This window comes from Pinus tabuliformis, chromosome 7 (genome assembly GCF_031772625.1).
Source record: "Pinus tabuliformis cultivar Carrire ecotype Pingquan chromosome 7, CPIR1, whole genome shotgun sequence".
NCBI lineage: Eukaryota > Viridiplantae > Streptophyta > Pinopsida > Pinales > Pinaceae > Pinus > Pinus tabuliformis.
In genome coordinates this window covers 161,332,705-161,404,793 of record NC_142293.1, presented here as the reverse complement: position 1 = coordinate 161,404,793, position 72,089 = coordinate 161,332,705, and positions in this window count along the sequence as shown.

Genomic DNA, 72,089 nt, shown 5'->3' with positions numbered 1-72,089 from the left:
TTTTTCATGCTTCGGGTAACATCATGAAGTAATGAATTCAAAAATGCAGGTGAGTTCACAGAGCATTTCTGTTTTATTATGGCTAAGAGTTTAAGGTGTCGTGGTCTTACCACGTCTTTCCTGCCTTCACAGGTGATGTAGCTTTGGATGACTTTTGCCAATTCTACCCACGGCTCTCCTAATGTTGCTGGTATAATTCCCTTTCCTTTGACTGTCAAGTTCTGGCCTTCATCTCAGAAGATTTTTATAATCTTTCACAGTCTCTCCTTCTTTAGAGTCCACACAGGTCCAGTGGCTGGCAGTCCCGAGACTTCTGCAATTATTTCATCGGTGATTGCCATGTGTCTTGCCCTTACTGTGGAGTGATATTCTTGCAAGTTCTGCAAGAATTCTATTGCTACCGTCTCGTTGGATTCCTGTAAACGATTAAGATAAACTAGCCATCCTACCCTTACCAGGATTTCCCATGCAGCATCAGAAACTGTCAATACCTATGGTTCTCTCTGAATTTATCTTCCTCCCATGCTTTAGCTCACTATAAAAATGTAGAGATGGTAATGGAATAGCATGTTGTTCAAACTGTTGGAAATATAGAGAAAATAACAAAACAACAGGGCTCGTTCAAATCCTGGGTTACTTACTAATTGCTACAGAGCATAATACGGAAATGGCTTAGGAATAGCAAGCCATGTAGATTGAAAAACAATATACCATTGAGCCTTGCTATTCCCAAGTAAAAGTTTGTTGAATAATGGTCTGACACATATGCCAGCAAATTATGAGGTATGCCTCCCCCCTGCAATGTGATAAGCCGTCCTCGACCGTCAAATGAGGGAGCGGCGTGCCGATCTGCAATGGTACAGAGTCATAAAGGAATAGTGTATGCGAACATGCCATGTTTACAAAAGGAGTAGGTTGCCGAAATCAAGGCGTATAATAGGATTTCTTAACAAATAAGAGAATGTTGTGATATGATGTGAGGCTGGGAGGATAGGACAGTTGACGTGCACAACTAGTCTAATGTGGTCACTATAGACGTTTTCATCACGATTGGTTATGATAGATTTTTCATGTGTTTAATGGTTCGGGGAAGTGATATACATAATCTTATTCGACGGATTACAAAGGTATAAGACACAGAAGGGTGTTAATGATTTCTATTGGTGTATAAAGAATGTGACTTCAATACCATTAACAGAGCTCTGTTACCGACAGGTGCCATAAAATTGACAGGGTTGTTTGTTTCACCCATGGAACCATGATCCTTTGTGTATGCTTAGGAAGTGTTGTGCCATGTCAAAATGGAGGTCATTATGCTAGCTTGGTAACCAATTAAACCATAATGCCATTCACCAGGAAGGAGTGAAAGGTGGGCAGGCTGGCTCGTAATGAGACCTCATGTTCCAAGGGCTCTTTGTTTTTCTGATGTGCCTCTTGGATCATATCCCTGGTGTGGTGGCCATAGTGGGAATGCCACTTCACTTCTTCCTTATGATCATGGTAGGCTGGCTCTTGATGAGACCCCCTATCCTGCATTTGACAACTCATATAAACAAGTCATATAAACATTTTTTCTCCTTTTTTTTTCTAAAGTACTTTTCTATTTATACACAAAAGGTGGTTCAACACTCCTTAAGAGTGGGAATGGTGGAAGAATCCTTAACATCCCAATAGAAAAATATAGACCCTTTGTTCTTATTCCTTAATAATGATCAAAGAAGATTATGAGAATTTAAAAAGAACCAGCATGATAAAGATAACCAATCATATCAGTATTAGTAGGATAATGACAGCAAAAGTGATGGATAATTGTGTCCTTTCCTCTTTCCTCCCATCAATTCATAGAAATTTCTTGTAAAAATAGTGATTTTATATAATTTGCTGATTTCAATATGCTCTAGCTTTTTATCCATTTCATAAGCGTATAGTTGTGCTCCAAAAGACTTGAAACAGGAGGAACAGTAGGTATCTTTAAATTGGAACAGCAAGGAGAACAAGCATAAGTAACAGGAATACGAGAATGTTGTCGTTTGAAAAAGGAAGAGAAAAAAAAATACAAGTGTTGTTCCTTTGAAAAAGGAATAGCAGAAAATGCAAATGTCGTTCCTTTGGAAAAGGAACAGCAAAAACCAAAAGTGTTGTTCCTTTGGAAAAGGAACAGCAAAAACACAAATGCTAAAAGTGTCGTTCCTTTGGAAAAGGAACAACAAAAACACAAATGTTGTTCCTTTGGAAAAGGAACAGAAAAAATGAAAAGTGTTGTTCCTTTGGAAAAGGAACAGCAGAAAACTCAAATGTCGTTCCTTTGGAAAAGGAACAACAAAAATCAAAAGTGTCGTTCCTTTGGAAAAGGAACAGCAAAATGAAAGTGAAAAAGGAACGGCTGAAACAGAAGGTGTTGTTCCTTTGAAAAAGGAAAAGAAAAACAAAAATGATATTCCTTTGGAAAAGGAATATTAGAAACAACAAAAGTGCACACAAATGTTGTCCCTTCTGTTAGTTCCAGTCTTCGCAGCCTGTCACCAGGGATCAACTTGAGCTCTTACTATGTCTGGTTTTGTTAGATGTTTTACACATGATGTTCAGCACAAAACATGTCACAAGTGTGTCCATCAGAAGAAGCTCGAAAAAATATTTCCAACAGTATATCACACTCCCATAACCGGTTCCTGGATTAGAAGAAATGAATGAGTGATTCTTGGTTATGCATGTTTTGAGGTCAGTTGTTGCACACAATGACAAGTTTAGTACAAAATCAGTTTATGAAATAATGGTAAGGAATTTTTCAAAATTAAAAGAGGTTTTTGTTCATAACATATTAAATAACAAAAACATCCTTCATTTTATGCACAGGTGCTGCTATGTGGGAGGTATACAATGATATTTGGAGCCTACAGTAAAACAAAGTAAAATTTTCATATTTTTTACTGTTTTAGTCATTTTAGTGCAGGGCCATTTTACAACAGATGGAAAGTAATTTTGCAAAACCCAAGGAGGTTTTTGTTAAGAATGAGCCATATAACAAAAATCTCTTTCAGTTTATTCACAGGTGTCATGGATTGGGATATGTGACTAGATCTTTACAGCTCATTTTCACAGATTTAAATTTTTAATGATTTCTGTTTTAGAGATGATTTTGTGGAACAGATTTCGAGCTACTGGAAATGAATTTCCAAAATTTGAGAGGTATTTTTCTCCATCATGACCTTATCTACAAAAACCTCTTTCATTTTTGTAACAGGTGCTATGGTTTGGGAGATACGAGGTCATATTCAACACCTATTTTCATAAATTCGGCCCAAGTTTAATGTAATCAATTCTATTTTGAAGAAAATGGTTGAGCTCAATCCCTTAGTACAAGGATGAGAAAATGTATATATTTTATGAATTTCATAGTGTAGGGGTTGGATTTTGGTAGAAGTTTGGATACTTTGGATTGCTTGGCACTCCATTGTACATTTCATTTCTGCATTTTTGGCTAAGGAAAGACCAGGTTTTGCAGCACTTGTTGGGATCCATGTGGTTCTATATTTTGATGGTGTGTTTCTCTATGTATTTGTAAGTTCACTGATTTTTATTTGTATCATTTTCCCTTCTCTTTTCTTCTGCAATTAAACAAATGAGTGATTAAGGTAGAATTCATTGGACTGTTATGCTCTGCCTTGAAATTTTGTTTAATTCCATATGTTTTCATCTGTTTGAGGAGGACTCTTGAGACCCTCTTGCCCTCCTTAGCTCCTCACTAGTCTGATCCATCCATTCATTCAATCCAAAGATCAAAACGACTGCCTTCCTTTCCCTAATCAGAACTCTGCAAAAACTAGGCCTCATACCTGGACCCAAATTTCCCTGTCCATTTTTCCAACAAAAACCCTTAAAAACTCAAAACAAATCCCTGCACTTCATATCTAGCCTAAGATCAGTTGTTAAATCAGTCATCTCAAGCCCCATCGATTATCTTTCACTGAGATTGACCCAGAGAGAGCCCTCTCCTATCCTCGTAGGGCTATCTACGAGGCTGAGCGTGGTTTGATGTGGACCTGGAACCTTGCCTTTTCAACCTGAGGCAAATCTAGGCTCTAACACCTTCAGAAAAGGAACAGCAAAAAACAACAATGTTGTTTCCTCTGAAAAACGAACAGCAGAAAAAATGCAAGTGCTATTCTTTTGAAAAAAAAGGAACAACAAAAACGATGGAATTGTTGTTGCTTCGAAAAGGAACAGCAAAGTGAAATACAAAAATATGTACAGAGAATGATTTAACAAAACAAAGAAATTATGTACAAAGTGTAAAAACAGGTGAATAACTTAATGAATCACAGATGAGGAAGATTTCTCTTCCTCCTATAAAATTTGCATATCAGAATCTTCGTGGAGTTGCTGGTAGAAGGATTCCCGAGTAAGTGGTTTGCGGTATAATCGAACTCGGTGTCCATTTACTTTAAAGGTACGTCCAGATCCTTCAATAGTGACTAGAGTAAGGGTGCCATTATCATGTACATTATGGATTTCATATGGCCCCAGCCAGCGAGTCTAAAGCTTCCCGGGAAAATCTTGAAACCTGGAATCGTATAAGAGCGCCCAATCTCCCTCACGGAAGACTTTATTTTTAATGAGAGCATCATGCCATTTAGCTCGTTGCTGTTGGATGAATGCAGTGTGTTGGAGGGTAGAGAGCCTGATTTCATCCAGCTCATTGATCTGCTGTAATATATTAATCTGTGGCTTGTCTAGATCTAAGCTGACTTCTTGTGTTGTTCGCAGTGTTTGGATTTCGAATTCTATGGGAAAGATGGGTTGCTTTCCAAACACAAATTGGTAAGGTGAATAGCTGGTAGTGCTTCTCCATGTTGTTCTATAAGCCCACAAGGCTTCTGGTAGTCTTGCAGCCCAATCGCGTATATGTGATGCAATGGTTTTTGTTAAGATTACTTCTATTATTTTATTGCTGCTTTCTACTTGACCATTTGCCTGTGGGTGGTATGGAGTGGTGATTTTATGCTGGATATGATATTTTTTTAGTGTTGTGGCAATCTTGTTACCAGCAAACTGTGGTCCACCATCTGTAATTATGTCTCTTGGAAGCCCATATCGCACAAATATATGGAACAATAACTATATGAAAAAATCCTATGTAGCTCTCGGCAATGCCTCTGCTTCAACCCATTTGGTGACATATTCTGTTGCCACGAGAATATATGTTTTCTAGTTCAAGGATGGGTTAATTAGACCAACAAAATCGAGTGCCCATCGCTCGAATGGTTCAATAACCAGATACGAATTCAGGGGCATTTCATCAGACTGACTAGGGCGTCCTGTTCTTTGGCAACTGTCACAAGCTTGAACGAACTTCTTTGCATCTTTGAAGATTGTAGGCCAATAATACCCTATTTGTAGCACCTTATGTCCAGTTCTCCAATTAGCAAAGTGTTCGCCACATGGTCCGTCGTGACAAGCTTTCAAAATGTCAAAAATTTCATCCTCCCGGACACATCTCCTGATGTGCATATCTGCTCCTGTATGGAACAAGTAGCCCCCAATCTAGGAAAATCGAGCACTTCACTGGACAATCTGTTTTCGTTCATTAGGGGTCAGATGTTTCGGTAATTTTCCTACTGTTGAGTAATTCGCAACATCAGCATATCAGGGTGTTTTAACAGTGACAGCGAACAGATGCTCATCTAGAAATTGATCTTCAACTGCTGCTGCATCCACCAGTTTGGGCATCTGTGAGAGAAAGTCAGCTACAGGATTTTCTTTTACAGGGTAGTCCTTGATTGTGATATGAAATTCCTGCAATAAAATTATCCATCTAGTTATTCTACCATTTGTGATTGGTTTATTTTCTAAATACTTTATGGCAGAGTGATCTGTATACAAGATAACAGGATATCCAATAATGTAATGCCTAAACTTATTGACAGCATGTATTACAGCTAGAAATTCCTTTTCAGTAACAGTATAATTCAATTCAGCAGGGGATAAATTCTTGCTAATATAATAAATTGCATATGGTTTTTTATCTTCTTCCTGCCCAAGGACTGCTCCAATAGCTGTATCTGAGGCATCTGATGAAATTTGGAATGGCAGGTCCCAATTTGGTCCTCGAAGGACTGGGGTTGTGGACACAAGCTTCTTCAGATCCTGAAAAGCACAGTCACATTTTTCTGTCCAAAGAAAGTCAACATTACTTGTCAATGCATATAGAGGTGCAGCAATATGCGAAAAACGTTATATAAACCTTCTATAATAACCAAAAAAATCCAATAAAATTGCGTACCTCTGTTTGAGTGGTAGGTGTGGGAATTAGCAAAATTATTTGAATTTTGGTTGGGTCTACCTGTATGCTAGCTGCTTAGATATAATGGCCTAGAATAAGTCCTTCATGATCATCATATAGCATTTTTCATGGCTCAAACAAAGCCTCGTGGCAATGCAGCGCTGCAGGACTTTTTCTAGTGTGTCCAATGCTGGGTCAAAATCATCTCCATATGGTGTAAAGTCATCCATGTATACTTCGAGCCCTTCATTTATTAAGTCTGAAAAGATGTTGAGGATAGCCCTTTGAAATGTGGCAAGAGCATTGCATAAGCCAAAAGGTAGAACTCTATAGGCAAATGTTCCCTAAGGACAAGTAAAAGTGGTTTTGTCTTGGTATTCAGGGGCAATCTGAATCTGATTGTACCCACTGAAGCCGTCTAAGAAATAAAATAATTTCTTCCCTGCCAAAGTGTCTAATACTTGGTCAATGGATGGAAGGGGAAAGTGGTCTTTTTGTGTTGCTTTATTTAGCTCTCTATAATCTACACAAATCCTCCACTTTCCATTCTTCTTTGGTACCACAACAAGTGGAAAGACCCATTTACTATCGCAGATAGGGTAGATGAAGTTGGCATCTAAAAGTTTTTGAAGTTCAGCTTTTACAACATCTTTTAGATGAGGATTAAGTCTCCTTTGTGGTTGGCGAACAGGTCTCGCATCCCTTTCTATGTAAATGTGGTGTGTACATAACTGGGAATCAATTCCTTTCATATCAGGGTAGTCCCATGCAAATGCTCCTTTATATTTCCTCAATAGTTGTGTTATCACTAAACAAATTTCAAAGGAAAAGGGTAAGGTAAGAAAGATTTGGTCTTGGTTATTGTCATGCTCCTTTCATGCATAAGAAGCACTTGGCAAACTCAGGGTCAGCATACATAAAAGTTCTTTGAAGGCTCAAGCAAGGCAAGCAAGTTTCAAGGCAGATGAGAAGGACATTTCAAGATAAAGAAGCTCAAGACAGTCAAATTTGGCATGTAAGCTGTGTTTTTGAAATTACACAGCAGTTTCGTAGCACGCTACGAAACTGCTGTAAGTGATGCCTAATGCACAACAGTTTCGTAGTGCGCTACGAAACTGCTGTAGCTACATATTGTGATTTGATGGACCATTTTTGTAAGAAAAAGGGAAATATTATTTGAAGAGGAGGGTCTGAAAGGGAGCATTCACGAAGTATAAGTGTCTAGCAAAGGCAAAACAAGGAAAGGAAAGACTTTTATGAACTCCAAAGTTTTATGTTATGAAAAAAGCAGTCGACTTCCAAGGGGATTAACAAGCAGTTAAAAACTCATCTCTGAAAAGTGAAAGAGGTTTTCATTCCTAAGATTCTGAAGTACAAAAACCTCTTCCACTTTCTTCAAATCCATTATTATTTGAGAGAAATTAATGATCAAACTTGTGCTATGAAACTGCTGTAGGTGCAGTTTTTCACAAGCATATTTTTACACCTGTTTTTCAAAGACTCATTCTGGGAGGTAGGAAAGATGTTTCAAAAAACCAAGAGAGGTTTTTGTTCAGTGTGGATTGGTTCAAAACAGCCTCCTTCATTTTTTCGAAATACATTTTTTATGAGAAGTTATGAGCTCTGTCCCAAGACCTATTTTTCAGCCAGAACAGAGCAAGGGACAGTCTCCTACTTTCTAGGAACAGCAAAAGGATGAGTCATAAAGGGCCAGCTGGAAGGTTATGAGCACCATCAAATTCGAATTCATGGAGTTTTAGGTGTCAAATAATGTTTTAAATGTTTAGATAAGGTTGTTGTAATCATAATAAGGAGTTACACTCCTAGTTGTATCAGGTCTCTAGGACTCCTAGTTAGCTGTCCTTTGTATTAAATAGTTAGTTTTAAGTGTCAATAGGTGTCAAATTAGGAGGAATTCGAATTCCCCTCATGCTGGAGGAAGGAATCTACATGAAATCTATATATGGGAGAAGAAATAATGTATTAGGGGTTGGAAAATTTTATGGAAAAGGTTGTATTTGGCCTATGTAAGACTCATTTTTAGTAATACATGCTTGACTTTACTTCTCAGGATTCATGAAGGATTTTTTATGTTCAGAATATGTGATGTTGTCCTTTCCTTAATTCTTACAGTGGTATGGATGTATAATCACTCAGAATTCACTGAATGTGCTCTGACTTCCTGTATACATTTACAAACTGTGTGGTCCCATATGAGTTTATGTTCTGAATGTTTAAATGTTGAATGCCCTGACTTCCATGTAGGGTTGAGTTCATTGTTATATTGAGGTGTTGTTGACTCCATAAGCCCAATGGATAGTTTTGTTTAATGTGTTTCCACCATTCATATTTTTCACAGTTGTTCTATAAGAGTTAGACATCTTATCTTTAATCAAAATCATTAATCCATCAAGAGAGAGCCCTCTCAGGTTGAGGAGGCTAAGCCTCAGCCTAAAGTAGGTTGAAATAGTTACTTAGAGTCAACCTGACCAGAATCCTATCAGGATCTGATTTTGAGATAACAAGTTGGATGAGCTTCTTTTCTTGCTCAGAAGTCAGGTTGGCATTAATGTTTAAAGTCTTTCCTGGCTTAATTTCTACAATTTTACTATTTGAAACAGAGGTAGTAGGTATTTTTTGATCGTCTGTATTTTTAAGAGGATCTTCTTCTAATTCATTATCAAATGCTGCTTCTATCATGTGACATTGTATGTGGGATCTGGGTTCAGCTTGGCTAATAAAATTATTAATGGCATCATCTTTTGTTTGGTCTTTGAAATCAAGGGCCTCTTCTATGGTTAATGGAGATCTAATATTTTCGGTGAGGTATGATACAGGATGCTTGTTAGTTTTTATTATTGTGACACTTGGCTGCACTGGTGGATATAAATCTAGGTTCTTGATATCTGCCCCTCTAGTTATGGTCATATTGCCTTGTCGGCAGCCAATATAAGCATCGACAGTTGCAAGCCAAAGTATGCCTAAAATCAATGGATGTCCATCAAGTCGGTTTTTGGGGTTTATTATCAGAAAATCGGTCGGATACTCCCAAGAGTCAATGGATACCATGAAATCATGTAGTGTGCCTTCTGGCCTAACCACAGATCGGTCAGGCAGTTCTAGTAAAGTAGAGATCAGTTCTACTGATGTAATGCCCAGTTTTTGGCAAGTGGTGGTTGTTAAGATATTAATTGCAGCTCCTAGATCAACCAAGGCATTTGAGAAGGTTTGACCATAGATTTGTACGGTTACTATTTGATTTCCTGGGTCTTCGTATTTAACGGGTGTTTCTTTTCCTGATAATAAGTCAGATAGAGTGCCAACTACTTGGACTTTTGGGTTATTTGTTATTTTCCTCCTTGGTTTCTTTATACATAATTCTTTGATAGTCCTTGCATATGTGGGGATGTCTTGAATGGCTTGGAGGAACGGGATTTTTATGTACAGATTTTTTAGTTCTCCCAGAATATCAAAATTAGGGTGTTGTATAGATTGAGGTATAATTAATCGCTCTGGGAATGGGGGAGGGGATGTGGTTGTTGGGTCATGAATTTGTTGTCTGGTCATGTCCTCTTCTTATAGCGGTTTTTCTGTAGGTAACTGATTTTCAACTTGAGTTGTTTTATCTCCCTCTGTTTCGATGATACGCCCAGATCTTAATTGAAGGTCATTACACTCCCTTAGATCGGTTCCTATTTCTAGTGTTTCCACTATTTGAATAGATTGGACCAGTCTGTTATTCGGATTAGGGTTGGGTTGGGTTGGGAGTTGTGGTCTTAAATTAGACTGGGGGTTTTGTTGTAAGGCTGGCAGTGTAGGTTGAGGGAGCGGGATGGTTCCTACTGGTTGATTCATCGGTCTTTGCCAGTTTGTCTACCAGGCTTGACTCTGTGAGGTAGGAGGGGTCCATTGTGCTGGATATATGTTGTTTTTCCAATATGGTGGGGTATAGGGAAAATTTGGCCAATTGGGTTAGTTTGCTTGATTTGGCCATGGAGATGATGAAGGAAATGATTGTTGTGACCAATTCGGGAAGGGAGGTTGATTTTGCCACATTGTATTATATTTTTGAGCATGATATTGTGGAGGTTGAAAAGAAGAAGTTGGGTCTGAAAACATACCTGATTGTCGTGGCTGCCATTGACGGTGCTGATTGAGTAGATACACTGGTTCTGATTCTTCTTTTGATTCCTTGTATACTGCTTTCAATCCAAGAAGTGAGGGGCAGCTCTCTGTAGAATGGTCTTTTGTACAGATGGCGCAAACTTGGGCTGCATCTAATGGACACTCCTTATGGCTATGTTTCTTTCTGCATCGGGGACAGAAGATTGCCAAATTTTGTTTTTCCTCTGCTTGCTTTTGTTTGGCCTGCATAATATGAAGTTGTGTTTTCAGTGTCCCCAATATGTCAGTTTTAAAATTTTCTAATAAATTTCCAATTTCTGCACGAGTTACTCCTTCTGCTGAAATTCTATTATCTCTTACAAAATGATCATGTTCTGCTGGTTTTAGTCTTGTGCTGCCTCTCGAGCTCCTGATACATAGATTAATAATGTCAGCAAAATTTTCGTGATAAATATCTCCTTTTCCCATAATATTTAGTGTTTCAATCCATTGTTCCTTCATTCCCCTAATTAATGTTGTTTTTAACACATTATCAGGTAAGGGTAATGATGCATAAGGAGATATTTGAAGATTATACTGGAAACGTTTAACACACTCTTCTAATGTTTCATTTGGTCTAGCTACCATCTGAAATATTTCATCTTTTAACTCTCTAGACCTGCAATAGTCCTAATATTTTTTTAGAAAAGATTCTTTCATTTGATGCTAGTTATTTATAACACCACCACCCAATCCCATAAACCATCTTAAAGCAGCCCCTTTTAATGTGGAGGGAAATAATTTCAGTTTCTGGGGGTCAGTGGTATAGTCATATCCTCTACACAGCATGTCAAATTCGAATAAAAATGCATCTGGATCTTCTGATGTAAGGCCATGGAATGTAGGTATATGCTGGAGAGGAATTGCTTTCATAGGTGCATTAGTTGTAGTATCCACAATGGGGTATTGAAGTGTAGAGGTTTGGGTGTTTGGCTGGTTCTGGGCCATTTGGTCAAATATATGCCAATAACCTTCTGGGATGTTTAGGAGGGTATTCCTAGGTTGTCGAGGGGGAATGGCTCTAACAGGAATGGCCTTAACAGCACTTCCTTTGTCTAGGATGATGAGAGTGTCTAACGTCTGGGAGGTTTCAGGTTCTTGAATTTCTTCAACTTCGTTATAAATGATTTTTGCAGCACTTCCCTTATCTAGGCTACTTAATGTCTGTATTACCCCAAGAGGAGATTTTGGTTCTTCAGTTTCTCCTGTTTCTCCTCTTCCTTCACAAAGATTGCTAAGGTTCCCTTCTTGCAATGATTTTTGGCTAGAATTTTCAATTTCTTGAAAATCTTGCTCCTCGATTTGATTGTGCACCTCAGCAAAGGCTACAGATGGTGATCCTGTGGCCTGAAGGGAACTAGTAGGTTGTCTAGAAGCAACTTTTTAGGTCCTACTGAAGGCTGAGATTCTATTTTTTTACGGATTTCGTCTATAAAGGTCGATCGGCCAAGGGTCATCGGCCCCTTAGCTTTATCGGGCTTGGGTAGAGGTTTGGGATTCTTTTCAGGCTTTTTCTGCTTAGTCATGCACTCAAATCAACAGCTAAGTTCTACAAAAACAAAATAGCAACAAATCTGCAGGAAAGCGGGCAGGGGAGCAGGGCTATTACATACTCCACACATAGGTTCTTACCTTTCGGTTTTAAAAACCTAGTTCTTTCCTAACAGGTTCTCACACTACTCTGGAAAAGAAACAAATGGCTACACTCTTCCCCGGCAACGGCGCCAAAATGTCGAGCCATAAAATGGTCTTCTTCACCTCTAATTACTTCACATTAACTTCTCAATCCATGAACAATTTGTTATTTCAAAGAGTGTACTCAGTTTGAGGTGGCATTTGTCAGAGTAATGCTAGTAGTATAGTGCTCAAAATACAATAGCAAATGGATGCTTAAAATAAGATCTACTTACAACAAAACACTTTAAGACTCAAATCATGTATTCAGAAGACTAAGTTAATTATCAGTCAAGGGTACAATAACAATAACTCATCCCTCTGTAAATTGATGTAACTGAAGACAAGCAAGGAACAAATCATCAACCTAGGAACTAGAATGAATGTCAATGCTCACTACAATTTCATATCGTTCTGCACACCAAAGCAATGAGAATGCAAATAACAGGAAATGGAACAGCAACTAGGAAATGGAACAGCAACTAAGAAATGGAACAGCAACTAGAAAATGTAACAGCAACTGATTCTTATAAACAGCAACACTTTAATCTACAGGAATAAGTGCAGCAATCGTATCCTACAAAAATCAGATAGCAATCTTTACTCTAGGAATAAATCGGACAGCACACGGAAATAGAACAGCAACTGATTAGTAATGAAATATAGAATAGCACTTGGAACCAAATGTAAATGCACAATAAACTAAGATAAATAACACACATGGTACACCTTAGTATTGAGAAAAACAATAATCTGATTTCAGTACTACAAATATCAATCTTAGTTATAAAGAATAACTATTGTAATTCCTAATGGAGCAGCAAGATCAGTTGAATCAGCAATCGCAATTAAATGTAATCTATAGATGAATACAGTAATACCAATTTATGACTGTTACAACATGGGTACTCTATAATTGAATAGCAATAGCATTCTGTAAATATCGGCAATGTTATATTAATGATTAAAGGAACAGCAATGCGTTAGAGAGTCAGAATGAACAATCTGACATTCCTATCACAAAGAACGATATTACTTAGTCGAACATGAATCAAATATAACAGAGTCATGATGTAAAATAACAAAACACATCATATTACCGAACAAAGCTGATAATGAAACCACGCACGAACTAAAGATAATGATACGGGAGCAAGTGTTCCACCAGGGTCGGGCCCTTAGCCTCCAGGGACACACCGCTTGAAATTACTCTAGGATCAAAGACGAAACAACAACCAGATTTATATTAAAGCATTAAAACAGAGTTATAGCGAATCACTTCTCAACGAGAGTCGATGATCAAAGTTTCAAATACAAAGAAAAGTTACATAGAAAAAATTACAGCAGATCGTCCCATGGTGTTGTGGGGAAAAATGCCTATTTAGGACGATCCTATCCACCTAAGGTGTGACAGCGCCTTAGCAACAAACGAATACAGCTATCATGATTACTTCCTTTATGAAATATGAAAGAGAGGAGATCGGCAGACTTACCGTTTTCTTCCGGTTGTCCCTCGAACTAGATCCTCTTCTCTTTGTGTGTCCACAGCTACTTGCCTCCTCGCTTGATCAAGAGAACAGCTACTTGAATCCCACAAGATCACAAGAGAATAGCTACCTGTGACAAGAGAACATCTACTTGCAACAAGAGAAGAACACAATACAAAGGCAAATACACATATTCATAAATGATTCAGGATTAGAAGTAAATCAAATATACTAATGCAATCATACAAAATACACCAGCATATAGGAAAGAATCAAGATAGCTTTATTGAAAGTAACAGGGTTCAGGAAGAGATACAACCCATAGGGCTCCAATCCAGCATCTCCTTCCCAGCAGAATGGAATTCCTTCTTCAGCTCCTTTCAAAGCATAACACACCCAATGTTTCTAGCCACAAACCAACAGCAATTCTTTGCAAATACTAAATTCCAGCCTCCCTTGACCTCATGGAGAGAGATCTATATATAGGAGTTTTGGAGAGAGGATGAGTCAGCTTGAGGCTGGTATGAAGCTGACTAGTGTCCTCTCCCACTTCAGTTCTTTGAGTCCACTTGGAGGTTCTTGCTTCCACTTGGAGTTTTGGAACCTCTTACTCATCACTAGTCGAATTCCCTGATCCAAGTGTCATTTTGGAAGCTTCCTGGGCATTGACACCTTGAGGAATGACTCTGCCACTTGTCCAAACCCGCTCAGCGCAGGTAGCCTTCTTTGTAGTTGACATTCAATGCAGGTAGACAGTGGAGCAGTTGACATTCAGCGCAGATGCTCAGTGGAGCAGTTGACATGATCCAGAATTGCCTTGTTTTTGAGTGTTTTCAGGTGGAGAACTTTTGTTAAGTGCTGTGGTTTGCTGGCCTTGTTCCTCTAGGGGTAGGAACAACATGTTTAGGGAATTTGGATCCCTTGATTATTGACATTTCATGCTCAGTGATGCAAGGCACAAAAATGTCTATAACAGTTGCCCCCTAAAGTATGAGGCCGTTTATCGGGTGAAATGCTTTATCCAGGAGGGTCCGAAGTTCATCCATCTGCTGGGAGGAGACCTGTAATAAAATACAATACAATACATTATGATTCATACTGCTTTCATGATCTAGCTGAGGCGGGCATTCCCATGCTCAGCTTTATAAATTCATTTTTGTACATAGAACAGACGATCGTCTGATGGTAGACTGATAATTTTGGTGAAAATTATCATCCTTTGAGTAGGATGATCATCTACTGTAATGATGTACATGTCAAATGTCTTTATTTTTTCCTGAATATATATCGCAGCCTGGATGGATGAAACTAGATCCGGGGTCTTCAAACTCGTTCGATCTTCACTCTAAGTACAAGTCGATCCATGTGAGAAATGCGCTAAAGTCGAACATGGAAGGACATCGCTTGATTACCGGTCAGTGATGTAAACCGTTAACAAGCGCGAGAGGAATCACCGATAATGATAATGACCCTCAAGGTACTGCAGTACAATTCACGTGGTGTGAATAAAGGATTTGGTGTCGAACACCACGCAAAATCTTCTGGTCGAAGGTCATTAATGTATACCTGTCGCCGGAAGTAAGAAACTTGCCATTGAGGCATGCAAGCCTCAAAGTACTGAAGGGGGTGTTCCTAGATCAACTCCTTGGATAATGAGCTGATGTCGACAAGGAGCGATCCGTCAAAGGAGGGCCTTAATGAATCCCACATCAGTGACACGGAACGGAGCTAATGATTTCAATGGAGGTGAAAACAATCTGTGACATATGATTCAGGGTGGCGGTCATGAATGGATGAAGGATAATGTATGGCAGTGGATGGGACCTGGTTGACTCTTTCTGAATGACTTCTCTTGAACATATGGCGACACTGATGCGATGGATTGGTAGCATTACCCCAAATATGGATGGTATGGCAAGACCATGGTGATGTGACCGGTGAATGAAACAACCCAACCCGATTGTGGTACGAAGGAAAAGTGTCATGTTCAAGAGCGACCTGCTATCATCAAAGTTTTCTTGATTTTTCCCCAATTTTTCCCCAGTCATTGCTGACCAGTACCTCTTTATTTTTGTCAAGCTTGAGGAGGATAACATATGCTTGTTCTATAACCTGCCCTTCGGGCAAGCCCATCGCTATGTTTTAACGAGCTTAGCGATAGTGAAACTCGTTCTCGTCTAAAGACAAGTTTGTCGCTATTTAATAATTTTAACGAGTCTAACGACAAGGATAACTCGGTCCTTTTCATTTTTAGAGAGTCTGAAAAGGTACATAAAGTTAACTCCAAAATTCCTTTTTCGTCATCTAATCCCTTAATTCCGAAAAAGTATAAAACAATACAGAAGGGATGAGTTTTCGATAACTTTAACGAGCCGAATAAAACAAGCACTCGACCTTTTTGTGCAATAATCCCTCAGGTCCAAAAAGATTAAAATCTAGAGGAGGGATAGCTCTTCCTGTCCTTTAACGAGCTGGAAGGCCAAAACTCGGCAATCTTTTCATATTTTACGAGTCAGTTGAAAAGAGCTTAAAGAAGACTCGTCTTTTGAGGAACGAGTGATAAACAGGGATAGCAACTGATTCCAAGTACAGGTTGGAATTTTCCAATCACGGCAGTGTCACAAGGATGGCTAGGTGAAATCACTCTTCGCAGCTGTTCCTCAAAATGGGTAAACAATCATATGGAGGTGAACGATCGTCCAAATGAAAGTGGAGGTGGTAGGTGCAAACACGACCAAGGCTTTTATGGCTGATAAATTACATTCACAGCGGTTATTTACCGGGATAGGTTCATTTTTTAGATAAAAATGAGCTTAAACTCTGGAGGAAACATTGCTCACTGCTTATATTTATTTTTTAACGAGCATGAAGACCGCGTTAAAACTGCTCAGATCTTGCATTTATTTTTTAACGAGCATGAACTTTATGCTAAAACTGCTCGATCATATAGTCAAAATTTTGATTTTTATCATAAATAGCTTTTCTCTTTTCAAGGATAGTACTACATTCTCAATTGCTGCAACAAACTTTGTTAGAAATGAATAATATTTGCATGAAAATGAGATCATAACCCTAATATTTCGCTTTGAACTACGTAAAAAGCTATTAAAAGGTGTTTTTACCTCTCATTTTACCATTTCATTTGAATTTGGTTTGTTGGAGCTCTGGAGGTGCCTCTTCCCCCTTGATTTTCACCAGCTGATTCCGGGAGATTCTGCGGACAATTTTCAGCGCCGTCTGGACCAGGTAGGAGCTAAACTCTAGCTCTTTCTTTTCATGGTTTATTTTTCCCATTTTGTGCCTATTTTCCTGCCCCCATGAGCCCCTAGGGTTTCATTAGGGCGCTCTGGCATCAGCGCAGGTAGTCCATTCGAAACCAGCGCTGAATGTCAAGCTGCCTTAAGGCAGTTTGACCTTCAACGCAGGTAGGACACTTGCCAACTGCGCTGATCTCAGAAAAACAGCTCTATGCACATTTTTTGATGAAATTTTGCCAGTTTCTCATCAAACTCAGGAACTTACTCCTTCTCTTGTTTGTTTTGCAGGGATCTTTGAGCAAAATGTCCCTTACATGGCAAGAACGAGAACATGAAGAGGAGGACATGATTGCCCTCCATGACCCTGTCACGGTGAACGCGCTGTGGAACTGTGGCCTGCTGAAGTTTTTCCGTATCTCTAGCATGAGAGCACAGATCTCTCTACTGCAGTATATGCATGATGCTTGGGCTCCCATTAACCAAGTATTCCAGATTAGGGGAAAATCCATCCCCTTGACCATAGAGGACATTTACTTCTTGACTGGATTGTCAAGGCGGGGTGCCCCCATTTCTTTGTCAGGTTCGGCCCGGGGGAATGACTCCGTGAGGGATTATGTCCGCCAGTATTGCAGGGAAGGTTCCCAGCCGAGCAGAGACGGCAAGGTGGTTATCCGTGAGATCACTGACAGGTCTCTTAGGTCCATTCTGTATACCATTGGTAGGATGGCCAGTAGTGCATCTCTACATGTTGCCAACAGATCTTATGTGCAGCACGCCTTGGAGTGTCTCCAACCGAAAGTATTCAACTGGTGTGATGCAGTACTTGCTCAGATGAAAATTAAATTGACCAAGGTAAAGGACGGGAAGCTGAAGAACTTTGGGTATGGTTCTATTCTGACTGCCTTTACCTTGGAGAAAATACCACTGATGCAGCCTCAGTATATCGCACTCGACTTGCCTTCTCCCACCGAGCCACGCATGCAGAGATGGGTCGACCACATGTCTAGACATGCTGGTCAATCTCAGATTACTTTCACTGATACCTTCTTCAGGTGGTTCGAGCGCCAGGAGATGGTTTATTCTGAGTATCCATATGTTGGTATGGATTTCCGAGGTGATCCGGACTTGGTATTGCCGGACGGCGAACAGTGGGGTGCTATTGGTAGAATCTTTGACTATATTACTATTTACTGTTCTTGTTCATAATGTCGCTGTGCTTTATTCTATCAAGACTTATACTCAAACTCATGTGTGCATGCAGATGTTGGTCTTGTTCGCCCAGCAGCTTGCCCGAAAGCGCCAGTTGCTGCCCCAGTAGGGGAGACTGCTGGGAGGGTTATTCTCCACGATCTTGATGTGGCAGAGACTCTTACAGCTGTGCAGGAGCAGGTTGAGAGTCTTACACTCGGCATTCCCGATGTGAGGATTGATGAGCTACCTTTACAGTTGCAGCGCCATACTACTGGTGTGCCTAGACGATGGACTCGTCTCTTGCGCATGATTGCACAGGCCGTGACGTGCTATCATGAGCATCACTAGACTAGGGTGCCCCCTAGCATTTTGAGTTTTTGGGTCATATGACCGATTTTGTCTTGGTTACAGAACATTATGTATGAACGATAAACAGCTTATATATATTTTGATTTTCGAGTTTTATTCTGGTTGAGTTATATGATCCATATGTACAATCATTGATGATGTATCCCTTTTTACAAATGTCGCAAATGTCTATCTAACACATAATTTGCTAATAAGTCGGTTAATGTGTTTAAGTTTCTGGAAATATGCTGGTATTGAATTGAATCAAACTGTCTTTCCAAAATCTTAACCCTTAGGAACATGCGATATATAGCTGGATTGCGAACAGAATATATACCGTTGAGCTGTAGTATTACGAGCTGTGAGTCTAGCCTGACAATTAGTCGGCGTATGCCACATGTGATGGCATCAGAGAGTAGTTCTATCAACGCGCTATACTCAGCGATGTTATTCGTTGATTGCCCAATACATACACCTCTGAAACTTACTAACTCGCCGCTTGGATCAAAAATGGCCCAGGCTGCGGAGGATAGGTTCTGCGAACTACAACTCGCTCTGTCGGCATATCCAACACATGTCTCCAGAAGGTTCGACATCTGTAACAAATGAAAAAGGTGGATCACTCGACCAGAACAAATACTTTAGCGAAAACAAAATACAACAAAAGCATGCAGGTTACTATTTAAGCATAGTAACGCTTGAGGTACAACCCATTGCGGGGTTGCGCCAGTGGAATTCTGTCATAATCCATTAACTCGTAGGCTCCTTTTGCTAACACCCTTTTAACAATATAGGGGCCCATCCATAAGGAATTAAATTTACCTGCTCCCAATTTATCGGATTCTTGGTCATAAAGTAAGACCAAGTCACCTTCTGAGAAGACACGGGGTTTGACATTTTTGTCGAACTGAGCCTTGACTCGTTTCTTATGGGCTTCGTTAGCCAAAGCGGCATCACGACGGGTTTCATCCAATTGGATTAATTCCAAGAAACGAGCCTCTTCTTCTGAAGTTCTGGGGAGGAGATCAATTGCGAGGTTGAGCGACGAAATTTCGCACTGGATTGGCAAGACTGCTTCCAGGCCATACACCAGTTGGAAAGGTGTGAACCCAGTCGCGTTCTTTACCGACGTTCGGTAAGCCCACAAGGCTGAGTACAGGATTAGGTGCCACCTTCTTTTATGAACCTCGATCATCCTTTGCAACATACGCTTCAGGACCTTGTTGATTGCTTCAACTTGTCCATTGGCTTGCGGATAATACGGGGTAGAGCTGTCGTGAGATAGCCCTAGCTTGGCAGCTAATTCGACCATCATGTGATTGCGAAAATGCGATCCATGATCTGTAACTATAGCCTGTGGTATGCCGAACCTGGCGACTACATGATTGAAAAAGAAAAGGGCAGCTGTTTCACCAGTGTTATCCAATGTAGGCATCGCCTCGGCCCATTTGGTAAAATAGTCAACAGCGACTATAATATACCCATGCCCCCTGGTCGAGGTGGGGTTACATTGCATGAAATCGATGCCCCATTTGGTGAAAGGCCCAACAACAACTATCGGCTGTAAAGGTGCGGGCGGTCTTCTGGTTTTGCTATCAAAAATTTGACAAGCATGGCAACTTCTGACTGCGATTATGCAATCTTTGAACATAGTTGGCCAGAAGTAACCTGCTCGTAAGATTTTTTGTGTTGTTGCATATCCAGATTGATGCCCCCCACACGCGCCTGAATGACACTCATTCAGGGCTTTTTCGGCCTCCTCATGGGTAAGGCACCTCCTCAGAACTGTATCGATACCACGACGGTAAAGCGTATCACTGACGATCATGTAGTCTTTAGCTTGGTATCGTATACGTTTTTGTTCTGAGTGAGAGGTGTTAGGCCTGAATTTTTGGGTTTGGAGATAAACTATGATATCTCCATACCACTCATTGCTTGTAGATATCAGAAACAAACTTTCGTCCACGATTGATTCTTCTGATGTTTCATCGTTGGACGACGATGGGAGATCGCACAATAATTCTGTGAAAACTAGAGCTTTCTTTGATTTGGATTTTACAAATTCCAGATCAAACTCTTGAAGGATCGCTATCCATTTTGAATATTTGCCCCCCAGCAACTGTCGCAACAGTATATAAGTCATGGGGTTGCAATCTGACAAAATGGTAGTTTTCCGAAAGAGGACATAATGTCGAAACCTTTGAATCGCTTGAACATAAGAATATTTACTTTCTGTATCATTTAAGTTTTTACTTAAATAATAGATAGGATGTTCAATTCCATCGACTTCTTGAACTAAAACCATCGCAATGGTCGTATCTGCTGTAGCCAGATACAGGTTAAAATCTCTTTGATAGTCTGGGGCGTACATTAATGATGCTTTTACTAGGCAATCTTTCAGAGCATCAAAGGAAGCTTGCGGCACCTGGTCCCAGACGAAAGGTACATCCTTTTTCAAAAGACGAGTATAACCTTTAGCAAGTTCTGCGTAATTTGGAATGAACCTCCTCAGAAAGTTTGCTTTCCCTTGGAGTTTCTGAATCTGAAGCAAATTTGAAGGTGGAGGCAAATTAATGATTGCCTGAACCTTGCAGGGGTCGAGACGAATCCCATCCTTAGAGACTAAAAAGCCAAGTAAACGACCAGAACCGACGCAAAACACACATTTGTGCGGATTGAGTCTTATCTTGTAGTGTCGGCAACGTAGAAATATCGCTCTTAAATGCTGCGGATGATCAGTCCGCTTTCGCGAATGATCCGGAAGGTCGTCGAGATAAGGTTGAACAATGTTCTTGATGTCATGGAAGGCATAATTCATTTCCCTCTGAAACGTCGCCCCTGCGTTCTTTAAACCAAAGGGTAATTTTCGATAAGCGAATGTGCCCCATGGACAAATAAATGCAGTCTTTGACTGGTCTTGTGGGCGGATATTTATTTGATTATACCCGGAAAATCCATCCATAAATGAAAAGATTTCACATCCGGCGCATTCATCAATTATCTGGTCGATGAAGGGTGTAGGGTAGTTGTCCTTCGGACAAGCTTGGTTTACATCCCTATAATTGACACACACTCTAATCGTCCCTTGTTTCTTCATAACAGGGACAATATTCGATACCCAATCGGTTAGAGGAACCGGGTAGATGAATGCAACATGGAGAAGTTTTTCAACTTCTGCCTTAATGGCAGCGGCTTTCTTGGGGTGCACCTGCCGAAGCCGTTGTCTTACTGGTTTGACATCAGGATACATTTTAATTTCATGTTCAACGATACTCGAGTCAATGCCTGGCATTTCATCATATGACCAAGCAAAGACATCTCTAAATTCGCGAAAAAGAGCGTTATATATTTCCAGTTCTGAAGGGGAACAACCTTTGCCAACATAAATATTCTCTACAACATTTGTTTTAGTCGAGATATTTATGGCTATAGTCTCTTCAATATTGGATAAGTTTCGCTCGGAATCCACCGTATTTACAGTATTTGTTAGGAATTCAAAAACTGAAGGGTGATAAAGGTCACGTTGAGTATCTTCTTCATATTGCGGAAGAAGGGAACGATGGTGGTGATCATTCCATGGTGCCCCCTCAATCAACATTGATTGTAAGATTCCTTCGTTAGTCCCATGTACTTTCGACCAAGGATCTAATGGGGTACCATATTCTCCAGACCTATCTACCCAAACGCTTGACGAGCGTTGATTTGGGTTCACCTCCCATGCTTGAAACATTGATTGCTACAATATTTCTAAAGGGCTTGGGGGCAAAACAATTGCATGATCCATGTCGACATTGTCTTTTGTGACCTTCGTGGAAGATATCATGTTGCAGGTTGCTACAAACGGTATATTTCCTATGTAAATAGGAGGTGGTAGCGCGAAAGTTCCCATCAATGTGGGGTCTTTCAATAATCCTACTCCGATATCTTGAAGCGGATGGTTGCTCTCATGGATCATGGGAATGCTTCCTATAACTTGTGAACTATTAGGGAGGAAGTTCTGTTGGTCGACGACCGTAATCCCTCCTTCAAACGGGAATGCGATCTTCCTAAAATAAGTCGACACAACAGCTGCCATGGCATAAATCCATGGTCTACCCAGTAGGATGTTGTAGTCAAGATTTCCATCGATGACCTCAACATCAATTTCTACCGTTTTTCCTCCCAGTTCGACTTTCAAGTTGTTAAGGATACCGTACGGGGTATAAGTCCTTCCGTCGAAAGCTTTTAATGTCGTCGAAGATCGCGACAAGGTTGGAGATCCTAAAGTTTTCCAGCAACTCATCGACATAATACATGTAGATGCTCCCTCATCAATAATTGTTCTGTGAACAGTTTTGTTGAGGGCTTTCACTTGAATAAGGAAAGCTAGTTGAGCTGGTAACTGAGGATCGTATCCTTTGTGATCAAAGGATACAAGATTGGAATCCTTAGGATCAACCCCACCAATAGCCGATAACAAAGCCTGCCTTTGGGATGGGCAATTTTGTAATACCTCAAGAGTCGACATAGCGGATGGCGATTGGGCCAAATCTTCCACTATGTTATAATGCTGCGCCGCCCTGGCACGAGGATTAAACGTCGACTTGTGTACTACTCCCTTTGGCGGTTTTATTGTTAATTCAGGAATGATGGGCGGTACAACTTCTGTCGAAGTTGTTGTCGAACTACTTGGTTGATCTTTACCTTTGTCGTTTGACAACTGAGGATTCCCGTAATCTTTGTTCCTTGTCGAAATCAAAGCATCATTTTGTTGTTTTGAAACCGACAACATAAGCACTTGAGACGGGGAAGCATTTCCGCTATCAACCATATTTTGACCTGGGTTGGGAAATGGATCAGTTAACACAGCTGAGGTTTGGGAACTTTTAAAGAACCTCTTTAACTCAGCTTTGAAGGGACAATCCCTTGTCCAGTGATCCTCCTCGTCACATATCATACATGGAATTTTTGGTTTCCCTTTCCCAGGAGGGTTTGAAAAAGTTTTTCCAGGAGATGACTCACCCTGTTTCTTCTTCTTCCCTTTGTTTTGCTTCTTCTTGCTTCCTGGTTGATTGGTTTCTTTGCCCTTATCTACAAATACGGCATTTACTTCCGAAGCAAGAATTTCTTCTTTTGCATTTTGATCCAAATTCTTACGGGCTTTTTTAGACGAAGCCTTTATCGATTTCGCGTTTGCCGTGCCAATCACACCATCACCGGCATGAGAGTCACTATTGGATTTTGGAGCAGGAGGAATTGAAAATTCCAGTCTAGGGGCATCAGGTATTTTGTCGTAGAGTGTGCCAGACTGAGTATATACTAAGTCTAGATATTGTGCACGAGCAATAACTTGCTCCTTTGTTATGACTCCCCCCTTTGCCACATCTTCCGTTATAGCAGGAAGTAACGACTTTATAAACCATTCAGCTAACAGCTGATCGGGAACGTATGTTTTAACCATTCTACGATGACGACGCCATTCATGTATATGATCAGATATATGAGTAGCAGTTGTCTGCTTGAAGTTGGTTAATATTTCTGTCCCCGTTTCATACCTTATCGGTAATTGAAAATGGGTTAAGAAAGTCGTGGATAGGGAGCTAAAATTGTCGAAAGAGGCTCTAGGTAATTCAATATACCATTTAGCCGCTGGACCTGTCAATTTCCTCTGAAAAAGGCGAAGCCTTATCGAATCGTCGTTCAGGGTGTTGGATGAACACCACAGATGAAAAGTCATCACGTGATTCGATGGGTCTTCACCTGGATTTCCATTGAATTTAGGAATGTCAGATGGAAGTTTGTGAGGAATCGCTAGCCACCAAGGGGCATAAGCAATCGGATCATTGGTTAACCGGTGTAAATCGGGTAACTCTAAAGTCGCCACGAATGGTAACTGTTGATTCAGGTTAGGCGAAGCATAACCAGGGTATGATGGAATCGCTTGAGCAGTGGGCCTTTGCATACCAGCATAATGTAATTGATGTTGGTGTGACTGATACGGTTGGTGGACTTGACCACTGTAAAGTGGTTGGTTTTGACCGTTTTGGATATACGGTTTTCCACTGTTCGCAAAGATCTGCTGCTTAGAACCTTGGTACACCTACTGGAATTGTGGTTGTTGGTATTGCACTAGCCACGGTTGTGAAGCCATGTTCTGTTGTGCTATGCTAACCGTTGGACCAAGGTGCGGGGTAATTGTACCCGTTTGGACCTGTGTCGCCCCACCAGTTGGCGATTGTGGTTGTGACCCATGGTCAAGGGGCTGTTGCATTACAACCTGAGCAATCTGAGGTTGACATGCAACAGGCATCGCTTGAACTTGTGACACTGTTACAATAGCCGGTGTGGTTGGGATGTTCGTCATAGGTACACACTGTTGCATAGAATATACAACCCTTGGTTTTTGAGGTAGCATAGGTACCCAACCACTTGATGTAATTCCAGTATAACCTGAATACTGTTGTGAACTCCCGTATGGGTACCCTCCCGAAGGGGGTAATGAAAGGGCATACTGCCCCCCATACGGTAGCAATCCGGAACTCAAGGGAATTGTTTGCCCTTGGGGACTGGATGGCCCAAATTGACCTCCAAAAGGATCAATCTGTCGAGTCTCAACATAAGAGTTGCCGGATATTATTCCGGATGAACAAACTGGAACAGACCACACTGTCGAAATAGTCCCTTGGTGGACTCCTTCTAGCAGTTGTGAGCTAGTCGGGACAGATGGTATGCCGGCAAACATTGTTGGAGTGACGGTAGGGGCTTCTGCTGTCGTTGTGTCGTTTGACACAGTCCTAGATGATGACGGTTGTTCAGACATTTTAAGTCTATCCAATAGATTGCCTAGCGATTCTACAGGAACCTCCACTTGTGGTGGATTAACTTCTGATGAAGGAAATAGAGTGACCCCGACTCCAAAATGAGTTGGAGTACTTGCTTGCGGATCCTCTGCAATTTCCTCTATCGCAATCAAACCCGGTGGAAGAGGAAGACCGTCAGGTCCGTAAAATATTTCTGGTGCCGAAGAAGGGGTCGTTTCGACAGCGACAGTTGTTTGAGGAACAAAACTCTCTGGACCGGTTACAGATGGAACTGGTTCAGTTACACAAGTATTTGCCCCCAGACTAGGATCGGTATTACTGTCCCTCTGTGGTTGTTGAACTTCTTCTATAGAGGCAGGGTTTCCAGAAATGTTTGGAGTAACCAGAACCTCAGATGTAGTTGGAACACTTGTTCTAACTTTGATAGGAGATTTTGAACCGGTTAAACGAGTTCGCTTTGTCCGTACTATTTTCGATTCCGGAGACAAAGACGGTTGACTCGTAAGCCTCCACGAACGACGAGGTTTCAATTGACTTTCTTCCATGATTGCGGATTACTCGATCAACCAAAATACTAATACAGGAAATTTGTGTTTCCGAACTGAATGAATTTTATTAGACGCTTTAGACACAACTTGCTTTTTCAGTTTTAAAGAGTCGAGAAAAAGCTAAAGATGACTCTAGTCTCCTTCGATGTTTTAACGAGCCCGAAGTGACAAATGCTCGGATGGACTTTTTCTGTTATAGAGTCTGAAAAAGGCCAAAAGAAACTGCTCTAGAGATCTAGGCAGACGGCGTGCCAAACTTTTCGCAAAACCACAGAATACGTTTTACGGTACGGGTGGTCGATCTTCGTGAATGCTGTGTTCACTGCATCGCGATCAGTAGGGCGGCCGACACAGCTTCCTAAGGATAAAATATATATGCCTATAGGGGTCTCCCAATATATACGCGACGATACGTGGGAGCACAATCCGTATTAGCGCCACCGACTCTCAGGAGGAATCACCCACCTTCTTCGAGATCGACAGTCACTATGTTTAACGACGCCGGAACACATCTCTAGCCTAGACCTCTATGTTGTGTGTTATGTTACAAAGCGTTGTTAGATTCATTCAGTTTATTTTAGGTTGATCTTTTTAAAGTTTGCCTTTCAAGGTTCACCACGAGATGTATGATACAAATTCCTAAATGCAGTCTAAGATGATAAGCAAGCTTTATTATCTTTCAACTTTGAAAATCCTAGCTACTAAGGGAAAAGAGAGCGACTATCTTTTTTCAAAGAGCAATCAGCACACTCTAATGCACTTTCCCTAAATCCAACATGCAAACTATCAAATGCAAAATGCACAATGCAGGTGTTTGTTTTCAACTTTCTTAGTATAAATGCCTACAAAGAAAGATTTTTGCACAACTTTGAATTTGCTTTTACAATGATCAAAATAAACAAGTTCACTTTCTTTGAAATCAACAAGGGTAGAAGAGATTACAATCACTTTGCGATTTTCGAAATAAAGACTCGTTTTGACACTTTGAAAAGAACAAATTCAAACCAATAAGCAAAAGTAAAACTATAATCAATCTGAACAAACAGCCAATGAACTCTCTTCTAAGATCACTCTCAATCAGATCCGAATCAAAGGCTACAGAAAGACTACTTTACTCATGCAAAGGAAGACTATAAATGACGCCACAAACACATAAAAACATTCACAATCTTTTTGTACAAAAATGGGGCGGAATTCAGGCAAAGAAAAGGGTTATTAGGCTAGTACCTATGCTGGTTAAAGGCTGCAAAAAAAGAGATCAAAACAGGGCAAAAAGGACAAAGAACCCCAGTTGCACAAGGCCACACTGGTTCAGCGCAGGTCCAACACTGTCAGTTTGACATTCAGCACAGGTAGCCCCTTCGGGACCTGCGTTGAAATGCAGACTGTCTTCACAGTGCCTACGTTGAAGAGAGAAACTCTCGTTTCTCTTGGTTTCTGGGTCACAAAATGCTCAAAAATCAACTGTTTCAGGCCAAATCAGAAACACAAGCAAGGTATCAACAGAGGGATGCTTTGATAGGGTACTAGAGACTATCACAAGGATCAATCAAATCATTTATGGATCTAGTTTAGATCATAGACAAGTCCAACATACTGGATCAAAGCAGCAACTTTTACTTTGCATCCGGGAAAGATGCAGTTCAAGAATTGTTGTCAAGTCTATGAAGTAAACAAATGACAGAAACACAAATGAAATGAATAAACAAGCTCTTCCCCAGCGGAGTCGCCAATTTGTTGTGGGGAAAAATTCCTATTTAGGACGATCCTATCCACCTAAGGTGTGACAGCGCCTTAGCAACAAATGAATACAGTTATCATGATTACTTCCTTTATGAAATATGAAAGAGAGGAGATCGGCAGACTTACCGTTGTCTTCCGGTTGTCCCTCGAACTAGATCCTCTTCTCTTTGTGTGTCCACAGCTACTTGCCTCCTCGCTTGATCAAGAGAACAGCTACTTGAATCCCATGAGATCACAAGAGAACAGCTACATGTGACAAGAGAACAGCTACTTGCAACAAGAGAAGAACACAATACAAAGGCAAATACACATATTCATAAATGATTCAGGATTAGAAGTAAATCAAATATACTAATGCAATCATACAAAATACACCAGCATATAGGAAAGAATCAAGATAGCTTTATTGAAAGTAACAGGGTTCAGGAAGAGATGCAACCCATAGGGCTCAAATCCAGCATCTCCTTCCCAGCAGAATGGAATTCCTTCTTCAGCTCCTTTCAAAGCATAACACACCCAATGTTTCTAGCCACAAACCAACAGCAATTCTTTGCAAATACTAAATTCCAGCCTCCCTTGACCTCATGGAGAGAGATCTATATATAGGAGTTTGGAGAGAGGATGAGTCAGCTTGAGGCTGGTATGAAGCTGACTAGTGTCCTCTCCCACTTCAGTTCTTTGAGTCCACTTGGAGGTTCTTGCTTCCACTTGGATTTTTGGAACCTCTTACTCATCACCAGTCGAATTCCCTGATCCAAGTGTCATTTTGGAAGCTTCCTGGGCATTGACACCTTGAGGAATGACTCTGCCACTTGTCCAAACTCGCTCAGCCCAGGTAGCCTTCTTTGCAGTTGACATTCAACGCAGGTAGATAGTGGAGCAGTTGACATTCAGCGCAGATGCTCAGTGGAGCAGTTGACATGATCCAGAATTTCCTTGTTTTTGAGTGTTTTCAGGTGGAGAACTTTTGTTAAGTGTTGTGGTTTGCTGGCCTTGTTCCTCTAGGGGTAGGAACAACATGTTTAGGGACTTTGGATCCCTTGATTATTGACATTTCATGCTCAGTGATGCAAGGCACAAAAATGTCTATAACACATGGGCTAGCAGTGTTGCCCCTTTTTATAACAGCTAAAGCGGAGATATCAAGGATGTAAAAATAGTTAAGGCAGCAATACCTCAGGATCAAAGGATCCTGAGGGATTTACCAAACTGTTAATTCCCAGTTATCTGTTTGTTTTCTTGCACCAAGTCGATATCTCCTTTTCCTTTCCTTGGCTGATATGTTTTAATTTAGATCGCCTTGTTTTCATATGGTTCCTTGCCAAAGGGACAGCAATTAACTTGGCCCTGTATTTTTCTTTGGAACTGCAATCTTTCATTTTTCCCTTTTCCTGCATAAGAAATAGCAATTATTAGTGTTTTCATGTTGCGTATAAATCCTATAGATTTTGTCATGATTTCTTATTATCTACCTAGTTCATGATGCAAAGAGGTTACGAGTTCTAAAGAAAAGATGACAAAATAATCAATGAAAACATACCTTCTTCAGTACTCCACAACCGAAATCATGTTGAGAGAGGCAACACGAGGAGGTGGGAGTGGAAATATTCCCATCAAGGTAGGATATTTGAAAATTCTTGCGCCCACACTCTCATAAGGAGCATCGGTGTTTTTAACATATATAACATTGCCATCCGAGGAGGAAGAGGCAAATAAGGACAGTTGGTCGACTGTGACTATCTTCCCTTGATGGGGAAAACAAATCACACAGAAGAGGGAGGAAGCTACAACATGCATGGCATGGGTCCAGCACCGTCCGAGTAGAAGATTGTACTTAATATTAGCATCAATGATCTCTACTTTGACATGTACTGTCTTGCCCTCCAATGTAATGGCAAGGTTGGGAAGGACACCGAATGGTCGCAAATCGTTCCCGTCAAAAGCTTCTAGAATGTTAGGGTACTGGTTCAAAGTGGGAGAACCAATTGCCTTCCAACAAGTGACAAACATGATGTTAAATAATGAATCCATACAGGTGAGGATAGTTTTTAGATAGGAGGAATGACATGTTATAGAGTTTTATTGAACCCAACGTTTCGGACTACCAAGTGAGTCCATCATCAGGGGATGCGTCAATAGATATTCTTCAGATCTTAATGATGTATCCAGGAGCTAGATTTAGGTTATATGTATAGGAAATTGAAAGAAAGATGTAAGAAAATAGGTCGGCTAGATTTTCATTTATGTGATTAATTAATTAATTATTATTCTTTATTTAATTTATCTATTATGATTTTCTATATTTTTTTATTTTATATGTATATGTATATGTATATGTATATGTATATGTATATATATATATATATATATATATATATATATATATATATATATATATATATATATATATATATAGATATAGATATATAGATATATATTTTAATTAACTAATTAATAGGTTTATAACTTAATTGATTCTATTATTTTACTTATTATGTTTATTAATTTTATATAATATATATGGTTTAATTGATTTATTAATTAATTTATTAATTTGATTGATTAATTAATTAATTAATTTGATTGATTAATTAATTAATTAATTAAGGGTTGATTAATTAATTAAAACGGTTGATTAATTAATTATTCTTTATTAATATGTTTATTAATTTATTGTATTATTCACCTGTTAGTTTGATTAATTGATTAATTTATTTATTTTAATTTTATATATATATATATATTTATATATATATATATATATATATATATATATATATATATATATATATATAATATTATGTTAATTACTTTTATTAATGTTTTTAACTACTAATCTAATTTGTCTGATTAATTAAAATTAATTTATTAGTTTTAATTATTTATTATTTGTTAATATGTCTCTAATTTTATGTATTTATTTCATGTTTAATTATTTATTGATTTTATTTACTTGATAAATTTATTTAATTTTTAATTAATAAATCCTAATAGATTTGGTGAGTTAATGCTATAATATTATCTATCAATCCTAGATGTAATTTTCATTGTTTAATGTTATCAATTGATTATGGGTGAATTAATCACTACTAATTTATGTTTATGATGATGATGATATGAGGATTGATGTTTTTGGTGATTATTATATTGATATTTTTAAGAGAGGAGGGAATAGGTTAATTTAAGGGATAAGGGTTAATTATTGATTTTTAAGATTTTCAAGTAAAGGTTTCCATGTGTTACTTAGTTTTAGTCCATCGTCCCGGTTCAAATTGTTCTTCCTTTTTTCTATTTCTATGGCTTCTTTGATTTTCCTTCTAAGATAGTGGTCCTCTTTTCTAACCAGTTTGACCTCTTCCATGCAGATGTAATGAGAGGAAGAGTGAACATGTTCTGCTAAGGCTGATTTAGAGGTCCTATCTCTTCTTAGGTCGATCGCATGTTCTTTAATCCTAATATTAAGAGACCTACCAGTTTCACCTATATATTCCTTACCGCATGAGCAAGGAATCACATAAACACCTTTTCGTAGATTAGGGTTTATGGGATCCTTGACTGAGCTGATTAATTGACTAATGGTGTTAGTAGGTAGAAGCACCTTCATTGATGATGGTCCTATGAATGTTTTTCTCATTTATGATTACCTGAATGAGAAAGGAAATTTGATGAGGTAAACATGGAATGTATTTTTCTAGGTCAAAACAGATGAGATTAGAGTAAGCTGGATCAATACCCATAATAGCTAATAGTAACGATTTCGCTAAGAAGGACAGCTTTAAAGGACCTTGAGACCTGACATAGCAGATGGTGCTTGAGCCAAATCTTCAACAATGATATAATGTTGAGCGGCTCGAGCGTTGGGATTATACAAGGACTTTCGAAGCACACCTTGAGAAAGTGGTCGAATGGCAGAATCATGATTAGGTCACTCAATATGGAGAGGACCAAAATTGGACAAGGCAAAAGAAGAAGGGGTGCCTTCTTTCTCTTTCCCTACCAACGGGGTAGGAGTTTGATAATATTTTGACCTAGTAGCCTTGTTGATCGAGGTACTCATCATGAACACTTGTGAACCTGAGGAAGCGGATGACTGAGGCTGGTCTACCATTTGAGTTTGCTAGGAAGGAATGGGCTCTTTCAAGACCACTGGGGTCCCTTTAAGCAAATGACTAACTTCAAACCATCTGGGACAATCCTTAGTATAGTGATCCTCCTCACAGATGAGGCAAGGATACTCAGGTTTCCATTGGGAAGCATCACTAACAAATGGTTTAGGAGGACCCTTTTTTGGGGCATCATCTTTACCCTTGCCTTTGCCTTTCTTCTTACCTTTAGAGGATTTATCCACTGCGGTAGACTGGACAGCGTGAACCTCCGAGGTTCTACCAGGGTTAGATGCATTGTGAGAGGAATCGTTGGGAGCAAAGTTGGAGACCAACTTCTGTTTGGAAGAAGATTTTGTAGGGGTTTGAGTCACTGAACCAATTACTCCATCAATGGGAGGTGTAGCCAAAGAATTAGATTTCGTTAGATTAGATGATGTTTTGGACGCATCAGGTAACACATCATATAACTTGTCAGACTGTGAATAGAAAAGGTCTAGATACTGGGCATGCGCGATGGCTTGTTCCCCAGTGACGCATCCACCAATAGAAATGTCCTCAACAATTTTGTTGACAAATGATTTGATAAGCCACTCGGTCAACAACTGATCAGAAATTTCAAACTTAATCAGACGACACCTATGTCTCCATTCATGGATGTGATCAGAGATGTGAGTTGCAGTGTCTTTCTTGAGCGACGTTAACAGATGGGTGCCAGTTTCATAGTGAACCAGCAACTGGAAAAGCCTGAGGAAGGCCATGGCGAGAGTGTTAAAGTCATGATAGGTATTTTGAGGTAGCTCGATATACCATATGGTTGCAGGCCCTGTAAGAGTTTGTTGGAAAAGACAAAGATGAATGGAGTCATCAACGTAGGAATTCGAGGAGCACTAGAGGTGATATGTCATCACGTGAGCTTGAGGGTCCTCTTTCGATTTTCCTTCAAACTTTGGACAATCGCTCGAAATCTTGGAAGGAACTGGAGGCCAGTATGGTGAATGAAGAATCGGGTCATTCGTGAGTCTAGGCATATCTGGCAATTCCAGCATAGCCAAGAATGGCAATTGAGTATTGAAATGAATTTGAGGTCGATAAGGGGGCCCAACTAGTGGGGCCCATCCCTGCTGGTGAGGATTTTGTCGCCAAAGTGGAGGGTTTTTTCCATAAGGCATTTGATTTTTCCCCCACTGTAGGTTACCTTGCTCGTAGGGGGGATTCTAACCTTGAAATCCTTGAAATTGTTCAGTGAGAGGTTGTTGATAAGAAACATACTAGTTAAAAGGTTATTGAACCTGTTGGCCTTAGACATATGGATTTTGCACCTGATTTCCCTGAGCATAAGTGTTTTGGACTTGTACCCTTGGACACAAATATTATGCTCTTGTTGTCCTTGGACAAAAGGAGGTTGAACCTATTGCCCTTGGACATAAGGGTTCTCTACCTGCTGCTACAGGACTTGACCCTGGCCCTACCCTTGCAAGGGTTGAACTTGTTGATATGAGTATAAGGGTTGTTGCTGCCTGGTTTGACCTTGTGGCTGTAAGGGTTGAGCTTGCAGCTGTAAAGGCTATCCCTACTACTTCATAGGCTGACCTTGTGAAGGCATAGGCTGGGAGGATTGCGGTGCATATTGCATTTGTGGCGAAATGGTTTTCTATAACTATTGTGAGGGTTTCCATGCAATTGTTGCAGTTTCCCTTGTTGCGGCATGATCTGGCCTTGTTGCTGCATTGATGGCCCTTGCTGCAACGAAGGTTGGCCTTGCTGCTGCATGGATACCCCTTGATGCAACGAAGTTGCCCTTGGTGCTGCATGGATGGCCCTTACTGCAACAAAGGTTGCCCTTGCTACTGTAGGAGTTGTCCTTGTTGCTACAAAGGTACCTGAAAAATTCCTAGAAGGACAGCTTGAAAGTTCCCAAACTGTATTTGGCCATACCCATCAGGTGCGGTGGATGGACTAGGCTGGACATAAGGTCTAGGCTGAGGGATGTATGATGAATTAGCCATCACTTGTGAACCATATGGAACATAAGGAGGTTGGTACTAACCTTGAGCCATATTGGGCTACTGGTACTAGACGTGACTTGACTCAAACAGACCAACATTGGGCTGTTGGTACTAGACATGACTTGACCCAGACAAACTAGTATTGGGCTATTGGTACTGGAAATTACTTGATCCAGCAGGACCAGTAAGATTTGAAATGGCACCTGAAGAGGGTTGGTTCATCCCAACCATGTGAGGTTGTGAGCCACTCACATTGGTTGTGCCAGACATCATAGAAACATTCAGACTCTGCACCCCAGGCACTGGAACAGCCTGTCCACTTACTGGAGGGATTGAAGAACTGACAGTGACATGACTCGAGATCATTGGTTGAACAGGGCGGGTCACTTGGACTGACAAAATAAGAGGATTGGGAATGGTGGGTTGCACCGGGACTGAAGTAACTGCAGAAATCACCATCTGTTGGGAGGTCGGGTTCTGAATGAACGGACCTATGGTAGGCATAACGTCAGATGCCCAAATAGGGTTGTGATACAATGATGAGGTAGTAGGCATGCCTGAAACCAACTGAGCTAAAGTCATGTAATTATGTGGTAACTCAAGATGAACACTAGTCGGAATGCTTCCTGTGTAAGGGAAACCTTCAAGAGGCAAAAGGATATTCCTGCTCCTTAACTATGCACAGAGTGGAAACCTTTGAGTGACCCGGAGAGGAGATTGGGATTTCACCTTCTGCTTCCATGGATGAAAATAGACAACGACGGACTACTGAAGATGTTCGAGGGAATAATTCCAAAGGAATACCTGGCTAATCATACGGACTGTACAAACGTTGCGGTGATATCACAACAGGATCAAATAAAGGATTCGGAGGATAAACAACCAGTCCAAGTTGATCTTCAGAAGTTGGTAGACTCTCGGGAGTCTGGATAGGGTTATCCAAAGATTTCGGGCCAATGTTAGAAAGTGACCCAGCATCTGAAGGAGGAGGAAGAGATGACAAAGTTTGAATGCTTAGAACAATTCCAAGCTCAACACCTTGGTCCTCAAGTGACTGTGGAAATTCAGGAAAATTGTCCTCAAGCAATCTTTCAGACAGAGGAGAGGAAGAGGAACTAGGTGAACCAGTTGGTTCAGCCATGACGATCTTGTCTCAAATAACCAAAAGAGAGATTGATTTCAAGGGCTTTAAAATGTATTTAAGGGGATACTCACAATGTGGTCTAAAAAACACTAACATGGACATTATAAGATCGTGGGCAACAATTTTTTAAGATGCAAAAACAAATTGGTTCTCTTTCATGTTTTAAGAGTCGAGAAAGAAGCAAAGGTGAATCTATCACTTTTGGTCTGAAACGAGCTCGAAAGGACAAGCGCTTGAGTGATATTTTATATTTAGGAGTAAAAAAGATCAAAATTACTATTCAGGATGATCTAGGTAAAAAGGATTACGAGGTAACCGTGAACTGCATAAGACCTCTTGGCGATCTAAGAAGTACAGGCAGGCAATCTGCCTAAATGTTGTGTTCGGTGTATCACATTTACAAGGCGATAGACTCAACTTCCTATGGATAAAGGATTGCAACCTAGTGGGGTCTCCCTTTATATACTCGACGGTACCGGGAGCACAAATCCATACTAGCGCTATCTAGTTCCGAAGTGAACGACAGCTGCTAGGTTTTAAGATGTCATAACACGTCTCTAGCCTATACCTTCTAAGATGTTATCATTAGATTTCAAATGCGCCTTAGGTTAATTGAGTACATTTTAGAGTTTATCTTGAAATTATGTCTTGGTTTTCAGGCCTTATCGATGTGACTCAAAAACACCTATATGTAGCTAAATGAGACAAGACCCTTTCAATTCGATGAATTGTCTACACTAATGACAGTAGAAAACACACTCAAATGGAAGAAACAAGCAATTGAAAGCAAAATGATTTTTCACTATTTCGCCTTTTGAAAAAAAAATGATGAAAAACTCTTTCCAATTCCTAACTTTCCTACCAAATGCACTTCAAGTGGTCCTTTGACTAGTAAAGAGAATTCATTTATTTTCCAATGCAAGTGACGATGCAACTCTAGCCTTAAATGATGCTATCTAACGTAACATATTGATTTAGTAAACTAGAATTATGTATTTTCAATGAAATGATGGAATGAATCTTTCACAGACACTTCAATGAAATATTCTCAATACAATCAATCACAAGCAAACACAAAGCACAAAAGAGAATTCCTTTCAAAACTAATGAAGCAAATATTGAACCAAAAACAAGATGGGCAATGTGATCTATGCCTGAAAAGAGATGCTCAAACACTAAATGAATTTTCAAACTTGTTAAATGGAAATAAAAGCAACAAAAGTACTAATCAGAAAAAATGCAAGGAGCAAATTTGACTATTAGCTTAACTTTTTGAGCAGGCAAACAAGCGAATGGGTGATGAGCTAGATGCCCTAGGGCTATAAAAAATGAAAATCAACCAATCATAAAAACCAAGCTAAAAGAGCTTTCCAGCTAGGGAAAACACAGTCAAATCAAGCTGAGAGACAAAAATTAGAAGGGCAAGACACACTGGCTATGATCTAGGGTAAACCCTGATCTTCACCTACAGGAATCGGTGTGATTGTTTAACTGACAACATGCGCCAAAAGGGGGTCAGCATGACTTTTTTTTAGAAATTTGTGTTGATCGGTGTGACTGTCAAAAAAATAAACGTGCAGACTGAGGATTCAAGTGAAAAAAAAAAATTCAAAGGCTAAGACCAGACTTGCCACTATAAATTTTAGGCTCAGAGTAGTAAACCAGGCAAAGCAGAGAACACTAAAGGGAAATGGTGATACTAGAAAAATTCACACAAAACCTGATCCAGATTTGAATAGGAATGCAACAAATTACAGAGATAACGATAAACACAAATATGCAGCGGAAATAATACTTCATTTTATTAATGTAAAATATTGGAATATGCTTACAAACAACAATGGAAATAGACCAACTACGGCGATGTAGCTTATCTCTGAGAAGACATGTGGCCGCTACATGCCTCTGAACTGTGTTACAATGAGGCTCGAAGGCCTATTTAGTATTTAGAAACAATGGAAAACCCTCAACATCCAAAAACCTAACCCTAGAAGATGAAACGCCAAATTGTGGGCCCCGTTTGGGTAAATTGGTACATCAACTTCTCGAGGTCATAACTTTGGTATACGATCTCTGTTTGACGCATACAATATCTCGTTAGAAAGATCTATCCGAGAACTACAACTTTGGGAAGAGAAACATTGGTCCATGGACCCATGTTTCTCCTAGTTTTCCCCAACAAAACAAGTCGTTTAGGCCCTCAAAACGGCTCTGAAAGTTCAGGACCCGAAAAACTGCTAAAAATAGTAAATTGTGCTACAATTAAGGAAATTGAAAAGCTAAAAGAAACAATTGTGGGGGTCCAGGTGGACTTGGTAGGTGGCCACCAATATCCACCTGGATCATTCCTCCCCCCTTAGGAAGCAATGGTCCCCATTGTGTTGAGTTCCTCCATGAGATGAGGAAACTTCTGTTGAACTTGGTCCTTGGTGAGCCACTTGCCCTGGTGAAGGAGTTGGCCTACTTTGACAACTCGATACAATTGGCTATTCTGCTGGTGAGTGTGCTTGATCTGTGTGTCCATGATCTGATCAGTTGCAGCTTGTTCTATGTAATCTGGATTTAACTATGTGGGTGTGAGCTGTTCTGCAATTTCGGATGTGTCTAGTAATGGTGGAAAGTATGGCCGAAGGCGGTCCACACTGAACACTGGGTGCAGGCCAAGGAATGGGGGAATGTTGAGCTCAAATGCATTGTCTCCCACAGCCTTGGTGATGGTGTAAGGACTATATCGGAGTGGTCTGAGTTTTCGGTAGGCTCAAGTAAGGTGTTCCTTTTGCAAATGCAACCAAACTTTGTCGCCCACCTGAAACTTGTGTAGCACCCGATTTTGATCATGTCGTTGTTTTTACTTGGCATTTGATTTCTCCATAATGTCATGGACCTGTTGGAAAATATGTTGGATGTGCTCAATGAGTCTGGTTTCCTTATCTATTTCGGACTTGACATGAGCCAAATCTACGTGAGTAGCTACAAATGGCATGGCCACATCAATGGGACATAATGGCTGGAATCCCAAACCCACCTAAAAATGGTTGTGGCCAGTCGAGCTGTGGAGAGCCTGGTTGTAGTTGTGATGAACATAGGGGAGGCTCTCGTCCCATGTGTGTGGATTCTTTGAGTTGTACATGCGCAGAATGTGTATGATCATCTTGTTGACAACCTCTGACTGGCCATCAGTTTGAGGATAGAAGGCTATGGACTTAGTGAGTTTGGTGTCCAGCATCGACCAGAGACTGGACCAAAATGTACTAAGGAACAAGCTGTCCCGATCTGAGATGATAGACTATGGTATCCAAAAGTGTACCCACGCTCCTTCAAAGAAAGAGTTTAGCATTGGATTCTGTTGTGATATTCTTATTGCAGGCCGCCATAATGGCCATCTTCGAGAACCTGTCAACGACCACAAAAACATAGTCATTTCCATGCTTAGTGTAAGGAAGGCCTAACATGTAATCCATGGAGATGGATTCCTAAGGTCGACTAGGGGTAGGTAGCGAGGTATAGAGGCCTTGCTTCTTGATGGTCGGTTTGGCAATGGCGCAGGCAGTGCATGATCTGATGTACTTCCCGACATCCTTTCAAAGATTCGGCCAATAGAAATACTTTTGTAGTATTGCCACCATTTTCTCAACCCCAAAATGCCCAGCAGCACGACTACAGTGTGCTTCCCAAATCATCTTGGCACACTCATTTGAAGGAAAGAAAAGGTGACCCAGGTGGCATAACAGAGCATCCTGGAGGTGAAAATCTGGAACATGTTGACCCTCCAAGGGTGTCTGGTATGTGTGGCCGAATTCTGGGTCACATTTGTAGAGAAGTGGCCAATAAGAAGTCTCGTGCCCAAAAGAGTTGAGCACAGCAGTTAATGTCATGATTTGTGGTCGACTAAGGCAATCTGCAACATTATTGGTGCTACCCTTCTTATACTTGATATTCAAATGGAACTGTTGTAGGTATGTGGACCACTTTTGATGGTGATTATTCTGCAATTTCCCTTGGGTCTATATGAACTGCAGGGGTTGGTGGTCTGTGTGGATGACCATTTCCTTCCCCAAAATGTAATGCTTCCATTGTTGGCAGGCCTGCACAATGGAATACATCTCTTTGTCATAAGTGGGATACTTTTGGACTATTTCTAAAAGTGTCTCACTATGATATGTATCTGGATGCCCATGTTGAGTAAGGACTACCCTAATAGCATAGTCAGAGGCATCTATCTCGACCTCAAACGGTTGTTGCAAGTCTGGTAATGCGAGCACTGGAGTCGTGCAGAGGCAATATTTCAACTTTGTGAATGCCTTCTGTTGAGATTTAGACCAAAATAATTTTCATTTTGCTCCTCCCTTGGTGACTTGACTCAAGGGCCAAGTGATATGAGAAAATCCCAACATGAACCTGTGGTAGAAGTTGGCAAGACCTAGAAAGTTGCGGAGCTCTGTTAGAGTGGTTGGAGATGGCCAATCCTGAATGACTTGGATCTTGGTTGGAACCACATGCACCCCCTATTCATCAATAATGTATACCAGATACTGAACCTGGGTCATGCCAAAAGTGCATTTCTCCAAATTGGCACATAACTTGTGTTGTTATAGTGTTTGGAGAACCTGTCGGATGTGGTGGATGTGCTTTTCCCAACTCTGGTTGAAGATTAGGATGTCATCCAAGTATACCACTACAAATTAGTTGGTGAATGGCTGCAAGATGTCATCCATTAGCCTCATGAAAGTTGCAGGACCATTCGTCAATCCAGAAGGCATAACCAACCATTTGAAAAGGCCCTCCTTGGCTTTGAAGGCAGTCTTCCACACATCGGAGGGTTTGATTGGTACCTGGTGATATCCTGACTTCAAATCGATCTTGTTGAAATTTTTTGCCCCCTTTAGTTGGTCCAGGAGGTCATCAATCCGTGGGATCAGGTACCTATTATGGACAGTGATATTGTTCAGCACCCGATAGTTAATACGGAGTCTCCAAGTCAATACTGCAGAAGTATTTCTATATTCTGAATCTTCGACAGGATGTCGGGAAGTACATCAGATCATGCACTTCTTGTGCCATTGCCAAATCGATGATCAAGAAGCAAGGCCTCTATACCTTACTGCCTACCCCAAGTCAACCTTAGGAATCCATCTCCATGGATTACATGTTAGGCCTTCCTTCCACTAAGCATGGAAACAACTGTGCATTTGTGGTCGTTGATAGGTTCTCCAAGATGGTTATTATGGCAGCCTGCAAGAAGAATATCATAGCAGAAGCCACTGCTAAACTCTTCTTTGAATGACTGTGGGTACACTTTGGGATACCACAGTCTATCATCTCAAATCGGGACAACAAGTTCCTCAGTACATTTTGGTCCAGTCTTTGGTTGATGTTGGACACCAAACTGACTAAGTCCACAACCTTCCATCCTCAAACTGATGGCCAGACAAAGGTTGTCAACAAGATGATCGTACACATTATGCGCATGTACAACTCAAAGCATCCACATACATGGGACAAGAGCCTCCCCTATATTCAGCACAGCTACAACTGGGCTCTCCACAGCTCGATTGGCCACAGCCCTTTTTAGGTGGGTTTGGGATTCCAGCCATTATGTCCCATTGATGTGGCCATGCCATTTGCAGCTACTCATATAGATTAAACTCATGTCCAATCCGAAATAGATAAGGCAACCAACTTCATTGAGCACATCCAACATATTCGCCAACAGGTCCATGACATTATGGAGAAATCAAATGCCAAGTACAAGCAGCGACATGATCAACATCGGGTGCCACACAAGTTTCAGGTGGGTGACAAATTCTGGTTGCATTTGCAAAAGGAACGCCTTACCAAAGCCTATCTGAAACTCAAACCACTCTGATATGGTCCTTACACAATTACCAAGGTTGTGGGAGACAATGCATTTGAGCTCAGCATTCCCCCATTCCTTGGCCTGTACCCAGTGTTCAATGTGGACCGCCTTCAGCCATACTTTCCACCATTACTAGACACATCTAACATTGCAGAACAGCTCACACCCACAGAGTTAAATCTAGATTGCATAGAACAAGCTGCAACTGATCGGATCATGGACACACAGATCAAGCACACTCACCAGCAGAATATCCAACTATATCGAGTTGTCAAAGCAAGTGAACTCCTTCACCAGGACAAGTGGCTCACCAAGGACTAAGTTCAACAGAAGTTTCCTCATCTCATGGAGGAACTCAACGCAATGGGGACCATTGCTTCCTAACGGGGCAGGAATGATCCAGGTGGATATTGGTGGCCACTTGCCAAGTCCACCTAGACCCCCACCATTGTTTCTTTCAGCTTTTTAATTTCCTTAAACGGTGTAGCGTTTCCAGAGTAGCTGTTGGAAGCCGATGCATCGCCCCTGGGTAACCACTGAAGGATCTGGGCAAAGTTGTCCATCATCGTGTTCCCTTGTCGCTCGAGGGCTTCTTCGAGCAAGATTTTTATAGGATCTCATGCCCCCTCATCTTTCTTTTCATCTGCCATGGAAGGCCATTGGGATTTGCGAGGCTGGTTTTGTAAAGGTTCAACCAGTTCAAGCCCTAACTCCTTATATCCCGACCTCATTGGGGACATGCAAAGAAAAACAGAGAAAAAGCAGACCGCCTCTGATACCATTGATCCGGATTTAAACAGGAACACAACAAATTACAGAGATAACCATAAACACAAAGATGCAATGGAAATAATACTTCATTTCATTAATGTAAAATACTGAAATATGCTTACAAACAGCAATGGAAATAGACCAGCTAGGGCAATGGTAGCTTATCTCTGAGAAGATATGTGGCAGCTACATGCCTCTGAACTATGTTATAATGAGGTTCGAAGGCCTATTTATTGTTGAGAAACAATGGAAAACCCTCAACATCGAAAAACCTAACCCTAGAAGATGAAACGCCAAACTATGGGCCCCATTTGGGTAAATTGGTACATCAACTTCCCGGGGTCGTAACTTTGGCATATGATCTCCATTTGACACGTACAATATCTCGTTAGAAAGATCTATCCGAGAACTACAACTTTGAGAAGAGCAACCTGGTCCATGGATCCATGTTTCTCCCAGTTTTCTAGAAAAACTTCGTTTAGAGCCTCAAAATGGCTCCGAAAGTTTAGGACCCGAAAAAACTACTAAAAATAGTAAAGTGTACTACAATTAAGGAAACTGAAAAGCTGAAAGAAACAATGGTGGGGGTCCAGGTGGACCTGGCAGGTGGCCACCAATATCCACCTGGATCAAACCCATAAAATGACAATCAATCAAACAAAAGGATTGGCTCCCCAATATGGTCGCCAATTTGTGGTGCAGGTAAATTCTTAGTGCGGACACAAACAATTCCTCTAGCCTAAGAGAGCGGGTCTAGACACAAACAAACAATATATGGAAAATATCCTTAAGCTAGAACCAATTAAGAGGGCCTACTTCTTAGAACGCCATTCCTCTTGGTGATGATCCTGCTTCTTCACTCCAGTTATCTTTCGTTTCCTTCCTTCGAATACCTAAAACAAAACAACAACAACAACAAACGTGATAAAATGCAATATTATATTCAGCCTACTTAATAGGCCAAGGAACATTAAGCAATAAAGATGTAAAATGACACTTCATGTAGGAAATCAATCAATAATTTCATTAATATAAATCAGAAATAGATTACAACCAGTGCCTTGACATTGTTGGTCTCCTCCGACGTATCTGGGTTCCCACACTTCTACTAGCACTTCATGGATAGTCCCAACAATGGAAGTTTTAAGGCCTCTTTCCCTCTAGTCTCAAACCAAACCAAAATCACACTATTCTCCCTCAAACACACACTAGAAAGCTACAAGCTATAAATGACTTGCTGGTTATTCAAACTTGCTCCAAAACTCTAACTAGCTTTTGCTTGGGAAAAAGAGAGGTTTATATAGCTTGGATGGATGAGAGATGGTTCCTTTCATCATTGGAGAGGTCTTATCTCTTGAGGTTGTTCCATACTAATAGAGGAAAGGAGCCCAAACTAATTTCCTCAGCTCTATTTGGCCCAACCATCTACCATACTTCCGTTACGAAGCTTCTAGACATGGAAGCTTTGGCTGCTTATTTAAAAAACCTTCCAAAAGAGGATTGGCGTGACTGGAAAAGGGCTTAGTCAATCTATGGTGAAGTAAAGTTATAAGTGCGGACACAAACAATACCTCTGAAACGAAAGAGAGTCTAGCCACTAATAAGACATTCTATGGAAGATTTCCTTAGGTTAGAACCAATTAAGAGGGCCTACCTCTTAGTATGCCTATCACATTTGGTGATGATCTTGCTTACTCTCTCCAACTATCTCCCATTTCCATCTTCGAACACCTGAAACAAGTAAACAACAGCAAACAACAACCGTGATAATAAACAAACTGTAATTCAACCTACTTAACAAGTCAAGAAACATTAAGGCATAAACATGTGAGATGACACGTTATGTAGGAAATCAATTGATAGTTGCTTATATATTAAATCAAGAGAGATTACCATCATTTTCTTGATGTTGTTGTTCCCCTCTGACAAAACTAGGTTCCCACACACTTTCGTTAGCATTCCATGATGGCCTCAACAATGATAGTTTTAAGGCTCTTCCCTTTAGGCTTCACACTAAACCAAATTCACACTTCTCCCTCACATAAACTAGAGAGCTACAACAATGAATAGCTTGTTGTTTACTCCAAACTTAATTAGCAATAGCATACCAACATTAACACTTTAACACTAACTTTTGATTGGGAAAAATGGAGGTTTATATAGCATTAATGGATGGGAGATGGTTCCTCTTCTCATGGGAGAAGGTCTTATCTCTTGAATTAGTTCCATCCTTATAGGGGAAAGGAGCCCAAACTGACATCCTCAACTCCATTCGGCCCAACCATTTACCAAACTTCCATTACGAAGCTTCTAGAGTTGGAAGCTTCAGCTCCTTATTTAAAAAAAATCCAAAAGAGGATCGACGTAACTGGAATAAGGCTCAGTCGCTCCGATCAGCACTAGGGATAGTGTTAATCCCTGTATATCGGTGCAAGGAGGACACTGGTCATTAGCATTGGTCTTGTAAACTAGGATAAATAGAAGATTTTTGGGAAATGATGCAAAATGGAATTGTTCTGCTCATGAAGAGGGACACAATGGGAGTTTCTTCATGAAGGGAAAGCATGTAGGGTTCACTGTAGAGGTCCTCTAGGATCATGGAACGAGGAGTACAGGGACAGTGACAAAATGTTCTATAACAAATTCCCCCTAAAGCATGAAGGTTGAACTAGAGTGAGGGATGAAATGCTTTATGAATCAGTGAGGGGAACTGGAGTCTATCGTCGGAAAACTTGCAAGCAAGTACAGATACATATACGTAACTGAAAACTCTATCAAATGATACATGAATCATGGTATGGATGCATCCATCCAGAGAATTATCATGTAAATGGATCCAGGCATGGGCACAACCATCCAATAAAGAGGATCATATCGAAACCAAGGTATGGTCGCAGCCATCCAATAATGAGAAGGATAACATATGATAACTCATGGTATGGTTGTAGCCATCCATCTGAAAGAGACATGTATATCAATATAATCATGTCACATTGCCTTGCAGCCTAGACTTCTGTAATCTTAGCCCAGGGTCTTGCACTCCAACATGACTCGATCAAAGTACAAATTCTAACATGTGAATAGATATATTGACGTTGAACATGCTAGAAAATCGCTTGATTACAAGCCAATGATGTGAACTATTAACAAGCGCGAGAGAAACCACCAATAATGACAATGGCCCTCAAGGTACTATCAGCACAATTCATAGAATGTGAATCAAGGAACTGAAGTCGAACACTCGTTAAATCACTCGATCGAAAGCTAATGATGTGAACTTGTCGCCGAGTGTGAAGATCTTGCCATTAGGGAATGCAAGCTCTAAGCTACTGGAAGGGAGTCTCTCAGTCAACTTCCCGGATAATGAGCTAAAGTCGACATGAAGTGACCATGTTGAAGGAGGGCCATAATGTATCCCACATCATCGACACGAGACAAAGGGATGCAAAATGATTTTGGATGATACAGAGAATCAGGGATAAGTGTAACTGCAGAAGGACAACTCTTGAACATATCGGCAACAAGATTAGAAGTTTGGCGGCTTTTGTATCCATAGGATCGGTGGTCATGATGACATGGCATAGATCAAATGGAAGGCAAAAATGAACAGCCCAACCCAGGAAGGTCAACGATAAAAAGGAGGATATCCCATCCTGACATGAAGCAGAAAGTGTCATGTTCAAGAGTGAGTTACCTACATGATAAAAGAAAAATAAAAGTGCATGTTACTAATGAAGGGTGAATTCAAGAAGGCCAAGAAGGATATCGATGAATTCATATTTGAATGCAATTATTTAGGTAGGTTTGGAGTCCCTTCCTTTTGGGGAAATGATAATTGGTTGATCTCATATGTAGAGTTTCGAGATAAACTGAAGGCCACTCAGCAGGATCTTGAATGTCTTTCTATCATTAAAGAAGAGGCCATTTTGATCCAGTTGGTGATTAATGCTTTATTCGGGGATTTCAATATATTTGTTGTGATAGATAAAGTGATATAGAGCTTTCTCATGGCCCGCTACCATTTCAAGTGTCAGTTAATGGTGGTAGTAACTAAATATAGGAATTTACCATGGTTGTTGCCAGCAGACTAGGACAAAATTTCCAAGGTAAAAGAACATTTAAATCATAACATTGTTTTAGACTAGTTTGCATCTACTATGCAAACAGTTATGCCCATGCACTTAGCCACCAATCAACTCAACGAGTGGACAGAAGTGGGTTTAATATTACTCAATTTCCTAAACCCAAAATTCGAGGAGCTCAAAGTCCATCACCAGCGGTCATGTCAAGAAAGGCTAAGGTAACCAAGTTGTTTGTTAAAATGAGGAGGTGTTCATAAAAGTATTTCTTATGATTAAGTTATTTCAGTTTAAAAGTTTGTTTATTTTAAAAGACATGTACCTTTTGTACAGTTATTTTTTGACTCGTATAAATGACCATGTTTCTCGCTTTGAGGGGGTCAGCAACAGAAGGATTGGATTTTGAGACTAAATGATCTGAATGTACTTGTTGCACAGATCCGTCATTTGATTGAGTGACTCTTTTTCTGCAACTTTAAATGAATGCCCTGTTTCTTTCCAACATTGTGTGTCTAAATGCATAATATCGTGCTATGAATTGTGGACTTGATTCGTGATTCACTTAGCATCTCATTTACTTGATTGCCTCACTCTTTAATATTATACTATTAAAGGTTAGGTATTTAAGGTGTTTTAGTTCCCGATTTACACGTCGAAGCTTCACGAGCTTGACTCTGGAACTTTATCCTATTCATTAATTGGGCCAATATTTAACTACTTTATGATCGTCGTTCGTTATAGTTTTGTTAATTTCTTTTGTTTATGATTCAAAGGTAGTGTCAAATTATCTTGATTTGCTCAATATAACTCGTTGTAGTTTATTAGTGACATTCTTGTTTCAATATCTATACTATTCATGCATTGTTTATCACCTAATTTGTTTTGCTATTGTGAAAGTAGTTGCACTTGTTGTAGTGTTTTCTACAAATACCATATGTATAAAATAGGTACTTGAATCTTAGCACGCACCCTATATGTTCCTCTTTTTAATTTTTGTCTCTTTCCTCTTCCTTTATATTGTTTTGTCTCTGATAGTCGATTTTGGATGCATAAATTGTGTCGTTTGGTCGATGATATATCAATTTTAATTTATTGCAATTAATTTTGTCTATGGAATTTTATTAGTATGGCATCCTGTTATTATCAATAACTAGTCTTATTCAATTTTCCTATTGAAAATATTCATAAGCAGGGAATACCCCTGAGTTGTGTGGGAGACCAACCCTAATCACCTAAAGCGGGAGGACTAAGTCCTCGATGAATGTTCTCTTAAATAGTTCTCCTATTGGAACAATTTAGGAACCGACAGGTAATAATCGTAGGATTACCTTGCACAAAATCGAGTAAACCACTTATGATAGCTATTTGCTTGTTTGGATGTACTTATGGACACTATTGTAACCAAACAAAGATACAATATCATACATATGAACATCCAAATTAATGTGCATTATCAAAAATCCTTTGTCAAGACTATCATTGATGTAATAACATGATATATGGGTAATTATTTGCACGCAAATGTGGTTGCAATCATTGATGAACAAATGTCCATATTAACATCCACTGGATGCAAGAAAACCAATTTCAAAAGGCGGGGGAGGTAGGGGGAACTCCTTTTGGATATATTGTAACAATATAAGATTATCAATATTTAGATAAAAACATGCAATAGTGTAGTAAACCCCACGTACTTATTGTTATTATCTCTACTTGACTAAATATATAAAAAACTTAAATGTGAAAAAATAATAACACCACCTAAAAACATAATAATTTAATCGTCTAAAATAATAGATGATAATAACAATATAAAAAAATCTTAATAAAATATATATATATATAAATCATTACATTAATATAAATTAAAAATTAATTGTTTTCTCATATATATATATATATATATATATATAATACAATCCTATGGAAAAAGTTAAAAGCTAACCTTAAACGAACATTTAAAGTTGAAGATAAAAGCTTGGTTTCTCTAAAATAGCTGAAACATCATCATCACTTTTCTTAATTGAGTGTGTTGAATGTTGGTCACTTAACTATAAGAAAAATGATAGCACTTATCCAAATCCTTGACTAAACTAAAAGAAAAATCATTTGAAAAAACTTGATACACTTAAATTCAACGTGTTTTTAAAATCCGCTTTTATGCATAACATTTCAAACATGAGGGAGAACATTGTGGAACTGAAAAGCTAATGTGAACAGATACACGTACACATGTTCCCATCCACAACTTTGGCATGTGATATTTTGGCCTTTTGTGCCCAGACATTATGAAATTTCTTTAAATTAAAATAAAAAAGGAGAAAGAAGTGATGGGAGTTGTTTTTAGAGCATGACCTAACAAATGTGCATGAAAACAAAGTTTATTATTATTGTATCATACCTATATCAATCTAAAAATATTATTAAATTTGAAGTAATGATTTTACCATACCACCACCTACTATGGATTCTTTTGTTTTAATAAAAAACAAAAGAATTTAAAAATGGATTATTGGTCAAAACTTTCAATAATCTTATTTATTGAAGTTGATTGACAAAAGTTGTACCATTTTTAATTAAGAAATGTATGATGAGACCTTTTAATATATATGAAGAATCCACGAGAACTCCATACAGCCAAAAATCAACTACCTCCTAGACTTAAGGACCCTGTAAGGCGAAGGAGAGCACAACCAGAGATGAGTGATCATCCAAGTAGACTAGATTCATATGGAGACAAGTGCTAAAAAGGGAGGCACATGGCCCCAACATATCGCCATAGTCATTGAAGAAGTTCCAGATATAACCACCATATTTCACAAATTTTTATTATTATTATGCATGTTATTTTCAAACCTTTTGTTCTTCCATAAATTATAAATGCGTACTTCCATAAATCATAATTGCACTGCTTAAACTCTAAATATTTATGTCCTAGTGGAATTTAATTTCAACCCTTTTATAGGAGTAGCACTACAGCCACACATATTTTAGAAAGTGATCCTTTGTGAAGCCTTCTAGTAAAAAGAAAAAGGGCACGCCAATATGCTAATGGCACTATTAAACTAAATTCATTCATTTGGAAAGTCATTGAAAACCTAAAAGGCACATTACTTTAATAAATTATATAAATTTTATTATATATTATAAATGTTGAAAGATTTTTTAAGTAGAAGTTACATGAAGAAACTATAAGAAATTATAAGTAAACGTCTTTTGAATTATCTAATATAATTTATTTTCAAAACAAGATCAACATTGAAATTTTGAAAAAATCAATTTTATTTTCAACATTTTCATTTTTTATTCCTAAAACAAATAAAATTAAAATCAAATATATTTTATATAATATAATAATAAAGCAAATTAATTTTATAATAAAAAATAAAAAAACTAAACGCAAATTTATAAATGTTTGATAATAAGATTTTTCTTAATTCTAAATCACCATTTTTATAAACCTAATTTATTAAAATAAATTTTAGTATATATATATATATTAAATACAATATTAAATTTAAATGATTTTAACCTAGTACGAAGGTCCTATAAAAAGATACATCTAAACTTGTCACTATAAAAATATGTACCTCAAACCACCACATGTCTAGTGAGGACATAACAAAAGTTCAGTGAAAGAACAAAGTGGTGGACCAAAGAGTCCATCTAGGTAAGTGGTGGTCCAAAGATAACCTATTAGACATCCATGGCCAAAAGGCCAAAACATATAATTTTTTTCAAAATGTCCATCTATGTCCTTTGTCTCAGGGGTTATTTCTAATGAATGCACATTATATATTGGACGTTGAGGAGCAAGCACATTTTGCATAAGCTTCTCACTTTCATAGCAGGTAGTCCATTAGATGGGCTTGTCACATTCTGCATAAGCTTCTCACTTTCATAGCAGGTAGTTCATTAGATGGGCTTGTCATGGAATAGGTTTATATATTTGGATGTTAGTTATGGAACATTGGATGTGATATATTTAAAGTTGAGGTGGTAGTTGAAGATTTGAAAGCTTAATGGACCTGGCCTTCCCTGCTAATAACCCTCCATTACCCATTCCCAATAAATGGGTCTATTCTTAAGGAAGCATATGAGTTTGATGGGCCCATTTAAAAGTCAAGCCAACACATTTGAAGTATTAAAAATTGAAATACCATTGTCCCTTCTCGCTCGGAGGCACTAAGTATTTCCATAAAATAAGGGTATCAAATTACCATTTCCCTCGTATACTACATTTATTATTTCAATACGAATAAGGTTAATGCCATCATAAATGGAAATCATTTATAAATCATTATGTCTATTAAAAAATTGGTTGGTTAGGAAGTTGACTTTTGAATATTATTTTTCTAAAAATAATTTATTACCTGTAGCGTGTTATAATATATTTTATTATCTTTACCATGCTCTAATAAAATTGATTAATTAGGAAGTTAATTTTGAGATTATATTTTTTTAATGTATTAATATTTTTTATTTTAATATTAATATTATAATTGATATTTGGATATAAAAATAATATATTATATTTTTGAAAGGTAAAAAAAAAGTAATTTGAATAAAAATTTTGGATGGAATTATATATACGATTAATATTTTATTCATGTTTGGGTGGACTCTCCACCAATCATCAAGGACTAGAGAATATTGAATATTTTCATGATAGGTGGAGAGTCCACCCGAAAGGTTGGACAGGATAATAATTATAGACAGAGTTCCATCTAGAAATTTTCTTCGAATATGAATAATTGTGGAAAATATTTTCTAGTCCCTCTTGATGGGTGGAGAGTCTACATGAAACCTTGGATAGGATGTTAATCCTATACACAGTTCCATCCAAAAATTTCTTGGAATATGAATAATTGTGGAAATATTCATTCTAATAAGTAATTTGTTAATAATTGATTTTTGATATTGTTAGAATCTAACTATTTTATGTTTTGGTTTTTTCTTTGGGTATATTTTTGGTCAAATTTGCCTAATATTTAACATATATTTGTTGTAATCACAAGTTTGAGCTATGAAATCTAAAAAGACTTAAGTTTTATGATAAGTTAGAATAAAATCACTCCTTAAAACGCGTCGCATCGCAAAAAGGGTAATGGATGCCTTCTTACAAGCAGAATTCTAAAAGTGTGAAATTGCGATGCGAAATCATGCATCAAAAGACCCTCATCGCATCACATGCCTCAAACATCACTTACGCTGAAATGCCTTAAACCGCCGATATGCGATGGCGCATCTCGCAAATCACATTTCGCAGAAAACACATTGACGGATGATTACCACACGCAACGGATTTGGGATATTGCGATTTGTGATATTGCGATTTGCGATATTGCGATTTGCGATATTGCGATTTGCGATATTGCAATCTGCGATATTGTGATTTGCGATATTGTGATTTGTGATATTGTGATCTGCGATATTGTGATCTGCGATATTGCAAAACAAATTGCAAAATCGCCTTATCGCAGATCTGCAGGGCTCGTTGTTCGAGAAAGTTTTTTTCATAAACCAAGGCCCAGTTATGTGTGTTAATGTTAATTAATGAGTTAGTTGGCAATCATTAATAAAATATGGTTTTGATCTTATCAAGGAGCCATTTCACGTAAGGTGGTATATTTTATATGTTTTCGGCATTTAAAGCTTTCCCGTCACCTTTTTCTTACCATTATTCTCACCTCATTTGTAAACTGCAGGAACGAAGAGCAGAGAAGTATACATAGAAGTGTTCAGGATATTATGGGAAAGAAGGGTAAAGCTCCGAGTTCTGAAGATAAAGAAGTGAAGCCCTTGTACAGAGACACCAACTGCAACAAAGATGTCGGTATTACTACTTGGGAAGGCATGTATAGTTTACTTGAGGAAGAAGATCCCAAGGTAATGGAGGTTATGGCTACTGCAGGCTCACACGGGTCTTCTGAGGCGTCTATTACAGATCTAGCATGTTCGTTCTTGCACAGGATAGCGGCGAGGCCCAAAATTCTTCCATACACGGACATGGTTAAATGGGTACTAGATAACGTTGATTTCACATATAGAGAATTTAAAGCTCAGAACCAAGAACGTATAAGTCATTCTTTCCACAAAATTTAAGCTTTATATCCTCTAACAAAAAGCACGCAAGAGGCGAAAATCGCACCAGGGAAGCCCAAATCGTGAAACAGAGGCAGTTTCCAATGCGCGATTAGCGCCTGGCAAAACCCCTCGAGATGGAAAGCCTCTAATTGCTCAGTCGCATGTAAGCTCGGAAATTTGTAAGAAAAAAAAGTGTTAAAGATGGAAGGTAAAACTGGAACTAAAAACCAGTGGTATTTATCTTCAAATAGTATGTAAATATCTATCAAATGTACAGCATCTACAAACAAGCTGGAGACAGAAGGCTCAAGAAAGGGCAGAGTCAATCAAAAAGTTAACCAAGTTGAATTGGGATTCTTATTGGACATACTTGGTAAAACCACACAGCCAGTGCATGACTCTCAAATGTATCATCAATTCTTCCAAGAAGATGGCACCAGCTCTTACTGATTCCGTTTTTGCAGCATAGCTAAAGTCGTCGGCCAGCCAACTCTCCTCAAGCAAATGTTGAATGCTTGCGACTACAAGGAACAGATACATAGATAGTTAGTTATTAGTTATAGTTTTAGATTCAGTTTTAGTTTTAATTTTGCTTTATTTTTGCCTAAAATGAGGACAGTCATTTAAACCGCATCCTACATTTTTGTAATAAATTATTTTTAGAATTAGTTAGTAGTATTTAAACCCTTCTCATGCATTTAGAGAAGGGTCCAGAAATTTATCAAAAACTTGTCCTTAGAACATGCACTTTTGCACCCTCCGAGGAGGTTTTGATGAATGAATGGAACAGGATTTATTGATATTTGCATTTAATATCTACTACTGATGTTGCACTTTTTTACTCTTAATGGATGTTAGATTAAGAAGAGATAGATCATTATTGCTTGAAGCTCATGAGTAGAACCAGTTATAAATGGTACTTTTATCTCTTAACTGTTTCTGTTTATGTGTTATGGTGATATTCTTGTTCAGTTATTTATATATGAATGCTTAAATGCTTGAGTTATCATTTGGCACTTTTATATGGTGATAGCTATTTATTTATGCTTAATATATGAGTAGCTTATTACGCGATATGTTTTTCACAACTGATTCGTCTAACTTTTTATATGAAATGGTTTATCTTTATTGAATTCTTTTCTCATAGCAGTTGAATGATCTTTATTACCAACTGTTATTTGAAATCATTTTAGATCGCATGACAAAAAAATTACATCCTGGGTTAGTTTAGAATTAGATATTTCTGTTTATTAGAATACAATTGCATGTTGTTATATTAGATTTAGAATAAAAAGCATTTTACGTAGGAATCATTAGGAAAGAAATATCAATTCTCAACACACACACACATATATTGGGAAACTGGTCACATATCCCCAATCAAACCCACTATACCAAACGGAAAAGGAGCTGCTAACCAAGGTCTGAACCAGGTGGGTATCCCCCTTATTGTAGATCCTATTTTTGGGGCTTCAACATATTTGGCGCTAGAAGGAGGGCCCGAACTATGAATGGCAAGTAAGTCTAAATCTAAATACCATTCTGAGAGTAAATCGCCCTCACCATCTCCCCCGACTTCTCCATCACATTTACAATCTTTAAATCTTGAGCAAGAAGTCGAAATAACAACAACCACTGCCATAAACCCAGACATTTCAGAGAATTCTACTATTGAACCTCCTAAAGTTCAATCTTTGATTCATAAACTTCAGTGATTTTCAATATCTCCTCAAAGATCTGATAAATCTCAAGGTAGCGTGACATCGCAATATAACCCTACTCATCCTCTCACCAGATTAAAGAGCGAAAATTTTGGTATTGAGCCAACCGAGTTACCTCTACCTACAAGGAAGAGAGCAAGGAAATCACCTAAAGGGTCTAATAGTGAGACTCTTTCGTCATCATCATCCATCTCAACCTCTCCACCGCGAAGTCAACCATCCACTCCTCCACTTCAAATCATCGTCCACCAGACCACTAGAACTTCGACATCTCCTTCTCAATCATCTGGAACTGTAATATCCTCATCTTCCCAACCACAGGGATCATCTTTTGTGCTTTCCTCTGTTAGCAGTTCAACGATGGCCCAAATGCCATGGAATAACCCAGGGGCAGTCTTAATGCCTGCGCCCTTGAGTCAATTACCGGCCCATCCTGAAAAATGGCTACCTAAGTTTAATCCTGAAGCAGGCATGCTAGCAGAAGAACACATAAACAACTTCATGTTATCCATAAATCTCAATGGGGTCACTAATGAAGACATTGTCATTCGGCTTTTTCCTTACACTTTGCAAGGAGCAGCCGGATCATGGTATTTCTCATTACCATTCGGGTCTATTACTAGTTGGGATATCTTCCAAGAACAATTCTTGACCAAGTTTGGTGATGACAGGTCCACTGCAACATTAATCAATGACCTGTCTAACCTTAGGGCTGAGTCAAAGGAACCTATCAAAGATTTTAACTCGCGTTTTAATAAACTGTTGAACAAAATTCCTACTGCTTCTAAACCTAGCAAAGAAGTGCGAAGTGAATGGTACATCTCTGCTTTACCATCAAACATAGAAATCTTCGTTGATAGAGCTAACAAAACAACTTTAGCTGATAATATGAAGGAATCAATAGCGGTAGAGAAACGCATCATAGCTCTAGAAAAGAAAAATTTTGTTGAAGAACGTAAATCTAAGAAGGTTTCTTTCAAAGAAGATCCAAAGAAAAAACAGCCCAAAGACCCATTTGATTTAGAGGGATTGCAGAAAGTTTTGAAAACCATGTCTAACGAAATGGTTGACATAAAGAAACAAGTAGCAGAGACTTCTTCTAAAAAGCCTTACAAGCCTTATAGAAGAAATCCTTCGACTGATTCAAAGCCTCCTAACGCTATTACAAATGCTGAATCAGAAGAAGAAGAAGAGGAAATTGCTACTGAAGAACCTACCGATGAAGAAGAAGTTGTAGAGGTACAAGGTATGTGGGATTTCATCCTCCCAGATGAAGAGGATCAAGAGGCATCGCTGATTAGTACTCAAAGTAGAAATCAACTTGATCCTCCTCAACCAACTCCTAAGCCAAAGAGCACAAGATCAATGCCTAAGGATAAATTCGCAGCCAAGAAAACGACATCCAAAGCGACTCAAACAAGCCCAGTCCAAACAAATTCACCAACTCCATCTAAAACATTGATTGTTTTGGATGAAATGGATTATAATATCATAGAAGATATGAAGAAGACTAGGGCTAACATCACTTTTTATGAATTGAGCAAGTTAAAACATCAGCAAAAGTTACTTTTGAAAGAATTACATGCAGTACCAGTTGCACCTCTGCCCGCCGCTGTAATCTCACAAGCTTCCCATCAGATGGGAAGACCTACAAATACTATGATTAATAAAGTTGATCCAAACGACATCGCTCTAATTGGAGGGAGGTCAAGATCTCATACTCCGCCATTTCTTCTTACTTATGAAATTTTCAATAAAAATTTGCATAATTGTTTAGTTGATTCAAGAGCTTCATCCAATATTTTACCTAAATCGATATGTGCAAAGCTGAACGTTCAACCTCAAAAATCTGTTGTACGCATAGTGTAGCTGGATCGGTCGCAAGTTGAAGTGATCGGTGAATTAAATCAGGTTACCATAAGGCTGTCATCTAATCCAAAGGTATGTCAAGTTATCGATATTTTAGTTGTAGACATTCCAGAATTCTATGGCTTAATTCTTAGAAGGGATTGGTCAGAGAAACTTCATGGATACTTTGCAACCGATTGGTCACACATGTGGCTCCCTTACAATGGTAAACCAAATCAAACAAAGGTTGAGCAAGAAAGACATCAAAAATACATAGTAACAGAATTGGAAGGAGAAAATGAACCGGTAGCATACAACAATAATATAATTGGAAACTATTCTGTGGATTCTTTCCTAGGAAATTTTAATGCTCACACTTCACCTTACTTAGAACATTCTGTTTTATCTCAAGTAGAAATTTTTTCTCAAACAGATAGTTCTAAATGTATTAATTTCATAGATAATCCTGTAAATAAATCTTTATTTTGGAAATTATTTTTTTACGATTCTAAGTCTAACGAAGGAGCAGGAGCAGGATGCGTATTAGTTAGTCCAGAGGGAAACAAAACTATGCTAACTTGTAGACTCAAGTTCGATTGCACCAATGATACTGCAGAATACGAGGCTTTAGTCCAAGGATTATACAAAGCAATCGGATTAGACATCAAATATCTACAAATCTTCGAAGATTATGAAATCGTTATCAGACAGGTACAGAATACTATACATTGTCTATCAGGTCATTTAAAGCATTACCAATCTTTAGTACAAGATCTGACTGAACATTTTATAGCATTTAATATTTTGTCAATTCCTAGACTCCAAAATGCTAGTGTTGATCTCTTGGCAAACGTAGCTTCCAAGCTCATTCCCTCAGAAGACTTTAGCCCTGATATATTTTCAATCGAACTAATCTTTAGACCCTCGATTCCTGATAACATTACAAATTGGATAATTTTCAACGATGATCCTAATATTGTAATCTTCCTCACCTCTGAGGGATCTTACACCAATCAGATAATTGATGAGGACCAACATGACAGACAATTGCAACAAAATAGCACTAATAATGCTATGCCAAAATCAGTAGTCAAATTAGAAGATCTATATGATTTGAAAGATCGATTCAAAAGATCTACCAATTCAAAACTTCAAAGTTCAACTCTGAACTATGAATTAGTAAATCTAGGAACTGATACCAAGCCACAGAATATCAACCTAGGCCTTGGCCTAACTCCTAAAGAAAAATTAGCATATGTTTGTCTCTTGAAACAATACAAAAGTGTTTTTGTTTGGAACTACGATGAACTTAAGACTTACGACACTTCTATCATCCAACATACTATCCCAATGATAAACGATGAAAAACCTGTCCAGCAGAAGCTAAGAAAGATCCATCCTAATCTAGAAAACCAGATCAAATCTGAGCTCAATAAGTTATTGAAAGCCAAAATCATTTTCCCCGTGCGACATTCTCAATGGGTTTCCAATATGGTTCCCGTTAGAAAGAAGAACGGAGACATTAGAATTTGCATTGACTTTTGAAATCTTAACAAAGCCTGCCAAAAAGATAATTTTCCTTTGCCTCCTATGGAGCAAATATTGCAGGCAGTTGCAGGATCAGAATTAATGTCCTTCTTGGATGGTTTCTCCGGCTATAACCAAGTTTTGGTCCATCCCGATGATCAATTAAAGACCACATTCAGAACCAAATGGGGTACTTATGCATATCAAAAGATGCCTTTTGGTTTGATCAATGCTGGTGCCACATTCCAAAGGGCCATGGACATCGCATTTAAGGGATTAATAAACAAATTAGTAGTAATCTACATGGATGATATAACTATATATTCCAAGAAGCAAGGCAATCATCTCAGAGATTTAAAATAGATCTTCCAACAGTGTCAAAGGTATGGAATTTCACTTAACCCAAAAAAGTCCTTTTTTGCATTAAGTGAAGGAAAACTTCTTAGATTCATAGTGTCAAAATCTGGAATCCATATTGATCCCAACAGAATCAAGGAGATTTCCGAAATACCTTTGCCTCACAACAAGAAAGCTATGCAATATTTCCTTGGCCAGATTAACTTTGTAAAGAGATTTGTTCCAGATTTTTCAAGAATCGTATCTCATTTACAAGCAATGATTAAAAAGAACTCAATCTTCAAATGGGGCCAAGATGAATATGAAGCATTCAATCTGATCAAACAAGCGATTGTTAATGCTCCATCATTAGCAACTCCAAATTTTTTCGATCCTTTAATTTTATATACATTTGCCTCTGATAGATCATATGCTGCGATACTCACTCAACCAAATCAAGATAAGGCAGAAGCCCCAATTGCTTTTTTCAGTTAAAATCTACAAGGGACTAAGTTAAATTATTCAGATGTAGAGAAACAAGCATATGCTGTTTTCAAAGCGATAAAATATTTCAGACCCTTTCTACTTAAAACCCATACAAAAATCATAGTACCGTTTACAGCAGTAAGAAATCTTTTAGTACAGAAATATGTGGGTGAGAAAAGAGCCAATTGGGTTACCACATTACAAGAATATGACGTTGAAATTAAACCAGCAAATATTGTAAAAGGTCAAGGCTTTTGCAAAATGCTAGTTGGAGCATCACCTATTTCCGAAATACCATCTACAAAGATACAAATGTACGAGGTAAGCCTAAATGATGTTGATTCATTATACGCTGATATCATATTTTATCTAAAGAACAAATATGCCCCTTCAAACCTCGATTATACAAAGAAAAGAGCTCTAAGGTTGAAGGCTAAGCAATATCAGCTCGTGAATGATGTACTTTTTAGGATGAATTATGATTTTGTTCTCCTTAGATGTCTTGAGAAATCTGAAGCTAAAAAGGTGTTGCAGGAACTCCACGATGGACCAGTAGGTGGACATTATGCTGGAGATGCTACTACACATAAAATCCTTTGCGTAGGCTATTACTGACCCACATTATTAAAAGACGCACATAGCTACGTAAGGAAATGTCAAGTTTGTCAAACTGTTGCTGGGAGACAAAAGAAGCCATCATTACCTTTGCAGCCAGTCAACATTGAATAGCCTTTTTATCAATGGGGATTGGATATAATAGGTGAGATCGTTCCTCACTCTTCTAAACAGCATAAGTATATCCTTACAGCTACAGATTATTTTACTAAATGGCTAGAATCAGTTCCTCTCAAGACAGCTAATGTCGAACACATCATTGATTTCATAGATCAGTTCATAATCACCAGGTTTGGTTTACTGTCTGCTTTAATTTTTGATAATGCATCATATTTTTTCTGGCAATGCTATGACTGAATTTTCACTCAAAAGAGGTTTTAAACTTAAATACTCTGCCAATTATTACCCACAGGGGAATGGGTTAGTTGAATCTATGAATAAAAACTTAATCAGAATCACTAAGTGAACCATTGACCAGAATCATAAGAATTGGCACAAGTCTTTAATATATGCTTTATGGGCAGACCGAATAACGCAGAAAGCCTCTATTGGCACTTCTCCCTTTAATTTCGTTTATGGGAAAGAAGTGGTTCTTCCAACTCATCTAGCAATTCCCGCTTTGGCCTTAGTTCAATATATTGATGAAACGCCAACTTCTTCCTTACAACTAAGGCAGCGACAAATCCTTAAGCTAGAAGAGCAAAGAGAACAGGCTAAAATAACTCATGCTCATCACCAAGCATTACTAAAAGCTTCTTTTGACTCAAACATGATGTCCAGAAAAGACTTTCAGATAGGGTATCTAGTTTTAAAATGGGACAAGGCTCATGAGGAAAAGGGAAAACATACGAAGTTTCAACGAATGTGGCTTGGCCCTTTCCAAATCGCAAAAATCATAGGCCCATCTACTTTTATGTTACAAGATTTAACGGGAAAAAGAGAATCTTTACCTGTTAACAGGCAGATCCTCAAAAAATACTTTCCATAGGAGATCATTCTTCTATTTTTGTAGATTAGTTTTTCCTTTATTTTCATAATAAAACCAGGTGTAAATGGTTACATTTGGAATTCACGAAAAGGACAAGTATTTCTTTTAGATTTTGTTTTTTCGCTTGTATACATAGAAATAATTGAGAAAATTTATCATTATTATTCAAAGATACAGTCAAAGGCTATAAGCCTGAACATGATACTAATTTCAACCTTGTAAATTTTGATAAAAAGCGACCTTTAGTGAGAATTTGTTTTATATCAGTCAAATGAAAGGTATCAATAAAAAAACAAAGATTCTCTATAGAAAATCTCTTTCCAAACACTCTACCATTTTCGTCCAGAGCTATTCTTAAGGAAACAATGAATTCCTCCCCACCTAGTGAATAACAAGCTTCAAGGAATAATCCATTGATACACTTTAAACTTAAAGAATAAGTGGTCTCATCACGAGCCGACTTATCATTATCATAGATATTATAGCTTGCTGACTTTACCAAAACTACATACCACAACAGGGTAATGACTCAAGATTGTTGCAATCAAAAGACAAGGGGTCTCATCATGAGCCAGCTTGTTCCGCAAAGCTATAAATCAAATGAGTGGCACTGTCATAATTTGGCTACCAAACCAAGGCATTGTTCTTTAAGGATAAAAAGAAAATGAAAGCAAATAAGTGTAGATATGGATTTCTCTTTGAAAATTGTATATTTCTCCAAGTGGGATACAGGATCATTGTTGGGTAACAGGTAACCCTGTCGAGGCTATAAACACTTGCTGGCAGCAGAGGCTCTACCTACGACAAATGAGCATATTTAAAATTGATTTACAGAGAAGCCTTTGTTTTTATCTTTATAAACTAAGTAGTGACTGATATAGATACAATGACTAGCTCTAGAAAGTAAATAAACAAAGTTGACATAGAAGAAAAAAACTATCATTGACGGTTGAAAAGCATAATGTATTTTATCTTTCCATAATAAAGTTTGATTTTCTAGAAAAATTTACGTTTTGGAAGCTTAGGAAATTCAAAAGAAAAGCAGAGAAAACTGGTTCTTCCAAGTGAATCGCCAATTTTTGTGGCTAGCAACAACCCCCCCCCCTTCTTATTTAGTTTTATCACTAATACTAAATAAGTGGGGACCCTTATTCAAAAATTTAAAAAATTGATTAATGCTTGTATTTCCTTTTTCAATAAAACTTACTATCATAAACTTAGGAGAATACCCTCAAAAAATCTAAAAATACTTAAGTTTTATGATAAGTTAGAATAAAATCACTCCTTAAAATGCATCGCATCACAAAAAGGGTAATGGATGCCTTCCTACAAGCAGAATTCTAAAAGTGCAAAATTGTGATGTGAAATCACGCATCAAAAGAACCTCATCACATCACATGCCTCAAACATCACTTATGCTGAAATTCCTTAAACCGCCGATATGTAATGGCACATCTTGCGAATCGCATTTCACAGAAAACACATTGATGGATGATTACCACACGCAACGGATTTTCAATATTGCGATTTGTAATATTGCGATTTGTGATATTGCGATCTGCGATATTGCGAATTGCGATATTGTGAATTGCGATATTGCGATCTACGATATTACGATTTGCGAAATTTCGATCTGCGATATTGTGATTTGCGATATTGCGATCTGTGATATTGCGATCTGCGATATTGCGATCTACAATACTGCGATCTGCGATATTGCGAAGCAAATCGCAAAATCGCCTTATCGCAAATTTGTAGGGCTTATTGTTCGAGAATGTTTTTTTCATAAACCAAGGCCCAGTTATGCGCGTTAATGTTAATTAATGAGTTAGTTGGCAATCCTTAATAAAATGTGGTTTTTATCTTATCAAGGAGCCATTTCACGTAAGGTGGTATATTTTATATGTTTTCAGCATTTAAAGCTTTCCCGTCACCTTTTTCTTACCATTATCCTCACCTCATCTGTAAACTGTAGGAATGAAGAGCAGAGAAGTATACATAGCAGTGTTCAGGATATTATGGGAAAGAAGGGTAAAGCTCTGAGTTCTGAAGATAAAGAAATGACACCCTTGTACACAAACACCACCTGTAACAAAGATTCCGGTATTACTACTTAGGAAGGCATGTATAGTTTACTTGAGGAAGAAGATCCCAAGGTAATGGAGGTTACGGCTATTGCAGGCTCACACGGGTCTTCTGAGGCATCTATTACAGATCTAGCATGTTCGTTCTTGCACAGGATAGTGGTGAGGCCCAAAATTCTTCCATACACGGAAATGGTTAAATGGGTACTAGATAATGTTGATTTCACGTATAGAGAATTTAAAGCTCAGAACCAAGAACGTATAAGTCATTCTTTCCACAAAATTTAAGCTTTATATCCTCTAACAAAAAGCATGCAAGAGGCGAAAATTGCACCAGGGAAGCCCAAATCATAAAACAGAGGCAGTTTCCAATGCGCGATTAGCGCCTGGCAAAACCCCTCGAGATGGAAAGCCTCTAATTGCTCAGTCGCCTGTAAGCTCGGAAATTTGTAAGAAAAAAAAGTGCTAAAGATGGAAGGTAAAACTGGAACTAAAAACCAGTGGTATTTATCTTCAAATAGTATGTAAATATCTACCAAATGTATAGCATCTACAAACAAGCTAGAGACAGAAGGCTCAAGAAAGGGTAGAGTCAATCAAAAGGTTAACCAAGTTGAATTGGGATTCTTACTGGACATACTTGGTAAAACCACACAGCCAGTGCATGACTCTCAAATGTATCATCAATTCTGCCAAGAAGATGGTGCCAGCTCTTACCGATTCCGTTTTCGCAGGATAGCTAAAGTCGGAAGTCGGCCAGCCAACTCTCCTCAAGCAAATGTTGAATGCTTGCGACTACAAGGAACAGATACATAGATAGTTAGTTATTAGTTTTAGTTTTAGATTCAGTTTTAGTTTTAATTTTGCTTTATTTTTGCCTAAAATGAGGACGGTCATTTAAACCGCATCCTACATTTTTGTAATAAATTATTTTTAGAATTAGTTAGTAGTATTTAAACCCTTCTCATGCATTTAGAGAAGGGTCCAAAAATTTATCAAAAACTTGTCCTCAGAACATGCACTTTTGCACCCTCCGAGGAGGTTTTGATGAATGAATGGAACATGATTTATTGATATCTGCGTTTAATATCTACTACTGATGTTGCACTTTTGTACTCTTAGTGGATGTTGGATTAAGAAGAGATAGATCATTATTGCTTGAAGCTCATGAGTAGAACCAGTTATAAATGGTACTTTTATCTCTTAACTATTTCTGCTTATGTGTTATGGTGATATTCTTGTTCATTTATTTATATATGAATGCTTAAATGCTTGAGTTATCATTTGGCACTTTTGTACAGTGATAGCTATTTATTTATGCTTAATATATGAGTAGCTTATTATGTGATATGTTCTTCACAATTGATTCGTCTAACTTTTTATACGAAATGGTTTATCTTTATTGAATTCTTTTCTCATAGCAGTTGAATGATCTTTATTACCAACTGTTATTTGAAATCATTTTAGATCGCATAATGGAAAAATTACATCCCTTGTTAGTTTAGAATTAGATATTTATGTTTATTAGAATACAATTGCATGTTGTTAGATTAGATTTAGAATAAAAATCATTTTACGTAGGAATCATTAGGAAATAAATATCAATTCTCAACACACACACACACATATATTGGGAAACTAGTCCCATATCCCCAGTCGGACCCACTATACCAAATAGAAAAGGAGCTACTAACCAAGGTCCGGACCGGGTGGGTATCCCCCTTGTTGTAGACCCGATTTTCGGGGCTTCAACAAGAGGCTACATGTTCCTAAAATGTGTTACAATGAGGCTCGAAGGCCTATTTATTATTGAGAAAAAATGAAAAACCCTAAACATCCAAAAACTTAACCCTAGGAGATGAAGCGCCAAAACTATGGACCCCATTTGGGTAAATTGGTACATCAACTTCCCAAGGTCGTAACATTGGCATATGATCTTTGTTTGACACGCATAATACCTCGTTAGAAAGATCTATCCATGGACTACAACTTTCAAATGCAAACATCAATTAATAAATCATGTTTTCCCGACTTTCCCAAAAACGTCGTTTAGGGCCTCAAAATGGCTCCGGATGTTCAGGTCCGGAAAAACTGCCAAAAACAGTAAATTGTGCTACAATTAATGAAACTGAAAAATTGAAAGAGACGGTGGTGGGGGTCCATGTGGAATAGGTCGGTGGCCACCAATATTTACCTAGATTACCAAAGGAGCTTCACCATCCTAGAGTCCAAGCTCGCACTATCTGCCATAGGTTCCAAATTCCCTATATACACCATAGGTTGCATGCATTATTTTTCCTTTGAGACTCCCACTGATATCCTACATAAGCCACATAGCTTGTTTTCTTGAGCAGTTTAATCACGGAATGGCCCGGCCAGGTACCTCCCCGGTCTGTTAAACACTTCCCTCTACATTTTTGCCATCCCATATGTTCACATGCTTTCCAATTAAAAGTTACATTACGGGGGAGTGGCACGCCTACCCTCCCACCACCTCGTCGTATATAAGTTATCATGGCTCCATGCAAGTGCTATCTACCACCTAGTTTTCCTCCTCTTGGGCACGCACCCCCATCGGGGTATTTTTATTTTTTATTTTTTATTTACCAAGTCAAAATGTTTACATGACTTGTAACTCAATTGGTAATATGAGATATGTCAAATCATTGAAATTCAAGAGACCAAGGTTCAAATACCCTTGTTGTGACCCAAGCTATGAGGAAGAGGATAGATCGTAGCCCCCAAGAGGTTTATTGGTAGTTACGTGTCAGGCAAGTTGTTGGGTTCCTCTGGGTTACAAAACAAAATGTACACAACATTACACTACAACATCTCTATAATATTGGGTTGGAGAGTGCTTATTCACACAATCAAACCAATTGCTTGTCATTTGTCACTACAATCCAAGAGTATATCCAAAAACTTGTAAGCCAAATATCAATATTGTATTTTTTTGCTTAGTCTAAACATTCTATGTTTTGGCTTCTTTTTCGAGCATATATTCTAGTAAATTTTTCCCAAAATCAAGGAGGGATTTGTTGGAATCACAAGTTTGAGTTGTGAAATATGCATAATTTGAGTGCTTGGGGGGTTTTTCAAAGGCTTCAATCCATTTATACATTCAAAAACGTATTTTAAACAACACAAAAACACAATTTTGTCAAAAACGTTTTTGCTAGATTCATGTAAAAAAAGACAAAATGTAGGGGTTTTGTAGAGTCTTCAATCCATTTATATATTCAAAAACTTATTTTAAACAACACAAAACCATGATTTCTTCAAAACAAAAATCCAAAATTCAATAAAATAGCCAAAATGTAAAAGAGTTAGACTACACCATTTTTCTATAACCATGGTGAATTGGTAATTCATTGGACTAATGGGGGCAAGGCACAAGATTAAACCTATGGGTTGCCACTATAACACCAAGAGCATATCAAACATACTGCAAGCTAGATATTCCAATAACTTATGATTCAGCAAGAACCAAGACATCATGATCCAACTAGAGTGCATTCTATCCCAAGGGGCACCTACTCTTCAAGCTTTATCACAACAGGCCAACAAGTCCCTCTATGGGAATTGAAATTGGGTGGAGAGAATAGCAAATTGTTTTCTCAACCACTCAAGTTAAACCCATGAGATTTTCAAAGATGAGGCCTCTTCCCCCAAAATCATTGTTGTCAAAGTAATGGCTATCCTCAGTGATTATCCACAAGGTAAAGATGTACACAGAGTTCGGGTTATTGAAGTTGAATAGTCTGGTCATTCACTCCCATAGGCCTATTTTAATGGGGCATCGGTTGATTCAGGGAAAAAGAGTAAGGGTGGCTTCATTCTACATATTTATGATTCCCATTATTATCAGATCTCCACGAGTCTAGGGTCGAGCACAAACAATCAAGTTGAACTACATGCTTGCAAAAATCTTCTTATTTTTTCTATTGATCATGGGGTCTCTCAAATTCAATTTTTTGGTGATTTCATGCGTGTGGTTAATTGGATTAATTTTATACAATCTTGCCGCAATATCATTCTTGCTCCTCTTTTGGAAGATGCACTTAGCTTAAAAACTCATTTACTTCATTTTTATGCCATCATCTTTACAAGGAACATAATCAAGATGCTGACAGACTTTTCCAAAAAAGCACTAGATCTTGAACATGGCATGTGGCTGATTAGAGAGGAACGAGAGGGTACCAATCACTCTTATTCTCACAAGCCTTTCCAGGATCCACATGTTTAGCCGGGCAAGGGACCACAATAGTCAAAACTTTGCATGATTATGTTTTTCAAAAACACTCTTTTTTACCTATTGTTTATAAACTTACATATATATATATATATATATATATTCGGACTCTTTGTCCATTAACACGTTTTTTTATATATGCACAATGTTTCTATGACAATATAGGATCAAAAAATTGCTTGATATGCTCTAAGGACATGCCGTTTTTTTTATATTATATTCATACACACTCTATGTTTCTATTAAATGTAATTTTTATCTTCTTAATAAACATTACGATTTTTTTCTAGAAAAAAAAAAGCAAACAACGAGACAAATATTTCGATAACTTACTACAACCAAAATGTCTAAAAACATCCCAAAATTTCGGATGTCCCAGATGTCCCACTTTTAAGAAAGATATGTCCATCTAACCTTATCATAATAGGGTAAGTCTCACTAAAAATTTAAACTTGGGATAAAAAAATACAAAACCAGCCTTCCATCTACTTGTACAAATGTCCATATTAATATAATAAGATAGTTTATCGCTTTCATATTATGATCCTCTAACATTAAAATACAAGTTTTTAAGTTATACTATAAGATCTTTGCTCATTCTAATTTTAACACCATTATTGTATTATATATTTTAAATCATTTTTTAATTTAGAATTATTATTTATTTAATATTATATATTATTTTATTACATTGGTACATTTTTATGTTAAAAAATTGAGTTAGATTAATGATGATGATGATGGTGGTGGTGGAAGTAATAGTATTTTTAATATTATCTTTCTTCTCTAAGATAATCTCCTCCTTTATTATCCAATAGTCAATCCAAACCTAGGAATCTTTGTGCTATCCTTGCTTGAGCCGGAGGTGGGGATTTTGGCTAGAGTTAGAAGCAAAATGGGGAATTTATTGGCTTCCATGGTACACAATTTCTTCTTATACATCAAATACCTAAAAATAGCCATGTTTTCAGTAGGGGAAAGGCTAACTTTAATTAAGAGGATAGGATAGGGAGTATTACCTTTAACCTTGAGGTTGTAGGTTATAAAAAAATTGGATCAGCTCAATCTTCCTCCACGATTCTCAAGATATATTGCAACCCCAGACCTCACAGCCATATAAAATAACAAGGATGAGGACAGTCTCAAAGAGGAAAAAAATTGTACTCCAAACCCAAATATCAGTTGACTTACACATGTTTACAAGCTCAAAGTAAGCTTTCCATCCTCAAATAATCCTTTTATCAATGATATAATTCTAGTTGAGATGATGAAGAATATCAATACCTAAATATTTGTATGAAGAAACCTTCTCCAAGTAATTATTATCATAGATAAAATTATCATGGTTGATCTTTTTGGATTTATTTATCATGACATTAGTCTTGTCAATATTAACAGTCATATCCATCTTGGAGCAGTAATCATGGAGGATATTAAGTTTCTTGTTGAGATAATCATGGCACCTCGCTAGAGGAATCATATTGTCAGCATAAAAGAGAAGAGTAATGACCATATTAGCAAGCTTGGGGCCATTGGATCATGCAACTTCCAAACACTCTTCTAGATTATTGATATAATCATCTCCATCTTCTTCATTTTTTCGTGTTTTTCTTTTTCTTCATATTTTTTATTGCGTTAGGCACTTTCCACCCATTATAGAAGAGATGTTGTGCGGTTATCCTATGTTATGTTAAATTACATTATATATATATCTTTATATATATATATATATATATATATATATATATATATATATATATATATTGATTGTAATTAATAATTATTAATAATTTGACTATGATCTCCCTTCGATATCGGTGTTCCTTCTTCGGCTTCCAAGGGAATAGTCCATGCGGGCTCTTTTATACTCTCTTCTGACCTCGTCATGGATTCATGGTGTGTTTTTCTGGTCATTTGAACATGTCCACCCTTGTCAGATTCTGTTGTTTTTCAGTCGGGGTTTTCACATGGCTTGAGGACTTGGACCATGGTTTTTTTTCATTCATCTTATCTATAGGATTGTTTAAATGCATGGATGAAGAGGACTTAGTTGATTTTGAGCCATAGGACTCAACATGCTCCGACATTTTCATGTCATTTCTTGGGTGATTAGAATCTTCTCCTAACCCCACAGGGTCCCTGCTGATCACATCTACCTGTCATTTTCCTGTGCTCTTTCTTTCCATGGATAGAGATTCCCATACTTCTACTGGTGTTTGCTTCTTTGTAGGTCTCATCCTTGGGGGTGGACACTCAAAATTTTTCACAAGGATGGAGTCTTGGTTCATTGAGACCAGTTTGGGGTCTGGGTCCATCTTTGTTGGCCTCCTTATCAGGTTTTATTCTTAACAATAAGTCATTCGTCAAAACGGGTTTGCAGGTGTCAACTGCATTTGGATTCAACATGGTGTTTTCAAGGGGTTTTTGGTCATATTTTTCCAGTCAAGCAAGTTTTCCTGTGTCAAATATTAATTAGCTCCAGTCTCAACACCCTACTATTTTGGACCCTTTACATACTCAATTTTCACATCCCCCAGTCTCTCAGGCTCCGACCACACATTCTAGAGGGTTTCCTGTGAAACCCAGTTTGAAATTTTGTCTTAGTAAGAAATATAACTTCATCAAATCTGGCCCTAAAAAGACACACTATGTTCGAAGAAAATTTTGGCCTTGAGTAGCATTAGTTTTAGGGGGCAATGTTCATATGGAACAAGTCGCGATTCTAGTTGAAACCTCTCTAGTGGAAGGGTTCAAGGTCATTGTCTTTCCATTCAAATTTTAAGGGTGTGGGTTGCTTAATATATTGCTCCTTTTATCCAAATGTCACTTGAGGTTGAATTATTGTCCAAAGGTTAGATCCATTTTAAATTCACAATAGTTGGTGATGCACATGCCATTGTGGAAAGGGTTTGGCACATTGATTCGTCCCCAGTTATTTTCAAGTTTTGCTCTCCATTGTTCAATGCACAAAAGGAGTGGTTGGATGTGGTGCATGTTTGGGTTCATTTGTCATATTTGCCTATTTACTACTGGGCAGATGATATTTTCCATGACTTGGGTAATTGTATCATTACCTATCTCGCTCATGATTCATTGTATCTTTCAACCGACATTATGTCTATGGCCCACATTTTGGTTTTAGTGGATCTTAGAGATGGTTTCCTTGAGGAAATGGAGCTAGGGGATGGGGAAGGAAATGTTCAAGAGCTCTATTATGAATTAGTTCCCTTCCATTTCCATAGATGTCATAGGTATGGACATCTTGTTAAAAATTGCACTATGGCTTAGTCTGCTCCAAATGGATGAAGTCTACCTTTATTGGGAAGATTTTGGTGTGCCCAATGGATTTCCATCGTCTAGCGGGGAGACGGTTGCTCCCCCTCTATGCTCGAAGGAGTTAGTATCTATGGTTGCTACCCCTAGACTGGATCCCATGAACGTGGATGGTGTCTCAGTAGCCCCTCAAGAGCATCCTGATCCTAGGAATTAAATAAAAGAGTGGATAGTCTCTCCAAAGAGGCCTTAAATTTAGATAAGTATTTTTGGTGGATCTCTAAGTTTCGTGATGGCTCAACATCTTCATACTCAGTCAGTCGATCTCCTGCATAGTTCACCAATCAATAAACCTAATATGATCGCATGGATTTGATCTTATGTTTTCATTGCTTTTTGTTTTTTCTCTTTTAAATATGTTCATGGATATCGGATATAGTCTGAACACTATCTTGATATGTTATTTGTATAATTTTTAACTATATATGCACTCTTGTTGGATGAGATTTTTTATTTTTCTATTTATTGGGGGATATCTGTGATATAAGACCCCAGACTAAAATATTTATGCTAATATTTACATGTGATGGATTGAAACTACACATAAACACAATTTTGTGTCTACAAAATGTATTTTTTATTAACTCTTAATAAAAATTATGGCTTTTTTTCTGTGTAAAAAAATTATTAATAATCAAATCAACTTAGATATATCTCAACTTTGGATCTATAAAGCACCGAAAGGGATCAATTATATCGAGGTGCATGTCAGAAAATTATATATTACAAAGCAACGGAACACATAAAATATATTACAGAAATACAAACACAGAAAACACAGAAAACAAGAGAGACACAGATATACGTGGAACCCAATTTGGGCTGCGTCCTTGGAAAAACAGTCAGTCCTTCCTTTTATATTATCTAGCAAACTAAAGAGATACAACCTACAGCAGATTCATTGTAATTCCCTTTTCACTCTCACACAATCTCCTCTCTCTTTCTCACTCAGAATAAAAATCTACATAGATGCAATACAATTCCCTCATATATAGCGAGGGGGTGCCTTCTAGGGAAAAAAAACCCTAAATGAAAAATAACATCTACTGTCAAATATTTGCCTAATGAACGGCCCAGATCGACTACGAAATTACAACATTTTACAAGGCAATATTACATCTATTTTTAGCTTCGGGCGCGCTGGGGGGGGCTCCAAATAATCGTCGTCACCCCCCCTTGGATCCCCAGGGCGGCAAACATTTTACGAGCGGCAACGAACTGGGGTCCAATGTGACGATACCTCTGAATAAAGAAGATAATCAAGCTCCACACCCAATAATCTCCCACTTGGAGACTGATTATAACAATTCCACTGCTACTTCATTTGTTGGACAATGACTCCACTTTGGACCTAGATGTTTCTCATCTTCTTCATCATAATTGAAGACCAATTGAAACTAAGAAAAACCTCAGTTTCTCCCTGGTTACAACTTTTGTTAACATATCTATAGGATTCTGGCTAGTGTGTATCTTTTCCATCTTCAACTATCCATCTTCCAATGTTGACCGTATGAAATGGTACTTGAGTTGTATATGTTTAGTCTTGGAATGAAATGCAGAGTTATTTGCAAGATGTATGGCACTCTGGCCGTCACTGTATAACCTGCCCAACTCTTGCTTCTTACCCAATTCATCCAGAAACCTTTGTAACCAAATCATTTCTTTACTAGCCTCTGTAGTAGCAACATACTCTGCTTCTGTTGTTGAGAGTGCAACAACACTTTACATTCTTGAGACCCAACTAAAAGTTGTTCCACCTACAGTAAACACATACCCTGTTGTGCTCCTCTTGTTATCTCTATCACCCACCATATCTGCATCAACATATCCCTGTAGAGCAATGTTTGAACAACCAAAGCATAATGCTTGATTTGTGGTACCTCTCAAATACCTGAGAATACACCTCACTGCCATCCAATGTTCTTTTCCTGGATTGTTCATGTACCTGCTTACAACTCCCACTGCATGTGCAATATCAGGCCTTGTGCATACCATTGCATACATTAAGCTTCCAACTGCTGATGCATATGGAACTTTAGACATATGATCCATTTCTTCTCGAGTCTTGGGACACTCCTCCTTACTTAATTTGAAATGGCTAGCCAAATGTATACTAACTAGTTTTGCATTCCGCATATTAAACCTTTTCAACACCTTTTCTATGTACTCACTTTGAGACAATGTTAACTTGTGATTTTCCTGTCTCTAGTTATTCTCATACCAAGGATTTGTTTTGCAGCACCCAAATCCTTCATTGCAAATGAGTTCACCAAATTTATTTTGAGCACATTTATTTCCTGCATGTTAGAACCTGCAACAAGCATGTCATCTACATACAATAACAATATAATATAGTTGCCATCATTTTTCCTTTTGAGATAAACACAATGATTGGAGTGACATCTAGTATAACCTTGTTTAGACATAAACCTGTCAAATTTTAGATACCACTAGCTTGGAGCCTGTTTTAAGCCATACAAGCTCTTCTTCAACCTGCACACTAGTTTCTCCTTCCCTTTTACCTCATATCCTTGTGGTTGTTGCATACATATCTCTTCCTTCAAATCCCCATGGAGAAAAGTTGTCTTTACATCTAACTACTCAAGATGTAAATCTTCAGCTACTACTAAACTTAAAATAGTTCTGATTGAAGTCATTTTAACAACAGGAGAAAATATCTCATCAAAGTCTATACCCTTTTTCTATGCAAACCCCTTCACCACAAGTCTAGCTTTATACCTCTTTCTACCTCCATCTTCTTCCTTCAACTTGTAAACCCATTTATTCTACAATGTTGTTTTACCTACAGGCAACCTGACTAAGTCCCAAGTCTGGTTATGTGCTAAGGATTCCATCTCTTCTTTCATGGCTTGCTCCCACTTCTTCCTAGTTTCTACCTACACTACTTCTTCATAACATTCTGGTTCACCAAAATCAGTCAACAGTACAAAATATAATGAAGGAGATTATCATTCAGGTGGTCTACTCTAGATCTTCTAACACGACTTTCAGGTGTTTGAGGTGCTTTTTGTTGTTGTGGTTGTTGTTTTGGCCATTTATCATTATGATTTTCAAGCACCATCACTTTTTCTATGATCTCATCAAGCATTGTGTATTCTCTGTTTTCTTTTTCTTGTTTCTTTTCCTGCAGCTGATCCTTATACAAAACCTTTTCATTGAATATGACATCTCTGCTCCTAATGATTTTGTGTTTTTCATAATCATAAAAGCGATAACCAAAATCATTAACACCATATCCAATAAAAGTACATTTCTTTGATTTTGCCTCAAGCTTTGTTCTATTTTCTTTATTAATGTGGACAAAGGCTTCACAACCAATTTTTTTTAAAAATGAGT